The 72,089-nt window shown below is 35.3% G+C and overlaps 1 long non-coding RNA gene and 2 pseudogenes across 1 annotated transcript; all 3 read left to right on the top strand.

Moving 5' to 3' along the window:
* The first annotated feature begins 51,019 nt into the window (after positions 1-51,019).
* On the top strand, positions 51,020-53,855 carry LOC135968037 (uncharacterized). The gene is made up of 3 exons (XR_010582463.1): positions 51,020-51,404; positions 51,509-51,572; positions 53,259-53,855. It is a non-coding gene; the product is annotated as an uncharacterized lncRNA (long non-coding RNA).
* Positions 53,856-54,933: 1,078 nt separating this feature from the next.
* LOC102115449 (methylcytosine dioxygenase TET1 pseudogene) lies at positions 54,934-63,204 on the top strand (annotated as a pseudogene).
* Positions 63,205-63,653: 449 nt separating this feature from the next.
* On the top strand, positions 63,654-66,307 carry LOC135964398 (methylcytosine dioxygenase TET1 pseudogene; annotated as a pseudogene).
* Positions 66,308-72,089: the final 5,782 nt, after the last annotated feature.

Below are 72,089 nucleotides of genomic sequence, written 5' to 3'. Positions count from 1 at the left end.
AGAAACTTGTGTGGTATCATAAGTGTTAATCAGTAATCAACTTTTGACACAGAGCACTGATTATTTGTTTTATAAAAGAAATAGACACATAATTAATAATTTTAATAATTAAGATAATAATTGGCTGTGGAACTCTTGCTGATACGATGATAATCTGAATTATGTGTTCTCAAATTCTGATATTCCTAACTAAATAGGTTATAGGCCAGGTGTGGTAGCTCACGCCTGTAATCCAAAAACTTTGGTTGGCCAAGGAGAAAGGATCACTTGAGCCTAGGAGTTCGAGACCAGCCTGGGCAATGTAGTGAGACCCCATCTCTACAATAAATAAAAAATTTAGCCAGGCATTTTGGTATGTTTCTGTAGTCCCAGCCACTCGGCAGGCTGAAGTGGGAAGATTGCTTGAGCCCGAGATGTCAAGGCTGTAGTGAGCCTTGATTGCTCCACTGTACTTTAATCTGGGTAGAGAAAAACCCTTTCAAAGCAAACAAAACAAACAAACAAACAAAAACAATAGAATTATAGAGGTTTTATATAATTTTATTTTTCATAGAATTGGACATATTTGATCTTTGATCAATAATGAGGTATTTAAGTTGCCCGTTGCAGCAGACTCTTATTTCTAGAGAACATCACTATATCTTTCTTCTTACATGTTCTGCAACGTGAACTTGTCTCTTTCCTATCAAGAGATAGAGTCTATTTCTTGACTTACTTTAATGTGAACCAATAAAGTATTTGAGAAGAGATGCTGGACCAGTATCACTTTAAATGGCCTGGAGGCTGTATTTCCTAGGAGCCCTACGGTAAGTATAATTACCCTGAGACAAACAGACCATAGAAAAAAGCCCAAGTCTCATGCATCCCTTAGAAAATGAGATCAAATACAGAGAAAGGAAGAAAAAAGGCCCTTAGACCAGATGTTTAAGTGAGGAAACCATGCGGAAATGAATCCCCCAGTGGCAGACACTCCATCTCCTGTCACATGAATCAGATACGCACCACCGGCCGGGCCCTTCCACAAAATCATAAGCAAATGAAAATTTACGTTTTAAACCACTAAATTTTGACTGGTTAGTTATGCAGCAATTGACTTGTAAGACAGTTATGCTCACATGGAAGAAATATAAAAACAAAAATATAGTTGATCAAATTCTATTAATATAGGAATAATAGATCAACAATTGAAACTAGACTGTGCAATGCACTTTTATTATTTCCTGACACTTTAATACTTCTTTTTCCCTTTCAGAATCTGCCATTTCCCTCATCTGATGTTGTCAATACTATCATTGCCCTGCATTCATTTTTGTAGGTGAATGACCCAGCATAGCCAGTAATATGCCACTCCTCCTAGATATACTGATCACATTAACAATTACACAAACATAGATAGTAAGGATCCTTTTTATGGTTTCATTACGGCTTCTAGGAAGGAAGGAGTCTCTGTTTTTGAGCTGGATGTAACTGAGAACCCATTGATACTTGGATTGCTGATGTCTATAGTAAGGGCAACATGTGAAAAACCCCTGCCTGAGAACTAAGTGAAAAAAATATATAATATGGATCAAAGTGAACAAGAAAGATACAGACAACAGATGACATCTTTTGAACTCCTGGACCCAGTTATGCCTAAAGCAAGAGCTTTCCCTTTGATTTCAAAGTTATGCGAAGTGCAAAATATTTTTTTTTTCTTGAACTGGTTTTAACTGCCTTTTTACTATTGAAAACTAAAGTCCTGACTAACCAAACGACATGGACCCTATGTGATCTGCGAATGTGAAGGAATAACAGAGATCTTGCCTATCATGAATGTACTATGAAGTTCAATATAGGTTGAAGATTGTACCAATATTTATTTCAAAACAACTATTGGGCATCTAATATGTGCAAAAATTTTCACTAGACATATAGAGGTATGTGTATGTGTATATGTATATGTATGCATATGTGTGTGTATATACATATACACATATGCACATATATCCCTATATTATATATGTTCTCAATGATTGACCCTCTGTTGGGAATTTTTATGTTATTATATACTATAAAAGCTATTGGTTCCAAAAGTATGAGAATTTTGAGAGAAAATTGTCATTACAAAGCATTTCCATGGGAACATATAATTAGTAGACACTAGGAAGCTAAAACTTCCACTTAGTGTGAGCTCTTTATGTTCTTAATTATCAATGTGGAACTCTACAACAAATTAGAAAGAGTGCTCTTTTCCTTTCTTTCCATATACCCAAAGCAATTAGTATTTTTATTTTCACTAGCTGACCTCATGGGGCGTATGTCTAAAGGCTATAGTGTCTGCCTTTCACAAAGATTTTCTAAATTCCTTTATTTCAATTGCCGTAAAGTTTTCAATTTCATAACAGGTTATCTCCTTCCTAACACACATACCATATCCTTGTACGGTCTACAGATTTTTCTGCAAAAAAAGAAATTTTTGAAAGAACTTCTATTTCTGATGAATAAATTAGAATTTTCTTTTGAAAATATATAATTTACAAATAAAGCAATATATATACATATATACTTAAAAAGTAATGAAATATACATAATTGTAGACACATCCTTTATTTTTTCTCTAGTAACTTATTCTAGTAATTTCATAAATGAATCTAGATTTCCATGAAAACAGATTGCTAACCATTTTTAAATAAAATTTTAATTATATTATAAACTCTAAACATTAATTAGCAGCCGTCAACAGTGACCTAAATCTTTTCTTTTCCCCAAGCAACTTCACTTCTTATTCATATAATTCTATATTTTATTTATAAAGAGCAATCTGAAACAAATACATAAAAGTACTATTTCTGGGTAACTTAATAAAATTATTCTATTAAATATTTATTGAAAGTTACAAAAATTAATAATGTGCATTGATTTCCATTAAAGGTTACGTGGAAAAAACTGTAGACGTACATATACAGGTAGGTGCTTCCCAATTAACTCTAGTTTAGCAGAATATAGAGTATATATATAATCTATGTCAATGTTAATTGAAATACATAATGACTTTCATATCCTTCTGCATCTGATGTTTTCAAGAATAATAGCAAATTAGAAATATTTACATAATAAGAATTTTTACACCATTATTTCTTTCAAATTTATTCTTTTTTTTTTTTTTTTTTTTTAGAGTTTCGCTTTTTTCGCCCAGGCTTGAGTGCAATGGCGTGATCTCGACTCACGGCAACCTCTGCCTCCCGGATTCAAGCGATTCTTCTGCCTCAGCCTTCGTAGTAGCTGGGATTACAGGCACCCGCCACCACACCCAGTATTTTTGGTAGACACAGAGTTTCACCATGTTGGCCAGGCTGTTCTCGAACTCCTGACCTCAGGTGATCTACCCACCTTGGCCTCCCAAAGTGGTGGGATTACAGATGTGAGCCACCACGCCAGGCCAAGATGGTGAAACCCTGTCTCTACTAAAAATACAAAAATTAACCAGGCTTGGTGACAGGCGCCTGTAAGTCTAGCTACTCTGGAGGCTGAGGCCGGAGAATCGCTTGAACGCGGGAGGTGGAGGTTGCCGTGAGCAGAGATCACACCATTGCTCTCCAGCCTGGGCAACAAAAGTGAAAGTCCGCCTGAAAAAAAAAGAAAAAAAGAGAAAAAAAGAAAAGTAAACAAAGGTTAGAAGCATACTGTTGAAAGTTATAGAATATTAGTAACATATGGCTCAACTATTTGTTAGGGTTAAAAATGCAAAAGTGTTGCAAAATTATAAAATATTCTTTTTTTTTATTACTACCTTGATTATAGGTTTGATTTTACATTTACTGAATGTCCGTGCTAAAGTATTAGGTTAACAGATTGTACATGTTATTGTGTTTCTGAACTAGTTATTTAATAAATCTTGTATTAATGATGCCAGAATTTATTCTATAAAGAGTGAACTGACCCTCTGCAGCATTGAGACTGAACGGGCTGTCTGTTACACAGGGTGAACAGACCCTCTGGCCCTCCGTTTATCTCCAAAAGAGATGCACCTTGATAAGGACTTTATTCTAGTTGAAGTTAAGTAATGAGATGGGAGAAAATTAATTTTATAGTTAAGCAACAGCTCTCAATGCATATTTAAGAAGAAATTATCATCCCTATATTATTTAAGAGGTTTACTCTGGCTTACATTGTTTTAGAAAAACTTCGAATGAATTAGGCCTATATGCTTACACTTATTGTATGTATCTTCAAATATATTTAATGCTAGTTGTATGTTTACTTTTGATCTTTCTTGCCTTTTCAATGTGGATCAATGTCAAAATTGTTTATCTGCTTATACTTTATAAACTTCAAAGTATCTAGTACACAGATAAGTCTAACAGATAATTTTTACTACAAATTTGACTTGTTGACTTTTTTTAGCAGTAGGAAGTAAAGAAAAAAGTTTCTTCCAGATTTCCTTATCTGTAGGCTAAACTATTATCTACTGCTGCCATAATTACTGAAGTTCTTTGAACTGAATTTGTTTTTCCCCTTTCTGTCCCTTATCTCCACCCCAGAGCCATTTTATTAAAATTACAAGTCTTAACAAAACTTCTTTTTGAGTAATTCCAACATACTTATATAAGTTCCTTTGGGGTTTTGTTCAATTAAAAATATCATATGAGATATATCAAATTAGGAGATAATACCTAGAAGATTTATACATAATTATTTAAAAAGTTATAAATAAGGCATATTTGTGCTTAGGACCAACCTAAGTCTAAATTTTTAAAAGAAAGTTATATGAAATATTGTAGGCATTTATAAAAGATCACATAGAACAATTAAAATTGGTTTTTCAGATTTACTTAAAAGCTATTTAGCTTTCGGAGGAATGAGCTAGAGTTGAGCTGCATGAATAAACAATGCATCAAGGAATACAAACTGATGTGGGAAATAATTATTAATAGGATAGCTTGAACAATATCTCATTAAAATAACAACTTTGAAGTCAACCGAAGTTAAAAAGTAACTTCTCAGAAGTCTGATAAGTTAAAATTCACTTTAAGAAGATAAATATATAAAACTAAAAAAAATTAACTGAGAATGAATTACAGGAGCATTTTTTCCCTTAAGTTAGGGGTAGAAATGTATGACCATAATGTCTTTATAAAATCTGTTCTAGTGTCACTGTGAGGACTCCAGAAAATGATTAGTTATGGTCTTTTCCTCTTAATTGAGATTTAGTTTGATTTTATTTGAATAAATTAGCCTATGCTGTATGTTATTGTAAATGCTCCAGTGAACACACACATTTTCAAATTGCAACTGAATTCAACTGATGCATTGCCATGAAGGTACCTTGATGATGCAGTCTAACATTATACAGAAGCTCAATTTAGTTTCCCATTAAAGAAAATTTCATGCAAGAAAAAAATTTACCTATCATGCTAGTGGATTAATATCCTTTTGGAATATTTACTCTATTTATATTTCTAACTTGGAGTGTTGTATCCTGAAATGTATAAGGGACTTTTAATGGAAATTAAAGGAAAAAACTGTATTAGTTCATAAATAACTAACTTTAAAATTTATAGTCAATGTAAATATGGGCACCACAGGTGATGTGAACAAAGAAAGGTCTGCCAGGAATTCAGTAAACTGGAGACGGTGAAATGGTGTTGGTACTAGCAGCTTTTAAAAATTGAAGATATTTTGAATTTAAATTTAAAAACTAAACATTGGCTTATAATTTTGGATTGCATAGGCAAAGCAAAGAAGCTTTGATCTACCAGTAGATACCCAGGTAAGCATATTGAAAGACATTCTTAAAATATGTAGTGGGCCACAGGAGACTTACCAGCATGATGAGGTTACACCATTCTGTTGATGATGTCCAGGTTGGATTACAGCAGCGGCAGTCCTCAAATGAGTTCATTCTAGGACCATTTATACTTTTAAAAATTATTGAAGACCTAGGAGTGGCTTTGTTTATGTGAATTGTATTTCTTTAGATTCACAAATTGGAAATTAAAATGGAGAGATAATTGAAATCATTATTTACTAATTAAAAAATAACAAAAATTAACTACATGTTAATTGGCATATTTTTATGAAATGTAACTATATTTTTCAAACAAAAGAAAATTTACTGAGGTGAGTGATACTGTTTTACATTTTTGAACTCTCTCGAATAAACAGCTTAATACAAGATCATTACATGCTCTTATTTCCTCTGCATTAAATGTGTTGCTATATAATATTTTGAGTGAAGTGTACCAGGAAAATTTGGACTCTACACAGATACTTCATGGAAACAGAGAACACAGGTACCTCCAGAGATCCTCAGATCACATATTAAGAACCACTGAATTAGAGGAAAGATGGGCGCCAACTAAATATAAGACTATGATAACACTTGGGCTGTTAGGTAAAAAAGTGCAAACCATTTCGTCCAACTGCTTAATGAAGAAATATGTATTTTTTAAGTAGCCCAGGCTTAATTTCAAAGTAAAGACATTTTAAAGTCTCTTATGTGAACCCTGAGTTATAACTGAATATAAATTAAATAAGTTTCATGTCACTACAAGTAATGGAGTTATTGTCATTTAAAGAAAATTCTGGAAAAGTAGTATTAAGAACATGCTTAATGTCGTTAGGTTTCTTCCTTTGTAATAAGCCAGAGACAACATAAGAAGAAATATTCACCTTACCCCTATTAGTGTCTTTACACCTCTCATGGAAGTGAATACTCAGTTGTAGCCTAGCATTTTCATAGTGACATAGTATATAAATATGTGTTTTATATTAAAGTGATTTATTACTTTACATCTTCCGTATCTCCAATCTGCCTCATCTTTCTCCAACATCTGTCTCATCACTGTATTCATCAAATTATTCTCCCTAGTAGTATTGTTGATTATTTACTTAATTATGTCTCATTACCACCTAATTATTTGTGCCATGTCAGCTAAAGGCTCTACTTCTTAAGCAAAGATGAGCATAGTCTGCTGACTTAGCATTTCTCTTGTGAGATTCAGCCAGTCCCATCAGATTGTAATCAATCAGAGTGTAATACTGATTTCTCTTCAATAAATTTTAGTCACTGTAAATATGGACACCAGAGGAATAGACTCTGTAGGAATATAGAATATATTGATTCTATTATAGATTATATAGGAGTATAGAATCTATAATTCTTGTAGATTTCACGACTATCCATATTAACTACACCTGCTTATAAGTCAAGCTTTCTACTTATACTTTTTAGATTTCAGACTGGTGTAGCGGTATGCACTTTACAGAAGACACAGAACACTTATACATGTCCAAAGTATCTGTATAAATAATCAAATAAATAATAAGGAAAAAGAGTAATGGGAATAAGGCTTCATAAAAAGAAAAATAATCACTTTTCTCTCAAAGTACATAACTGTATGTGATTTCAATTTGAGTTGCTGTCTTGGGAAATCTATACTCTTTGTTCAAATATGTCTTACTAGCTACATCTTTTATCAGCTTTCTCCTATGCCCTTACAGAACTCTATATTGAACTATTTTGCTGCTTCATTGCTTTAACCATTGATTTTGGGCAGAGGGTCCCCAATGTATATTTGTATTTCTTCACCCTAAATCTAACAGGGAACATAACCGAGATTTTCACCTTTTCTCACCTCTTTCTAGATCTAAATGTTCTTTGTATTCCTATCAGTAGAATTTGGATCATGTATTCTACTTGCTGTGCATCAAGTATGTCAACAGTGTTCAGACCATTATTTTTGTTACCACACTAAAAAGTGCTGAACTCATTCAAACACCTGTCATTTTATCTCCTGTAAAGCAGAGGTGCCTTTGGCCATTCTACTGTTTAAAACTATTGATACAGCTGTTAGACTAACATTCAGATCCATGAATGCTAAAAAGTTTGAGAATCTTTATTCTTTTATGACCCTCTGCTTTTCTTTTTTAAGAATTCCATAGCCAAATAGAAAGAATCGTGTTAAAGCAGTTTAGGGTTAAGTCAGCCAGCACAATAATTGTCACAGCCTATGGCAGAGCAAGGAGAGATGGTGAGGATCGGCTGTTATGCAGCTAACTTTGAAGTTAAAGGAAAGTGACCCTTGGAAGTTGGTAGTGGGGAAAGGAAAAGGGGAAGCAGTTTAATTCCATACAAAGATGTATGTAGGGTAGCTGCTTCAGTCACTGTCAGAACAAAAACATAGCTAGAAATTTTCAGGGGCTTCAGCAGACAAACCAAATGAACTGACCAGGTGATTAAAAACAAATGAATGAAAAGGATTCCAACTAATGCATGCAAACCTGTGCACTGTGCCCTCAGTGTCTGATTCATTCAGCCTCGTGGGATATCGAAACACCCCTTTCAGTGCTTTAATTTGACATGATGCAAATTAAATGTACTTCACATTGACGGAGTACATAAAATGGTCAGGTAATGAAGGTGGGCAGACTGTCACCTGAATAGAAAGTATAAGTGGTTTTCAAAAAGTGGCCATGTGGGTTCATAATTCCTAATCAAATGCTACAGAATCAGAAAGCTCTGGAGATTGAAATAATTTGCAATTCGGTTGACAGCAAAACCTGACCCCACATAAAACCATTGGATAGAACTGATGTAACTTGATGTTTGACCGTTGTTTACCTAACCTTATATAGATATTTTTGTCTAACTGTAAAAACTAAGCATTTGACCAAACTAAGGTTTGGTCAAGGACAGCTACACAACATACTACATATATGTATGATACTACGTTACTGAAATCTGAAAAATTGCAAATATGAAATATATGTCACCATAAGATGTTTGGATCAACCATAGTAGGTATGTAGGGCTGTATAGCTGTGATTGTTATAGAAGAGGACTCCATGACCCTCTAGAATCAATTAAAGAGGGACACCTCTCCTTTAGCCTCACTGCCCATGGCAATGAATTGTTTTTATTGGAAAACTATAATCAGTCCCAAGTGAATGTTTCATAGGAAAGAGTATCGTCTCTAAAATTACATGTTTCCATTCTAGAATCCAAGAGGAAAAATAGTGGATATATGTGTATATCTCATATATATATGTATATATATATATATATATGCATTTTTTACAGTAAATGATCAAATTAAAAACCATTAAATTCTATCTATTCTCCTTATGATCAAGAAAACATTCTGATGTTTCAGGTTTCACATCCAGGTATGACAGATTTTGCTATTACTGATGTTTGTTTTGTCTTTAAAATTTCCCAGGGCAAAATACATTATACATATAATGAGTCAGAAATGATCGTTATTCATTTACAGGCCCTCCAGTTAGAGTGAAATACTGTCATTTTTAGGTCATTGTATAATGATGTTTCTGGAATACGTGGTTTGAATAAAGTAACTTTCAGTGCCAAGGTTAATGTATCAACTTCAGGTAGTTGCTTTGTTGAATTTTGTTAAATATTCTTGAGCTTCTCTAACCCTCTGAGACAGACCGAAATGAAAAGGAATTTAATTAGAGTGTGCTGGGAATGTAATGTGATATATTAAGTTTTTATTAAGAAAACTGCTGCTGAACCACAATGTTACTGGTTCTGAAATTATCCTCCTAGATAAACAGAATACACATATGTGCAGATAAGCAGGGTGAATGTAAAGGGAACTTATCAAAAATACTAATTCAATGAAAGTTTACATCAAAAAGTGATTTTAAAAGAGGAAAGCTTTCTCATGCCATGCGAAGTTCAAAATTAAACCTCCTGTTTCATTTTAAAATCACTGTACAAGAGTGGTTATGCTGTGCCAGTTTTAGTCATTGGAATTCGGTACTCCTGTGATTAATTTCAAAGGCACATTGGTTCAGGGTTATTATTAGGTTAGTCTGTTAATGCAAAATCTGTCAAGAAGGCCTTGAAGTGGAAATCAAGCAGATGCATACAAAGTTCTGGTTTAAAATACCTTTAACCCAAGGATTTTACTCTTTTGGTTTCATTTGTTAAAGGGAGCTCAAAATTAAGTAATTAATTCAATTGAGCTGTTTTGTAGCAGCATGTCATACTTTTTTTAAGAATAAAACTCTAATACTTCTTAGAAAAAGCTCCATTTCATAAGTCTATGAATGTTAAAGAGTTAACATGTATTCGATTATTTTATTTATTTTATTAACAACAAATTAATCAAAATGCATGTAAATAACAGCATTCTGTATTAGGCCATTCTTGTGTTGCTATAATGAAATACCTGAGGCTGGATAATTTATCAAGGAAACAGTTTTAATTTATTCATGGTTCTATAGGCTTTACGAAAAGCATGATGCTGGCACCTGCCTCTGGTGAGACCTGTGGACGCTTACAATCGTGGCAGGAGGTGATAGGGAGTTGCATGCCACGTGGCAAGAGCAGGAGCAAGAGTGTTAGGAGGTGTCACATTAAAAAAATGTTTTTACTTTAAGTTCTAGGATACATATGCAGAACATGGAGTTTTGTTACATATGTATACACATGTGGTTTGCTGCACCCATCAGCCGGTCATCTACATTAGGTATTTCTGCTAATGCTATCCCTCCTGCAACCTGCTTCCCTCAACAGGCCCTGGTGTGTGATATTCCCCTCCCTGTGACCATGTGTTCTCATTCTTCAGTTCCCACTTATGAATGAGAACATGTGGTGTTTGCTTTTCTGTTCTTGTGTTAGTTTATTGAGAATGATAGTTTCCAGCTTCATCCATGTCCCTGCAAAGGGCATAAACTCATCCTTTTTTATGGCTTCATAGTATTCCATGGTGTATATGTGCCATGTTTTCTTTATCCAGTCTGTCATTGATGGGCATTTGGGTTGGTTCCAAGTGTTTGATTTGTGAACAATGCTGCAATAAATATACGTGTGCATGTGTCTTTATAGTAGAGTGGGCGAAGGGTATGAACAGGAAGTGCCACACTTTTTTGAACAACCAGATCCTGTGTGCACTGAGCACAAGAACTCACTCATTATCATAAGGAAAGCACCAAGGCATTTAAGGGATCCACCCCCAGGAGCCAAACCCCTCCCACCAGGTCCCACCTCCAACACTGGGGATTACATTTCAACTTGAGATTTGTAGGGGACAGACATCCAAAACACATCACATACAAAAAGATAAGAGATACAACTCCTATACCACTAAGTTTTTTCTTTTCCAGAAATTTAAACTCTGATTGTTTTTTCTCTGTGTGTGTGTGTGTGTGTGTTTTTTTTCCCCTACCTCATCAGCTTCACTGACATTATCTGCATGAATTTCATTTAAAATAGTCATGGGTGGTTATCTCTTAAATAATGAATCAATTTCAATAAAGCTGAAAGTCAGATAATTCAACACTACAATATTTTATGTGATTTTAGATTAATATAATTCATTATTGAAATTACGGGAGTAATTATTTAATTTTACTTTTAGCTTAGTTCTATGTAAATATGGGCAATGCCATAAGATAATCAACCATGATACTTTATTATCACTTTGACTGTATCAGTCATCCACTATTTTAAATCAATCACCTAACTAGAGAATTTTTATAGAGTTTTTTAAACTTTTATAATTGTTAATTTAATATAGAATAGTTTATCTTTTTGACTGGAACTCTGTTAAAAGTATTAAAACTTCATTTGATTTTCTTGTAATTACTAAGTTAATTTTCTTAAAATAACTGGTTCATCTTAAGTTTTCTTTAAAAATGTCAACTATATTTTCTCAAAAGTAAACGTATACTAGACCATATTTAGTATAAACCTGTACAAATTTTAAACCATTTCCCCTCAAGAACTGTGGCCTCTTTGATAAATTGGTGTGACTTTCAGTGCCTGTGTTTAAGAACACTTAGTACATCTATTAAACTACACTCTTAATTTTAAATGTAATGAAAAAAAAATGAAGATATCTACCATATATGAAATCGTTATTTTCCTTATGCTTGCATAAATAGTGTTTTTTCAATTTTCTTTTCTCAAAACTCCTATTACTGTTGATGTAGGTATACATTAAGTGACAAGCACATTATTTTAAGAATACATCAAAAATAATATGTTATTATATTAATGCAGCACGTTTTTATCAATAATTCAAAATTTTACCTTTTCTAATGGTAAGACATCACAGTATCTTCCTTAAATTATCTCAAAATTTAATAATTCACAGTCAAAAATTAAAAACCAGGTAAGAATGCAAAGCACCATGAGCGAGAGCCAGAGAAAAAACAAAACAACAACAAAAAGAACAAAAATAGGAGCAAAAACCATCAGGCAGAATCAGAAGATATTGGACTAATGAGGTAATGGACAGAAAATAATTATATTTTAAACGAGGGGAAGATATTAAAAATTTGTTGGAGAGATTAGCATAATTAAAATTTGAAGTGGTATATTTATAAGTAGTAGTTTTGTCTTTATTATTATTATTTTTATTTATTTATTTTTTAAATTTGTTTATTATTATTATACTTTAAGTTGTAGGGTACAAGTGCATAACGTGCAGGTTTGTTACATATGTATACTTGTGCCGTGTTGCTGTGCTGCACCCATCAACTCGTCATTTACATCAGGTATAACTCCCAATGCAATCCCTCCCCCCTCCCCCCTCCCCATGATAGGCCCCGGTGTGTGATGTTCCCCTTCCTGAGTCCAAGTGATCTCATTGTTCAGTTCCCACCTATGAGTGAGAACATGCGGTGTTTGGTTTTCTGTTCTTGTGATAGTTTGCTAAGAATGATGGTTGCCAGCTGCATCCATGTCCCTACAAAGGACACAAACTCATCCTTTTTGATGGCTGCATAGTATTCCATGGTGTATATGTGCCACATTTTCTTAATCCAGTCTGTCACTGATGGACGTTTGGGTTGATTCCAAGTCTTTGCTATTGTGAATAGTGCTGCAATAAACATACGTGTGCATGTGTCTTTATAGCAGCATAATTTATAATCCTTTGGGTATATACCCAGTAATGGGATGGCTGGGTCATATGGTACATCAAGTTCTAGATCCTTGAGGAATCGCCATACTGTTTTCCATAATGGTTGAACTAGTTTACAGTCCCACCAACAGTGTAAAAGTGTTCCTATTTCTCCACATCCTCTCCAGCACCTGTTGTTTCCTGACTTTTTAATGATCGCCATTCTAACTGGTGTGAGATGGTATCTCATTGTTGTTTTGATTTGCATTTCTCTGATGGCCAGTGATGATGAGCATTTTTTCATGTGTCTGTTGGCTATATGAATGTCTTCTTTTGAGAAATGTCTGTTCATATCCTTTGCCCACTTTTTGATGGGGTTGTTTGTTTTTTTCTTGTAAATTTGTTTGAGTTCTTTGTAGGTTCTGGATATTAGCCCTTTGTCAGATGAGTAGATGGCAAAAATGTTCTCCTATTCTGTAGGTTGCCTGTTCACTCTGATGGTGGTTTCTTTTGCTGTGCAGAAGCTCTTTAGTTTAATGAGATCCCATTTGTCAATTTTGGCTTTTGCTGCCGTTGCTTTTGGTGTTTTAGACATGAAGTCTTTGCCCTTGCCTATGTCCTGAATGGTACTACCTAGGTTTTCCTCTAGGATTTTTATGGTATTAGGTCTAACATTTAAGTCTCTAATCCATCTTGAATTAATTTTCGTATAAGGAGTAAGGAAAGGATCCAGTTTCAGCTTTCTACTTATGGCTAGCCAATTTTCCCAGCACCATTTATTAAATAGGGAATCCTTTCCCCATTTCTTGTTTCTCTCAGGTTTGTCAAAGATCAGATGGCTGTAGATGTGTGGTATTATTTCTGAGCACTCTGTTCTGTTCCATTGGTCTATATCTCTGTTTTGGTACCAGTACCATGCTGTTTTGGTTACTGTAGCCTTGTAGTATAGTTTGAAGTCAGGTAGCGTGATGCCTCCAGCTTTGTTCTTTTGACTTAGGATTGCCTTGGAGATGCGGGCTCTTTTTTGGTTCCATATGAACTTTAAAGCAGTTTTTTCCAATTCTGTGAAGAAACTCATTGGTAGCTTGATGGGGATGGCATTGAATCTATAAATAACCTTGGGCACTATGGCCATTTTCACGATATTGATTCTTCCTATCCATGAGCATGGTATGTTCTTCCATTTATTTGTGTCCTCTTTTATTTCACTGAGCAGTGGTTTGTAGTTCTCCTTGAAGAGGTCCTTTACATCCCTTGTAAGTTGGATTCCTAGGTATTTTATTCTCTTTGGAGCAATTGTGAATGGAAGTTCATTCCTGATTTGGCTCTCTGTTTGTCTGTTACTGGTGTATAAGAATGCTTGTGATTTTTGCACATTAATTTTGTATCCTGAGACTTTGCTGAAGTTGCTTATCAGCTTAAGGAGATTTTGGGCTGAGACAATGGAGTTTTCTAAATATACAATCATGTCATCTGCAAACAGGGACAATTTGACTTCTTCTTTTCCTAACGGAATACCCTTGATTTCTTTCACTTGTCTGATTGCCCTAGCCAGAACTTCCAACACTATGTTAAATAGGAGTGGTGAGAGAGGGCATCCCTGTCTTGTGCCAGTTTTCAAAGGGAATTTTTCCAGTTTTTGCCCATTCAGTATGATATTGGCTGTGGGTTTGTCATAAATAGCTCTTATTATTTTGAGTACGTTCCGTCAATACCGAATTTATTGAGCGTTTTTAGCATGAAGGGCTGTTGAATTTTGTCAAAATCCTTTTCTGCATCCATTGAGATAATCATGTGGTTCTTGTCTTTGGTTCTGTTTATATGCTGGATTATGTTTATTGATTTGCGAATGTTGAACCAGCCTTGCATCCCAGGGATGAAGCCCACTTGATCATGGTGGATAAGCTTTTTGATGTGTTGCTGAATCCGGTTTGCCAGTATTTTATTGAGGATTTTTGCATCGATGTTCATCAGGGATATTGGTCTAAAATTCTCTTTTTTTGTTGTATCTCTGCCAGGCTTTGGTATCAGGATGATGTTGGCCTCATAAAATGAGTTAGGGAGGATTCCCTCTTTTTCTATTGATTGGAATAGTTTCAGAAGGAATGGTACCAGCTCCTCCTTGTACCTCTGGTAGAATTTGGCTGTGAATCCATCTGGTCCTGGACTTTTTTTGGTTGGTAGGCTATTAATTATTGCCTCAATTTCAGAGCCTGCTATTGGTCTATTCAGGGATTCAACTTCTTCCTGGTTTAGTCTTGGAAGAGTGTAAGTGTCCAGGAAATTATCCATTTCTTCTAGATTTTCCAGTTTATTTGCATAGAGGTGTTTATAGTATTCTCTGATGGTAGTCTGTATTTTTGTGGGGTCGGTGGTGATATCCCCTTTATCATTTTTCATTGCGTCGATTTGATTCTTCTCTCTTTTCTTCTTTATTAGTCTTGCTAGCGGTCTGTCAATTTTGTTGATCTTTTCAGAAAACCAACTCCTGGATTCATTAATTTTTTTGGAGGGATTTTTGTGTCTCTATCTCCTTCAGTTCTGCTCTCATCTTAGTTATTTCTTGCCTTCTGCTAGCTTTCGAATGTGTTTGCTCTTGCTTCTCTAGTTCTTCTAATTGTGATGTTAGAGTGTCAATTTTAGATCTTTCCTGCTTTCTCTTGTGGGCATTTAGTGCTATAAATTTCCCTCTACACACTGCTTTAAATGTGTCCCAGAGATTCTGGTATATTGTATCTTTGTTCTCATTGGTTTCAAAGAACATCTTTATTTCTGCCTTCATTTCGTTATGTACCCAGTAGTCATTCAGGAGCAGGTTGTTCAGTTTCCATGTAGTTGAGCGGTTTTGATTGAGTTTCTTAGTCCTGAGTTCTAGTTTGATTGCACTGTGGTCTGAGAGACAGTTTGTTATAATTTCTGTTCTTATACATTTGCTGAGGAGTGCTTTACTTCCAATTACGTGGTCGATTTTGGAGTAAGTACGGTGTGGTGCTGAGAAGAATGTATATTCTGTTGATTTGGGATGGAGAGTTCTATAGATGTCTATTAGGCCTGCTTGCTGCAGAGATGAGTTCAATTCCTGGATATCCTTGTTAACTTTCTGTCTCGTTGATCTGTCTAATGTTGACAGTGCAGTGTTGAAGTCTCCCATTATTATTGTATGGGAGTGTAAGTCTCTTTGTAAGTCTCGAAGGACTTGCTTGATGAATCTGGGTGCTCCTGTATTGGGTGCATATATATTTAGGATAGTTAGCTCTTCCTGTTGAATTGATCCCTTTACCATTATGTAATGGCCTTCTTTGTCTCTTTTGATCTTTGATGGTTTAAAGTCTGTTTTATCAGAGACTAGTATTGCAACCCCTGCTTTTTTTTGTTCTCCATTTGCTTGGTAAATCTTCCTCCATCCCTTTATTTTGAGCCTATGTATGTCTCTGCGTGTGAGATGGGTCTCCTGAATACAGCAGACTGATAGGTCTTGACTCTTTATCCAGTTTGCCAGTCTGTGTCTTTTAATTGGAGCATTTAGTCCATTTACATTTAAGGTTAAGATTGTTATGTGTGAACTTGATCCTGCCATTATGATATTAACTGGTTATTTTGCTCGTTAGTTGATGCAGTTTCTTCCTAGCCTCGATGGTCTTTACATTTTGGCATGTTTTTGCAATGGTTGGTACCGGTTGTTCCTTTCCATGTTGAGTGCTTCCTTCAGGGTCTCTTGTAAGGAAGGCCTAGTGGTGACAAAATCTCTAAGCATTTGCTTATCTGTAAAGGATTTTATTTCTCCTTCACTTATGAAACTTAGTTTGGCTGGATATGAAATTCTGGGTTTAAAATTCTTTTCTTTAAGAATGTTGAGTATTGGCCCCCACTCTCTTCTGGCTTGGAGAGTTTCTGCCGAGAGATCTGCTGTTAGTCTGATGGGCTTCCCTTTGTGGGTAACCCGACCTTTCTCTCTGGCTGCCCTTAAGATTTTTTCCTTCATTTCAACTTTGGTGAATCTGGCAATTATGTGTCTTGGAGTTGCTCTTCTCGAGGAGTATCTTTGTGGCGTTCTCTGTATTTTCTGGATTTGAATGTTGGCCTGCCCTACTAGGTTGGGGAAGTTCTCCTGGATGATATCCTGAAGAGTGTTTTCCAACTTGGTTCCATTTTCCCCCTCACTTTCAGGCTCCCCAATCAGACGTAGATTTGGTCTTTTTATATAATCCCACACTTCTTGCAGGCTTTGTTCATTTCTTTTTCTTCTTTTTTCCTTTGGTTTCTCTTCTTGCTTCATTTCATTCATTTGATCCTCAATCGCAGATACTCTTTTTTCCAGTTGATCGAGTCAGTTACTGAAGCTTGTGCATTTGTCACGTATTTCTCGTGTCATGGTTTTCATCTCTTTCATTTCGTTTATGACCTTCTCTGCATTAATTACTCTAGCCATCAATTCTTCCACTTTTTTTCAAGATTTTTAGTTTCTTTGCGCTGGGTACGTAATTCCTCCTTTAGCTCTGAGAAATTTGATGGACTGAAGCCTCCTTCTCTCATCTCGTCAAAGTCATTCTCCGTCCAGCTTTGATCCGTTGCTGGCGATGAGCTGCGCTCCTTTGCCGGGGGAGATGCGCTCTTATTTTTTGAATTTCCAGCTTTTCTGCCCTGCTTTTTCCCCATCTTTGTGGTTTTATCTGCCTCTGGTCTTTGATGATGGTGATGTACTGATGGGGTTTCGGTGTAGGTGTCCTTCCTGTTTGATAGTTTTCCTTCTAACAGTCAGGACCCTCAGCTGTAGGTCTGTTGGAGATTGCTTGAGGTCCACTCCAGACCCTGTTTGCCTGGGTATCAGCCGCAGAGGCTGCAGAAGATAGAATATTTCTGAACAGCGAGTGTACCTGTGTGATTCTTGCTTTGGAAGCTTCCTCTCAGGGGTGTACTCCACCCTGTGAGGTGTGGGGTGTCAGACTGCCCCTAGTGGGCGATGTCTCCCAGTTAGGCTACTCAGGGGTCAGGGACCCACTTGAGCAGGGAGTCTGTCCCTTCTCAGATCTCAACCTCCGTGTTGGGAGATCCACTGCTCTCTTCAAAGCTGTCAGACAGAGTCGTTTGCGTCTGCAGAGGTTTCGGCTGCGTTTGTGATTGCCCTGTCCCCAGAGGTGGAGTCTACAGAGACAGGCAGGTTTCCTTGAGCTGCTGTGAGCTCCACCCAGTTCGAGCTTCCCAGCAGCTTTGTTTACCTACTTAAGCCTCAGCAATGGCGGGCGCCCCTCCCCCAGCCTGGCTGCTGCCTTGCCGGTAGATCACAGACTGCTGTGCTAGCAATGAGGGAGTCTCCGTGGATGTGGGACCCTCCCGGCCAGGTGTGGGATATGATCTCCTGGTGTGCCTGTTTGCTTAAAGCGCAGTATTGGGGTGGGAGTTACCCGATTTTCCAGGTGTTGTGTGTCTCAGTTCCCCTGGCTAGGAAAAGGGATTCCCTTCCCCCTTGCGCTTCCCAGGTGAGGCAATGCCTTGCCCTGCTTCAGCTCTCGCTGGTCGGGCTGCAGCAGCTGACCAGCACCGATCGTCCGGCACTCCCCAGTGAGATGAACCCAGTACCTCAGTTGAAAATGCAGAAATCACCGGTCTTCTGTGTGGCTCCTACTGGGAGTTGGAGACTGGAGCTGTTCCTATTCGGCCATCTTGCTCCGCCCCCCCTCTTTATTATTATTTAAAACATATTTTGACTTTAGAGGATATGCTTTGAACTTTCAAAGACAAAAAAAAAGGATGAAAACTGATTCTTTATGAATTCTTTTCTTTCCTATGAAAGACTGTTATTTTCAAATCTTATATTTTGGTAACACTCATTGACAGTGTCTGATTAGAAGTAATGCCAGCAGATTATCAAATCACTGCCCTTTCCTGCTTTCTTGGAGTCATTTTCAACAATTCATTTTAACATCTGTATATTTTATTGCTCTAAGTTTGATATATTACAGAGATGTTTTCATGTTGGTATTTGCTAGCCAAAAAATTGATAACAAGAGAAGACATAATTCAATGTAGTTAATTTATTTATGAATACAAATGTTATTGTTGATAATCCACTTTTATCAAGTATAGTAGAAATGTTTGTATTTCCCTGTGTTTGTATGTATTTGTCTTTGCACTTGTCATTCACCTAATTCAGATGAAAATATAAATTATAATAAGGTATACAAATAAGTAGTTTAAACAATATCTGAGGAATTTATTAAAATACTAATTTTATATTATTTAAAATGCATAATCATAGATACTGTATTTATCCTACTTAAAGTCTGTAAAATGCTGCTATATATATATGCACGTATGTACATATCTGTAAATATTTTAAATGCATGATTGCAAAAGAGTAAAGACTGAGCAGAGAAAAAATAGTACATGAGATTATTGAGATGTAGACTACTACTAAAACTACATTTTATCTGAATGAAGGGTACACAGCCACAATGGGTGAGCCTGAGCTTAGTTTTGAAAAATACATGACGAGAGGTAATAAGAAATAAGTTAGAAGTTTAAGAAAAGACTCCAATTCAAAACTAGCACACCAAAAGTAAAGCAGTATAAAGGAGAAAAATAAATAAAACAGTTTTCTTATTTTCTTAGATTTGGTGGTAAGTGGGTGGGGGAAATAAGGTCCTTGATAAATTGTAATAACAAGTTGATTTTCTTCACAGAGTTTACAGTTGGATCTTCTCTATGTATTTGAAAAATAAAATAAGTGGAGAATTTAAAGTGATGCCCTCATGGTAAAAACTTGGGAGATGACAGAGAAAAAAGGCAAGTTCTGACTGGAGAACTGAAATTCTAGCAAGTTCCAATAAATTCTCTCAAAGCTTTAATAATTCACAGTCAAAAATTAAAGAGCAGGTAAGAATGCAAAGCACCATGAGCGAAAGCCAGAGAAAAACAAAACAAAACAACGACGACAACAAAAAAGAACAAAAATAGGAGCAAAAATCTCCAGGCAAAATTAGAAGATATTGGACAAATGAGATAATGGACAGAAATTAATTATATTTTATATGCTTAAAGAAATAATGTGCCTAAAAATAAAAAAGAATGTACACAGTTTTTGAAAAATCAATTTTCAAAATGAACCAATTAGAATTTTCAGAACTCAGTAAGTTATGAGGATATGTAGACAGTATAAAAAGACTTAAAAATTCAGAATAATTCAGAGAAAGAAAATGAACTACATACAAATACTTTTTAGACTTATAATTTCCTTATAAATAAAAAATGCATGTCAAAGGTCAATAAAATGCTGCCTTCCATGTGCTGAGTAAAAATAACTTTCAGTCTGGAAATATAAATGAGCAAAAAATATTTCAGGATTAGTAGCAATACAAACACATTTTCGAATTGTAAGAAGTAGAATGAAGGAAAACTGTACAACTCACATTAATGGAAATGTTAAAAGGTATTCTTAAATAAAAAATGAAAATAAAACCAAGTGAAACTTCTGAGTTTATAAATATGTGGGGAATTCTAAATAAAGATTATGGAAAAAACATAGTGAATTTTAGTTTTTGAGTAAAAGTAAGAAAACAGAAACAGTGTATAACTTAAGAGTGGAAAGGAAGGACACAGGAGAAAAGATTCTACTGATGATTGGGAAGAAGGATAATTTCTTTTTCACTGTAAATGCCATTTATTTTTTTCCAGCCAACTAGTCTTTCTATTACTTCCAGCTCAATGTCGACTAAAACAATAATAGCAGGTATCTTCCCCTTCCCTTAGTATCAACCTGTTTGTTGTTAACTAACTTGTCTTTTAAATTGTCACATAATGAGAAAAATGAACATTTAAAAAATATTTTTACTTTAATTTTTTGTATGCTTAACCTTTTAAATTTGGGGGCATAATAAACCAAATATATGTTTCTTCCTTAAATTTTAAAATCAACAAATAATTTTATAAATAATTCAATGTTTGGTAAGCATATGAAAGTACACACAAAGGTTTTTCCCTTACTTTCCTAATATGATGTGCAAAAACCAACCAGTTAATAATTGCTATGCCTTCGTGCATGAGTGCATGCTTAAATTTTCCATCCTACTGAGAATGGTTGAAATCACCTGTGTTATAAGCAAAGAATCTGTATTGCTCATCATTAAGCAGTCCTGCTTAAATTCCAACATTAAAGGCATTGTCAGGAAAAAATGGCCAAAGTCATGTTTTTCCTAAAAATTAATAACTATTCAAAATAATATATCATCTAAATCCTGAACCCTAGGCAAGTCTCTTTTCTGTTTAGAGTAGTGGAAATATACAATGTAGGAAATAAATAATGAGACTTTAATTTCATGTTTTTTATTAGTCACAACGTTAGCAGCTGCGTTCCTTCTTTACTAAAAGATCCTAGAAATAAATGCAGGTGTTCCTGAAGACAAATGCAAATGATATCAACTTCTTCATTTTTTAATCCACTGAGTGTTTAATTATGGAATGCTGCCTTTAGATTTTATTTATGTTAATAGTAATGCCTTACAAAAGAGATTCAGAGCAAGAGTTAAACTTCAGAACAGTTCATGAATTATTCTTATCATCAATCTTGTCACTGTTGACAAATGCTCCATATGTTCACAAATTCCCATACTTTGCTTGATTTTTAATGTACATTCAATATCAACACTTGAATAAAATCACATGCAAAATTTAAAAAGAGGATAGTAGGCCACTATGCAATTTGGAATGTTAAATGTTATTTTACCTTTATTATTATTTGTTGCAAAATATTTATTTCTACATTTTGCTATATCTACTTACATATGTGTCTTATGTAATCTACTAAAGTGCAATCAATTCAAGGCCAAAGTTCATGTTGTATACAGTTTTATATGTTTAACGTTGTAGGGCAATATTTTAAGAGATGTTGCGAGGTGATGCACAAAAAACTTACAGATAAGAGATATAAAATATTTTGTATGACTGCCTCTGTCCTTCACTGTGTAATAAAGATTTCAAGTATGGATACTTTGCATACTTTGATACAAAGTGACTTTAGGGAATATTTAGTTCATCTCTGCCTCAGTTCTCTTATCTATATTAGGAATGTAAAGGGTACTGGCTATATTTGAATGTGTCCTCTGCAAAATTTAGGTGTTGCCAATTTGATAGTATTAAGAGGTAAGACCTTCAAGAGGAGATTAGGCCATGAGAGTTTATTCTTCATGACTGGGATTAGGTGTCCTTATAAAGGGGTTTCACAAGGGACTTTGTTCTCCCCTGCCTTTTTGTCATGTGAGGACATGAGAAAGTCCTCTCCAGATGCCTTGATCTTGGACTTTCCAGCCTCTATAACTGTAGAGAATACATTTCTGTCCTTTGTAGGTTACTGAGATTTAGATGTTCTGATAGAGCAGCACAGATGGATTAAGACAATACCTATCTCATTTTCATCGTGAGGATTATAGATTTTGTAAGCAGCAAAATATAGTGCCATATATAGAAATGCCATATAAATATCAGCTATTATTATATTACTTAGGAATATTTACAGCATAATTTTCATTAATCACTAACAGAAATGTATTATTTCTTACCATTATGAATATGGGCAACAAGTCAATGTAGCCTTATCTTTGTTAGCAATAGAATTCAAAAGTAATTTTATGTAATACTGCAGGTTTTGCAGATATCTCAAATCCTTCTACTCATCACTACTTCAAAAGTATAGTTGTTTTTAAATGTGTTGGTATATCTTAATTTATCATATGAATAAGGAAACATATACTGCATATACTATTCCAATTTTGTGGGTTGGTTATTCTTACAAGTACATTTTAATATAATTTATTTTATTTTCAAACTTACATCTTATATTTTATATACTACAAAATTATTTTAAAAGGTGGTCTGTAGTCTTCACCAGATTGTCACAGGGACTCATGTACAGAGAAAATGAAAAATCTCTGTGTTAGGGTGTGTGGTACTTGAAAACATGAATTTTAACAACTAATCCCAAACATTAGATGACTTTTTCAGAAGAAAATAGCATATGGATTTCTTCTATTTCATAAGGTATAAAGAAAAACAAACATATAATTATACTATTTATAAAATGAAAGTTTCAAATATTTAATTAATGAGATTAAAACATTAATACACAGCTAGCATTGTAAAGCGGGCTGAAAGATCTCAAGATACCAACCAAAAGCATATATTAGGGTTTTTTTTTGAGAATGTATTTATTAAACATTTACTATCATGGTTTTCAGGTCAAAGGACAGGTGAACTTTGAAGAATATCCAGTCATTGTAGTCATCGTGATATTTTAAATTCTGGACAGGTATAACAGAGATTTAACATAAAGGCAACAGATAATAATACATAAAAGGAAAACAACAATAATGCAATGGAATGGGAATAAGAATGAGATGTCAATTTTCCTTTATGAAAAAACTAGAAATTTCATTGTACATATAATGTTTCTTCACCAACATGAATAATCATTTTTTTTCTTTTAGGCTATCATAGATCTTCAAGAAAGAAGACATCACTTGCTAAAGGAAAACTTGGGTGGTGATCAAAAATTCAGTTTCCATCCTATTCAATCTTGAGAATCTCACTGTCTACAAAACTGCTTGTCAGGAAGCAGGAGTGTTTCAGAATTAGATAATAGAGAAGTTCAGTGAAGTGTAATGCGCATTAAGAAGTACAGAATTTCAGTGCTACCTTCGGGGAAAATGTCCTTTGGTTCCACTATGATACACTGTCATTGACCTGCATTAAACATAAAATGTAATATTGATTTTTAAATGCATTTTGAAATGTATTCTACAGATACTACTTAGATGAGAAATCTTTTATATTTTAGATAAAGATTGTGGTATTTGTACATGATAACTCCATCTGATTTTAAATTAATTCTTCAGCAAGCCACAATAATTTAATAGTTTAACTACATGAAACTAATTAAATCTAACATTTATAATTGTTACAGATTCATGCTTTTTATGTCAACTCCAGCTACTTGTCCCTAATTTGACTTTAACACTAGCACCCCCCCAAAAAAAATCTTATTCAAGGAGACATGCCATGTGTGAAATTGCAAAGAAAGTCTGATAGAATAACAAAAATGTTTTTGAGAGAAAAAAATCTTGTTTTACTGCTTTTTTGGTTGTTTAGAATTTGATGGTTTATTACAACATTTTTTAACACCTGCTATGTTATGGGGTGACATTCTACTGGATTAATCAAAAAGGAAATACAATTTTTTGCCAACTAGTTCCTCAGATCTAATAAGGAAAGGGATAACAAACCATTAAACTATGTCACAATATGTCACACCCAAAGGTACATTGTGTTTGAATACAAAATATCTGATTTTGAAAACTAAATATGTACAATAAACTTGTCATACTATTTAGCAGCAAACAAAAAAGATAGTTGTTTCACTATTATACATTTCATTTTTGTACTATTATGATGTAAGTGATCAAGTGAGAGGCCCAAAATTACAGTATTCTCAGGAAAGATCAGGAGAGCTTTCTATTAAGCTCATGCACTTGGACACAGGAAGGGGAACATCACACATCGGGGCCTATTGTGGGGAAGGGGAGCAGGGAAGGATAGCATTAGGAGATATACCTAATGTAAATGATGAGTTAATGGGTGCAGTACACCAACAAGGCACATGTATACGTATGTAACCTGCACGTTATGCACATGTACCCTAGAACTTAAAGTATAATAATAAAAAAAAGAAACGTAGTTGATTTTTAAAGAGAAAGTAGAATAGTACAGAAAAAAGAAAATGACTTCAGCAATGACTGAGGAGATGAATTCTGCTGTGCAGTATAAAAGCTGCTAAAATTGGAAGGACGTAGAAGAAGGTGGTATAGGTTCTGCCTTCAAGTAACTCCAAAACTAGATATACCCTGTGTATAACTATAGTAGAGAAACAAAAAAGACTTATGGGGTAACTGAGTATGCATTGAACCTTTCTGACTGTTAAAAATATGACTAATGATTCTAGAACTACATTCTCAGCTGTAGAAATATTACAGATAATGAAGGTTTGGTTGGTGAAAGCATTAACAAGTAGCTAAAAGGGTGTTCAAACAGCCAGATACTCCTTGACATACATATTTTTAAATATGTCAGGAAACTAAGGGAAGGGATGAAAGGCAGGAGAAAAGGAAAAATAATTACGGGTATGGGAAGGAAATATTTGAGAGATACTGAAGAGGTAGATCTCAAAAACATTCATCATCAGCTGTAGAAAACTAATAGATGAAGGAGGAGACTAGTTTAGTCTTCCATCAACTGTCTGTGGTAAAAGGTTTCTGACCAATATCTCTGCAATACATAATAGAAATAAATTACTAGGAAACAATATCTAAAAACTCATAGATATGTAATTTAATTTTTTATTACTAGGTTCAACAGACATAAAATTACATTTTAGCAAAAATATAACAAATGCATGAGGAAAAAGAAAAATCTTACATAAGGGAACACATTAATTATTGGAAGTGTGTATACCAGTGAGTAGTTGAATTTTAACTATAATTGAATAATTTAATAATAAATTAATCTTTTAGTTACTTTAATAATAAAATGAGCAATTGATTATATTTCGTGGCCCTAAAATTTTACCTAATAAAAACATGGGATAAAATAGTAACTCCAGACCGGGCGCGGTGACTCAAGCCTGTAATCCCAGCACTTTGGGAGCGGCCGAAACGGGCGGATCATGAGGTCAGGAGATCGAGACCATCCTGGCTAACACGGTGAAACCCCGTCTCTACTAAAAAATACAAAAAACTAGCTGGACGAGGTGGCGGGCGCCTGTAGTCCCAGCTACTCGGGAGGCTGAGGCAGGAGAATGGCGTGAACCCAGGAGGCGGAGCTTGCAGTGAGCTGAGATCCAGCCACTGCGCTCCAGCCTGGGCGACAGAGCGAGACTCCGTCTCAAAAAAAAAAAAAAAAAAAAAAAGAAGTAAGTCCGTATTAGTAGATGCCTCTATACACTATTTCAGCTAACAATAATGTACCAATTTTTACACATTTTATTATGACAATTGAGACTGTTCCTTTTTTAACATAGCTTGGCTGGATTCATGATGATGCTACACTAAGGGAATCATGCTGAAATTACTGGTGGTGTTTTTTTCTAATTTTTAATTGTAGTAAACTCATAAAATTTATCATCTTAACATTTTTTAAGTATAAAGTTAAAGAAATTCATATTGTTTGCAACCATCACTACCATCTATCTGCAGAACACTTTTCATCTTGCAAAACTGAAGTTCTGTACTCATTAAACAGTAGCTCTCCTTCCCCTTCTACCCTAGCCACTGGCAACCACCATTCTAACTTCTGTCTCTTTGGTTTTGACTATTCAGGGTACCTCATATATGTGAAATCATTCTGTATTTTTTTTTATTGGCTCATTTCACGTAACATATCAAATTCCCTTAATGTGCATAATTTTCTTCTTTTTGAAGGTTGAATAATATTCCACTTTATGTATGTATTCCACTTTATGTATTCCACTTTATGTATATACAACATTTTATTTATTCACCTGTCAATGCACACTTGGCTTGCTTCCATGTTTAGGCTGTTGTAAACTATTCTATAAATATGGATGTACAAATAACTCTTCAAGACCCTGCTTTCAATTCCTGCACTTATTTACCCCAAAACAGAATTGCTGATCATGTGGTAATTCTATTCTCAATGTACTGAGGAGCCACCATTCCGTTTTCCAGTGGCTGAATCACTTTACATTCTCAGCAACAGTGCACATGTGTTCTAATTTCTCCACATTCTCTGCAACCCTTGTTATCTCTTGTTATTTTATTGTGGTTGTTTTGATAACAGTCATTCTAATGGATGTGAGTTGGTGGGCCTGATTGTGCTTTTAATTTGCATTTCTCTAATGATTAATGATCTTGAGCATCTTTTCATGTGCTTATTGGCTATGTGTATATCTTTTTTTTTTTTTTTTTTGAGAAATGTCTATTCAAATCCTTTGCTCATTTTTGAATTGGGTTGTTTGTTTTTATGATTGTTGAATTGTGGGAGTGTTGAATATATTTTGGTTACCAATACCTTATTAGAAATACGATTTGCAATTACTTTCTCTGATATGGTTTGACTGTGTCCCCACCCAAAATCTCATCTTAAATTGTAGTGCCCAGAATCCCCATAATCCCCACATGTCTAGGCAGGAGGAGGTGGAGGTAATGGATTAGGGGGACAGTTTGCCCCATGCTATTTTCATGATACTGAGTGTGTCTCATAAGATCTGATGGGTTTGTAAGCCTCTGGCATCCCTGTTTGTAGGCATTCTGCCCTGCCACCCTGTGAAGAAGGTGCCTGCTTCTCCTTTGCCTTCCGCCATGATTCTGAGTTTGCTGAGGCTTCCCCAGCAATTTGGAACTGTGAGTCAATTAAACCTCTTTCCTTTATACATTACCCAGTCTGGGGTATTTCTTCATGGCAGTGTGAGAATGGACTAATGCATTTACCCATGCTATGGGTTGCTTTTACATTATGTTGAAAGTGTTGTTTGATGTAAAGCAGTTTTTAAATTTTCATAAAGTTCAATTTATTTTTTCTTTTGTTGTATAGCCTTCCATATGATATCCAAATTATCATTGCTAAATCTAATGCCATAAAGCTTTTGTCCTATATTTCCTTCTCAGGGTTATATTTTATTTATGATGTTGGATTATTTGATTTTAAGTTTTTGTATATGGCATTAGGTAAGGGTTCGACTTTATTATTTTACATGTGGATATAAAGTTTTGCTACCATCATTTGTTGAAAAGACTGTCCTTTTCTCATTTAATAGTTTTGGAACCACTGACAAAAATCATTTGACTATACATACGAGGATTTTTTCTGGGCACTTTATTCTATTCCATTGATCTATATGTCTGTCTTTATACCAGAAAGACACTGCTTTGATTACTGTAGTTCTGAGGTAAGTTGTGAAATTAGGAAGCATTTGTTCTCCAACTTTGTTCTTTTTCAAGATTGTTTGGCTACTCATCGTCCCTTAACGTTCCATATGAATTTTAGTATGGATATTTCTATTTCTGCAGAAAACCTAACTGGATTGTGATAGGGATTGCAATAAATCTGTGGATCATTTAGGGTGATATTAACATGTTAGTAATATTAGATCTTCCAATCTCATTAACATGGAATATCTTTCCATTTATTTATGACACCTTTCATTGCTTTCAGCAACATTGTGTAGTTTTTATTATACGTGTATTTTACCTTCTTGGTTAAGTTAGTTTCTAAATATTTTAATCTTTTTGATGATATTGTAATTGGAGTTATTTTGTTAATTTATTTTTAGGTTACTCACTATTAATGCTCAGAAATGCAGCTGAAATTTTTTTTGTATCGACTTTGTATGTGGCTACTTGTTTGGATTTGTTTACTAGTTCTGATAGTTTCCCTTTTTGTAGAATATTTAGAGTTTTCTAAATATGAAATTATGTCATCTACAGGCAGAAATAAGAAGATTTATTAATTCTCTATTTTAATGCCTTATATTTCCTTTTTGCAAAGATAGAAAATTATTTTACAATAATTTCAAGAACTATGACATACAGGTATTGGATATTTTTGAAGGAAAACATAATGCTTATTAAATGAAAGCAAAACAACATCTAAGCACATGAGTAATTATAACCTGCTAGTAGATAGAAAGAAAATTTCATAGAAACGATAATTCTTTCAATATGTCAATGTAATGCTATTCTACTTAGAACCCAGATAGGGATTTCTTTTCTACTGAATATTCACAAGTTATCATTGTATAATTAATTGGGCATAACGTGATACTCTGCTTCACTTGTAAAATGTAAAATGATTGAGTCAAGCTAATTAACATATATGTCATCTCAAGTACTTACCATTTGTTCTTTTTAAATGAAACATTTTAACATTTGACCAGCTTTCCCCATCTTCCCTCCCTCGACCTCTGGAAATCGTCATTCTGCACTCTGTTACAGATCCCATTTTGTTTTATTTATCAATTATTTTTTATTTTTAAATATTTTAGGCCGGGTGCGGTGGCTCAAGCCTGTAATCCCAGCACTCTGGGAGGCCGAGGTGGGCGGATCACGAGGTCAGGAGATCGAGACCATCCTGGCTAACACGGTGAAACCCCGTCTCTACTAAAAAAAATACAAAAAACTAGCCGGGCGAGGTGGCGGGCGCCTGTAGTCCCAGCTATTCGGGAGGCTGAGGCAGGAGAATGGCGTAAACCCGGGAGGCGGACCTTGCAGTGAGCTGAGATCCGGCCACTGCACTCCAGCCCGGGCGACAGAGCGAGACTCCGTCTCCAAAAAAAAAAAAAAAAAAAAAATTTTTAATTTTATGGGTATGTAGTAGATGTATATATTTATGGGTTACATGAGATATTTTGATACAGCCATACCATGCATAACAATCACATCAGGGGAAATGGCATATCCATCATCTCAAGCTTTTATCATTTATTTGTAATATAATTAATTCTGATTATAGTCTTTTAGAATACCACCAGTGCAGTGCCTCACACCTGTAATCTCAGCACTTTGGGAGGCTAAAGAAGGTGGATCGCTTGAGGTCAGGAGTTTGAGACCAGCCTTTCCAACATGGTGAAAGCCTGTCTTTACCAAAAATACAAATATTAGCCAGGCATGGTGGCTTGAGCCCAGTTACTAGGGAGGCTGAGACACGAGGATTGCTTGTACCTAGGAGGCAAAGGTTTCAGTGAGCTGAGATCATGCCACTGCACTCCAGCGTGGGTGATAAAGTGAAACTCCATCCCAATAAATTTTTTAAAAATAAAATAAAATATATAATACATTATGTTGACTGTAGTCTCCCTGCTGTCCTATCGAATCCTAGATTTTATCCTATCTAATTATATTTTTATGCCCATTAACCATCCCCAATTCTTCAGCCCTGTTACCCTTCCCAGCCTCTGGTAGCCATCTTGATACTCTCTATCTGCATCACATTTTCTTTTTTTTCTTTCACTTTTTTTTATTTCCAATTTTTGTTTTAAGTTCAGGGATACATGTGCATGATGTGGAGGTTTGTTATATAGATAAATGTGTGACATGGTGGTTTGCTGCACAGATTGTCTCATCACCTAGGTATTAAATCCGGCATCCGTTAGCTATTCTTCCTGATGCTCTCCCTCTTCCCACCCCACACCCTCCGACAGGGCCCATTGTGTGTTGTTCCCCCCAATGTGTCCACATGTTCTAATCCTTCAGCTTTCACTTACAATTGAGAACATGTGGTATGTGATTTTCTGTTCCTACATTAGTTTGAAAGTTTGCTGAGGATAATGGCATGCATACGTTCATTGCAGAACTATTCACAACAGCAAAGACAAGGAATCAACCATCACATTTTCTTCATCCTTTCATCCATTGCTGGACACTCAGGTTCATTCCACAACTTGGCTGTTATGATTAATTCCAAAATGAACACAGGAATGCAGATATCTCTTTGGCATATTGATTTGAAATCCTTTGAACATGCATATACTACTTTCATTGCCTCAATGTCTAGCTTCTTGAAACCCATTGCTTTATATGTTTTTTGAAAGAAGGTGAATAGTCTGATCCTTCTACTACATCTTGAGAAGAATTTAAAATCCTTTATGATATTTTCACATACAGAAATACAGAACTTATCATACACAGTACAGTCTTGCGAAGGTAACTGGATGGGGATGGAAGACAAAACTTTTTTTTTTAATCTCAGTGAAAGATGTAAAAAAAAAAGACAATTATATTTTAAAAATTAATTTTAACCCTTTGCCAAGCACATTTCATATATATTTATCGAATACATATTATTCTGTAAATCTGTTAAAATTATATATAGATAATTATAATTTATTTTTAGTTTAATGTATTCTATATCCATATATTATCTGTATGAAGATATTTATTTGATATAATTAACATTTTAAAATTCTGTTGTATTTCTTTCTTTTGATGAGAACTTTAGCAGATACTATGTATCAAGATAACTCTTAACTCCATTGTTAAAATAGTGTTAAATTATGGGGCATGTCATAAGTTGCTACAGAAATTATCCTTTGTTTTTTTTGCCATGTAGAAACATGTTGCCTGCCTTCCTTTGATGAAATTTCAAAAAAAAAAAAAAGGTAAGTCTTACTATCCAATTAGCATCTTTTAAAATTGAGACCAAATTGTTTTTAGTCTTGTAGACATCCTGTTTATTCCATAATTCAAATATTCTTGACAATTTTCTCATGATAAAATTCTGTTTTAGTCTGCATTATCAATTATTTACACTCAACTTTCATATTTTCATAAAAAACAGAGAATAATATTGAATAATATATATGATATTATATATAAAACATTAGCCTTTTTATTATTAACAATTTTACTGTGGTTGTAAGCACAGTTTATTTTCAGCTGACATTTTTTCCATAGAAATACTTTCTCAATGAAGGAAACATTCTATTGATTTATATTCTGGCATAGGCTCCTTTATGTGGATAGCTATTCTATTATGTTTCTGTAATTGTAGCTGTGTCATCAGATTCTACTTCAAAACAAATCTTTAACTCCAAATTATGTATGTTGACAATGTAAACCTTCATAGTTTGGTTCAGTACTAATGTTTGTCAGCAATCAAGCTGAAAACAGAAATCTTCTCTTTATATCACCATTATATTCAAATTGCACGTATGCTATAAGAGTATCTATGTTAGAAATATTTGCACATTCATCACATTGTAATGAAATGTACATTACTGAGTGTATTTGTCATATAACTTAGCTAAACGGTGTGCTCTGACGTTATTGGAAACCGATACTTATGTTAACTTCTTTGCACATACTTACTCAACTTATATGAGCACACTCTTTGAGCCATACTATGATTAATGTCTTAACAGTCATACATATGTATTTGTTTTAGTCTTAGGATAATCACCAAATATTATGTTTGATATGTAAAATATTGTACATTTGCTTCTACTAGCTTTTAAATATGGTTACACTTTTTTCAAAGAAATTCAGAGTGTTTATGATGTATGTTGTCATGCTTTTTATCTTAATGCCACTTATATAAGATTGTCATGAAAGTTTCTCTTTGTTTTCACTCAAGTTGTGCACTCATATCATGAATTTGTAACAGTTTATAGAACACTACTCATTTCTGCAGTAGAATTGCTGTAGTGTGACTCCAACTGTTCAAACGTTGGTGAGGTAATCAATTATGTCAATATAACCAATGAAAGAAAATACGGGAGGATAACATGTATGTGGAGAGTCAGGGTGGACATTTTTGTTTTTATTTTGCCTGTGAACATAGAAAGTTTCATATACTTATGAGCATCTCTGTATAAATAAATTACAGTTGAGAGAAAAATTGGCCAGTTCCAGTTTTTAATTGAGAAAAGGAACCAGAAGACAATGTCTATATGGGAATATTTTGAATGAAAAGCACGTAGAGAACATATACACTGAAATGTCCAGTGACATTTAGAATTATAATCCTGAGGTTCAGTGAATTCAGAGTTAAAGGGAAAATGTAAATATCCACAGAGAAATGCACAAGTATAGACATACTAGTTAATATACAATTAAATAGTAATATAAATGTTGCATAACTTATACACTTGCTGTGATGAAAAGATGAATGTTATTAGGAGAATTTCTTTACTAAGAAGCACACACAATAGTCAGAAGAAAACATGAAAAGTAGATCTGGAAATTAAGAGGCACACAGAGTTACAAGTCTCAAATATTGCTAAAAGATTTATAAAAATTCATACCACATGATTTAAAAATTTGTAGATTCCTGGTGTGTCAAGTGGCCCTGAGGCCACACTTAGGCTCAATAATTTGCTAGGAAGATGCACGGGTTTCAGAAAAGCTGTTGTACTCATGTTTGGAGCTTATTACTTTGAAAGGATACAGACTAACATCAACAACGGAAAAATGCTCATAGGACAAAACCTGGAAGAAAGCAGGGGCGAGCTGCCAGGTGTCCAGTCCCAGTGTAGTCCCCCAGGGATGCACATAATTTAAACGGCAGTGACAAGTGAGAACACATTCCAAGTATCTCTGATAAGGAAGATTACCATAGCCTTTCCATTGGAGTTTTTTGTTGGATGTCTGTCATGTTAGAACGCAGCTCCCAGGGCACTGCCCTCAGTTACCAAGACTAGAGTTCTGCCTCCCCTCCTTGAAGCAATGGCAGGTATTCACCGTTCATCACATGGTTAGGACATTTAAAAATGAGTGAGAGAGAGATTGGTTGTATTGGAATAAGTGAATGAATTTCAGAGACTCGAAAATGAGAGAATCCACACTAAGGAGGCAAAGTCAAAAAGAAGTAATAAGTTTGAAAGAAAGTGTGTTTTATCTTCTCTTTCTATTCTCCTTTTTTCCTTTTCCCCCGCTCACATTTTCTTCTTGTTACATTTCTGAATAAAAGGTGGATCTGAGAAAGATGTATTTTGTATGGGAGCCAGCAATGGGAGATGAGTTACATACAATAAGAGTAATCAAATAAGTCATAATCAATTAACTGTAGACAATAAGAGCTAAATTTCTATCAACTAGATGAATAACAAATATGGAAAGAGAGGGCATACACACACACACACGCACACACAGATACATATTGTATTTGTCAGGGTTCTTTAGAGGGACATAATTAATCGGATAGATGCATATTTAAAGGGGAGTTTATTAAAGAATACTGACTCACGTGATCACAAGGCGAGGTCCCACAATAGGCCGTCTGCAAGCTGAGGAGCAAAGAAGCCAGTTTGAGTCCCAAAGCTGAAGAACTTGGAGTCTGATGTTTGAGGTCAGGAAGCATCCAGTACAGAAGAAAGATGTAGGCCAGAAGACTAAACCAGTTCAGTCTCTTCACATTCTTCTGCCTGCTTTTATTCTGGCCATGCTGGCAACTGATTAGATGGTGCCCACACGGGTTGAGGGTGGGTCTGCCTTTCCCAGTCCACTGACTCAAATGTTAATTACCTTTGGCAACACCCTCACAGACACACCTGGAAGAAAGCAGGAACAATACTTTGCATCCTTCAAATCCAGTCAAGTTGATACTCACTATTAACCATCACACACACATATCATAGCCCTGTCCACTGAGAGGTCCCGGGAGAAGTTTCATACCAATAGCAGTGAGCAAAATAGGCACCAAGATCCTGGTTTTTAAATTCCATTTTTTATTAAAAGAAACCATCATCTCTCGGAGAAATGGTAGATTCCAGGACAGAGAATGGAAAATATAAGATGAGTTGCAGGCATCTTTTTGTGCCAGAAAGTAAGAAAATTGTTATTTCCGAAGGACAGGGGGCCACCATTGAATCTGGACCCAGGTTTTGTTGCTCACTACTTGAAAGCTAAACATGAGAGGCAAGGGTTGGTGGGAAGAAAAGCAGGTTTAATTAGAAAGCCAGCAAACTGAGAAGATAGTGAAATAGTGCTCTAAAATACCATCTTAAAATTTAAATTTTACCATAGGGTTTTAAAAGGAAAACTAGGTATGAAAAACCTACAGGAGTGGTGCAGAGTGCGCGGTCTGTGAGGTTTGTTCCACATAATTAACTTCAGCCCAATGGTGGCAGACTAATTGCTCGTGACTCCCTCTAAGTGGGAGGACTCTGCGATCTAGGTCTATGCCTGATTTGTTCCAAGATTAGCCTCTAGAATTTCTGAAGCAAGAACATAATTAGATAAGCGTTCAGTGACAGAGGGGAGTGCCCAGAGAGGGAAGGAAAGAACAAGTGAGAGGAGAGGGAAAGAAAAAAAATAAAGTGGGTGACTAAAATGTACTTTTTTTTATAACTGAGGTCCCTGGTAATAGTATGAGGGGCTTCCACTGGCCAAACCTGGAATAAGTGTATCATCAAATAATTGATATTGTTAATATATTTTAATCCATACTGCAATATAGAAATCCTTAAATACATACTGATATAAATAAAGGAAAATCTGATGAAAAACAGAAAATGTACAAAGATTCAGTCTTTACAGAAAACACTTATAAATTAAAAAGAGAAAATTAGTAACTTTACATTGGAAATGACTAGCAGGCACCAGCTTAATCAAATAATCAATTTTAACAACATCAGTATTGGACAATAAAGTCATGTGCCACTTGATAAAATGGAATGAAAAGAGCATGGCATTGCTGATGATATTCCTGCCAAAAATGCATAAACTGAGTCTCATCATAAGGAAATATCAATCAAATCCAAACTGACAGGAGTTCACCAAAGTAACTGGCATATAATCTTTAAAATTGTCAAAGATGTGAAATCAAGGAAAGACTCAGGATTTTCTCCAGATTCAGGGAAATTAAAAAGACATGAAAATTAAATATAACATGACATAATGTGCTAGATGAGTTTACTCTAAATGATATTATTGGGACAACTTTCAAACTATGAATGAAGCATGAAAATTAGATGTTAGCAATGTATTGATTATAGTTTCCTGATTTTTATGGTTTTATTGTGACTCTGTAGGAGAACGTTCTTGTTATATATATATACACCTATAGAATGCTTAAAACGATACCTAATAAGGGAAAGAAAAATGAAATGGCAGTAACTTGAAAAATCATGAAGTTCTGAGAAAAGTGTTATTAAGATTGAGTTTATAAGCCTAACACATCGTCTGATAAAGAGAAAAAATGAAGATACAAAAATAATGAATATCTAATTGAAACAGCAAGATGCCTGATGGTATCAAATGGTGTCTATAACTGCGTGAGAAAGAGCAGAAGCCAAGATGTCCTCAGAGTCACAGGGAAAAGTGAAGAACAAAAGGTGAAGGTAAAGAAGTATCTTCCCTTATGGGTAGGATAAAAGCATCCACATCTAATGACCTGTATATCTGCAGTGAATAGGAGACAATGACAGAACATAAAATACTTGGAATTCTAAATAAATGTTTATTGAAATGAATTGATTAACAGACTTCAGTCCACAGAGGAGTGGGGAAAACATATATAATAAAGTTAACTGTAGTTGAAAAGGAATGAAATAAAAGTTGCACTAAAGGTTTATGTGTGTTTAGAAATCATTCATTTCTATCAAAATACTTCTTTATGTGATTCTGACTACTCTCAGCTGCTTTAGTGGGGGATTGAACAATAATACTACCTTATGTTTGCATTGTGTTTCACATTTACAATTATGTTATTTACTCTTATGGCAATTCTGTAAGTTTCCAGTATGTGGACTTGAAGCTTGACAGATACATAGTTATTATGTGATTTTCTGAGGACTCAAGATTAGCAAATGGCTGACATGTCAACTGACTCCAAAATTCTGTGACCTGTGGTCCTCATGTTTGACACTTAATGTTAATATACTAATCTAAAAAGTGAAGGGATTGATATTGGTAAGAATGCATTTGAAATATTTGCTCGATCTGGTCTGCATTGAACTATTCACACAATACAAGGCAATCCAGATGAAGATTAACGGAAAATGAGAATCAATCAAGGGCTTGTAAGTACGGTAAAGGGAAAGAGCAGGTTTGGTGAAAAGAAAGAGTTGTGAGAATCATGAAGACTAAGACAATTGTACAAAGAAAATATTTGTGAATTTTACCATTTGATAACCTGTATGATCTTCTAATTTCATGATCTTTATCCATTAAACAAAAAAGTTGATCATATGCTTTATATTTCAATTGTGAAGTTATTTACTTTAGTGAAGGAGAAAATGCCTCCACACAAATCTAAGTAGAGTAAAACAACAGCCAAAATCCTCAGAGATATTAACATGCATAGGAGTTACAGCCTGCTTTTCATCTCTCTGACTTGAAGGCTTAAACTCTTCAATGGTTTTACTGCCCAGAAGTGATGGGCTCCAGCAGGGTTAGCTTATCACTGCAAACCACACTTGGTTACCAGACCTAACTCAAAGAAAATGCAAAATGACTTCAGGCCTTTTGATATTTCAATGCAGATTATGTAATATGTATAGAAGAATAGGAAATGCTCAACATCACACTGAATTGTAGGCTTAAGTCCACAATTCATGAGTTACGTTTGATAACTCATGAATGTCTCTAGTACAATGTGAGCATAGAAATAATAAGAACTAACAATTTGGCTTGTGGAATAACAAAGCAGGTTTAGACAGAATTCAGAATACATAATTTCTACAAACAATGGCAATGTATTACTTTAAATATTATTTCATTTTAGTTTTACAAATATTTTCCGTCCTGATATTGCTGCCTCAATGCTAGGTAAGAGTACAGGGTGAAAGCACATTGAAATCCTCTGTAAGGGTAATGATGATAAGTCAAAGCTCAGTTTGGAGATGTGTTTCTTTTTGTCAACTAGGAAAGTGTTTCAGCCACACAGGGCTGCTGATCTACAGGTGGAATTGCTTTAGGTAGACACAAATCCGAGGAGATTCTTTTTGGAACTTAAGAACACAGCAGACACTATTTGATTGGATTTGAAGTAACCTCAATTCATCCATGCCCAAATAGAAAATTGTACTTTCTTCTTATACAAGATTATTATAATGGATGCAAAAACATGTGAAAAAAGTATTTAGATGATTTCAAATAAATTCTGCTTAAATAATAAGATGCAAAGTAAATTTTAATACTAAAAGTAGCGCATCGTGAAGAATGGGATATCCACTGCCTCAATCATTTATCCTTTGGTTTATGAACAATCCAATTACACCCTGTAAGTTATTTTAAAATTTGAAATTAAGTTATTATTGTCTACAGTCACCCTATTGTGCTATCAAATAGTAGGTCTTATTCATTTTGTTTTTGTGTGTGTGCCCATTAACTATCCCTACGTTCATCCAGTCCTCCACTACCCTTCCCAGTCTCTGGTAACCATCCTTCTACTCTCTTTGTCCATATGTTCAATTGTTTTGATTTTTAGACCCTGCAAATATAGTGAGAACATGCCATGATTGTCTTTATGTGCCTGGCTTATTTCACTTAACATAATGATCTCCAGTTCTATCCATGTTGTTGCAAATGACTGGATCTCATTATTTTTCTAAAAATATTCACATTGTATGCCAGTTTCAAAACATCTCATGTACTCCATAAATATGTACACCTACTATGTATCCACAAAAATTAACAAAAATCCATTAAAAATAATAAATAATACAAGCAGCACAACATTTGGGATCAACAATTAATTATGAATGATATGATTATGTTGTCCCTAAAATAATTTTATTCATATAATATGTAACAGTGGTCATATTTTTATTTTGGATAAAGTGTTAAGAAAAAACGGTGTCTGTCATTATCTGGTCATGCTTTTAGTGCAGCTAAGGGAGCAAAGTGAAATTAAAATACGTGTCATCTAGTGGCCAAATAACTTATTGCCCTTTAATTATATTTGGACAATGAGAGGGGGCAAATATACGTTTAACATTCCTCTTGCCTTTTCCAAATGAGATGAAGGAATACAGATACTGCCAAAGAAAATTTTTACAAGAAGGGGTTAAACATACAAGGGAGGCTTTATTCAAGACTATGGCAAATAGAGGTGAAGACAATTTCAAAAGGAGATTGAGACTGAACTCAACGCTGTTGAAATAAAAAGTGGAAAATTTTTAAGAACTGGCATAAGAGAGTGGAAAAGTACTGAAGGAACTTAAAGGGAGGTCAGTCAATGTGATTACCAAAATTTTTGGCAAATTGGCATGTATAAAAATTAGGCTACCCTTCCAGGAGACTGGAAGAGATGGGCACTACATTCTGTGACCTGGGACAGCCCACAGTCCATGAGAAAGGCATCCTTGAGTTATAAAAATGTCAAGAAGCTAGGAGAAGATTTATGTCTCAAACGGAAAGTGGAAGAATTTATAATTGCACGTTTTCTAAAGTAAATATTCTTTCTTTTTCTTTTTTTTTTTTTTTTGGTTTGTTTTCTTGAGACAGAGTCTCACTCTGTCACCCAGGCTGGAGTTCAGTGGCGAGATGTTGACTGACTGCAACCTCCTCCTCCTGGGTTCAAGTGATTCTCCTGCCTCAGCCTCCCTAGTATCTGGGACTACAGGCATGCACCACAACACCCAGCTTATTTTTGCTTTTTTTTTTTTTTTTTTAATGGAGACAGGTTTTCACCATGTTGGCCAGGCTGGTCTCGAACTCCTGACCTCAAGTGATTCGTCCACCTCGGCCTCCCAAAGTGCTGGGATTACAGACATGAGCCAATGCACCTGGCCTGTTTTCTTTTTTTTAAAAAAGAAAGAAAATCAGAGGACTATATTCGGAAAGAAACCTCTCTAAAGATTAGCCCAGCTGCTGGTAATATTAAGGCATTCGTGGTCAACACACACACATACACACACACACACTCAATTTTTCCTCCTCCACACTGTTTCATGCCAACATGGTGTGTTCGTCCTTTCTCACATTGCTGTCAGGGAATTTCTAAAGAGGTTTAATTGACTCAGAGTTTCACATGGCTGGGGAGGCCTCAGGAAACTTACAATCATGGCGGAGGGCATCACTTCACAGGATGGCAGGAGAGAGAATGAATGCCAGCAGAGGAAATATCAGATGCTCATAGAACATCAGATCTTGTGAGAGCTCACTCACTATCACGAGAACAGCAAAGGGAGACCCACTACCATGATTCAGTTACCTCCCACAGGGTCCTACCCATGACATGTAGGGATTACGGGGATTACAATTCAAGATGAGATTTGGGTGGGAAACAGCCAAACCATATTACGTGGTAAATGGTTATGATGATGACTTTAGTTTTAATAACGTATTTGCTAAGGCAAATTTCCAGTGAGGCTTAGTTTTGTAACTATATACTTACTTTCTATTTATTGCAATTAATTGATCATCAGTCAAGTAAGAAAAATAATCATAAAATATGTAAATGGAAAAGTTTTTGGAAGCCAAGATATGTATTAGAAACCAAACTATGCATTCAGGAATAATTGAAACACAGTTGAGGTTTCTTTTTTTCCATAAATTCTGTGGTCTCAGTTAGTACCTACCCACAATTTGTGACAACCGTACCATGTAATACTAATATTTTGCCCATAATTTATCCTCCTGACTGTCTTGGGGTTATCACAAGAGTCAGTGAATCAAATAATGATTTGGAAATTCTGAATCTGAGAATTTAATTTACTTGTTGGATTGTAACCTTAATTGTTGATTCCACTTTTGTATTTTTGTAGCTTTTTGATGTGATATTGAGATGCTTGATACTGATAAATAAACTTAACCACAAAATTATCATAAATATGAATAATAAAATAATTGGAATGCAAATAATTACTTGATGACAAATCATTAATAATTTTAAAACAGTTAAAAGTGATTTATTTATTAATTTATTTTCTTTGATCATTATCTTTAGTCTTGGAGGAAATTAATTATTTTAATTCCAAATAGTATAGAACCTGTCATATGGCTGCTTATACAAGCTGTAGTGAAGTTCTCTCTAACACCATTGATTTTCAAAGCATTAGTGTTTTATTGATACTGTTAGAAATATGTTACTATTCATAGCATGGAATAGCAAGGTTAAAGAATGCACACATTTTCTATTTCATTCTTTTAAAAAGGAAACCATAATTTCTTGGAGTAGAATAAGGGAAAAATCTCTACATATAGGATGCCACTTTTAATTTGATCAGTTATCAAAATTCTGCAAGATATTCATTTTTGCAGATATTTTAGTGTAAAGTCTATAGATTTGAATTAATTTCTTATCTGTTAAAATGATTTTTAACCATTTGTAAATGGTTTATCAGTATTGTGAGAGTTATTCCAAAAAGAGTACATTGGGAGGAGGGGGACTTATACAGGTTCATTTGAAATTTTCAGTCATTTCCAATATGACTTTTTTGTACAATTAGAATTTCATTACATTCTACACTACACTCTGGATACTTACTATATTGGGCCCTGGAACACTTTGCCACCTTAGTGACTTGGTTGAGTGTAGTGAAATATTGAAATGTATCTGAAATAAAATATTTCTACTTTTTCTTCTTACTCTCTTTATTTAACTATCCTAAGATTTTCAATTAGGTAAAATTTTAAAAATATGTTTTACTCTTCTGAGAAAACTGTGTTTCCTCACTCACACCAGCATTAAGGAAAACATAAGATTCATTATTTTTTTTTTTTCCACAATGGCAGGATCTCGGTTCACTGCAACGTCCACCTCAAGGGTTTAAGTGATTCTCCTGCCTCAGCCTACCGAGTAGCTGGGATTACAGATGCCTGACACCATGCTCGGCTAATTTTTGTGTTTTTAGTGGAGATGGGCTTTCACCAGGTTGGCCAGGCTCGTCTCGAATTCCTGACCTCAGGCGACCCACCTGCCTCAGGCTCCCAAAGTGCTGAGATTAATTTTATTTAAAGTTTTCTACAACTTCCCAGGTGACAACAAAACAAGAACTTTAAATAGGAGAGTGAGCATTTAATTTTCTTTTTTTTTTAATCTAAGAAACACAGAAAATAAACACAAATGAAAATACTACATGTTACAAATAATGTGGATAAAACAAATACAACCATATTTCATAGTTTCTTATTATATATTCTCATCTGGGGTATGTGTACCGCACAGCTGACATTTGTCCTTCTGTGATGCAAGGAGCAGCCACAACACCATTTTATCCTGTTCAGGAAAGATGACATTCTTGCAAACATCTTGTCAGATGCTCCTGGAATATCTCTCATGCTCATAAAAGTTATTTCACGGCACCTGCATGTTGAGACCTTTACCAAACCCCTAATTAAAAGGATCACTCGCTATGGTTAGGTGACAGCCCCTACTATAATACCTATGAATTTATAAATTCTTTTCTCAAATTTATGGGAGTTTCTAGAAGTGAAAAACTGTTTTGCGTATCCTCTCATTCTCAGGATTAAACCAAGAGCACTGGTAAAGGTAATTACATAATTACAATGAACACCACTAAAGACTTTTTTTCTCTTAATTGGTTTAAAAAGCAATATTTAGCAATGAAAATAATGTATTATTAATAAATGTTACAAAACATAGAACTCTTAAATACATTATGCTCAGCAAAAGAAACCAGTCACAAAAGACCGTATTAATCAGTCCATTAATATGAAATGTCTAGCATAGGGAAATTTATAGACAGAGAATACAGATTTGTGTTTGCTTAAGAGTGCAGCGGGGAGACAGACGATACAGAAGTGATGGCTAAAAGGAATAGGACAGGGAGATTTTTTTGAGGTGAAAGAATGTTCTAGAAGTGACTGTGGTGATGGTTGCATACGTCAGTATACTAAAACAATTTTAATGTATGCTTTAAATGAGTGAATTTTACAGTATGTGAATTAAATCTCAATAAAGCTATTAAAACAATTCATGGATGAATATACTGATTGGCCACCAAAGGATATAGACCTTGAATTTTTGTTTCATATATTTTAAGAGTCAACAAAAGCATAACCTGTTTCTTATGTCTGTGAAAACAAAATGCTACACATAGTGGAAAAGTCTTTTTATGTTTTCATTTATTTTATTATATGAAATCTTGATAAGACTGCTAGTTATAGCATGATTTTTTAAATATTTTTAAGGTTTCTGTGATGAAAGAAGTGATTGTGCAATTTCCTTTTGTTTTTATTATCTTACCCTCAGAAGCCATTTTACATTTCCTCTGATAAAATATTTTAGGGAATAGATGAGGAAATCTGTATCTTTATTTGAATTTTTCAATGGAGGAAAAAATCAAAAATTAAAAACTATTTAAAATGGAAAATATTTATTATTAGATTTAAAATGTATAAATGCAATATACAGAAAATTAAGGATTTATTTGATAACTAGTAAACATTAGCAATGTAGAATCGTTAAGAAAAACATCCCAATTGCACTCAAATTTGTGCAAGATTTCCTTTCCATTTACAGAGTGTAGATTTTATTATGTTTCTTTCTTTATAGAAAGATTCACTGGAAACAATTTTTAAGAAGATGCTTAGTATACAAGAAGATTTTTAGGGGCTGCTATCTGGAACAAAAGTCATTAAAGGATTAAAAAAAGCAAGATTGGGCAGAGGAAGAAGTTAAGCTGAAGTAGAGTGGACGCGGAGTGTCAGCCCATCCCTTGGGTAGCACTGAAGCTGACCCTCAAAGCTGTCTCACATTGAAGCAATGGGTCTAGGACTTTTGCTCCCTCAACACCCACTCAGTGGTCCCAGGGAGTGAAACTTTTCCTTGAATGAGGCAGCTCCCTTTTGTCAAGGGAAACCCAGGGAGGGCACTGTGCTTTGAACCCTCAGAGTGGCCCTCCCAGAAATTGAGAAAAACAGGTGCCTCCACCCTCTCAGCAACCGAGAAGCAGGTGCCTTCACCCCCAAGGGTGCATTGGGGGCTGCATTCAGTACAATTTTTAAAAATAAAATGGATAAACTGAGGGAAAATATTTGCTACATATATACTTAATATAACTAACTACACAAAGACACGGTGGAAGAAATATGAAACAATATAAAGTGTAAAAACAAAATTTTAAATATAAAATTTTATTAAATAGAATAATAAAATATATCTTTTATTTTCATGTATCTTACATAACCGTTGAAAAATTAATTCATAGGCAAGGTTAGCACACATGTTGTACGTTCAGTAATTGTGATAAAATTAAACACTATCTCTAGAAATAAGCATACAGAATATTTTGTTTTCTCCACATTAGATTGCCATAGATTTCTTTTGACTTTTGACCAAAATTTGAAAAACAAATCACTTTTCATGACTTAAAGTGATGCAGCTTTCTTTAATTCTATGTATCTTTAATGAATGTATAAGGTCTGTATTATTCAGTAAAATTCTGTGCTATATTTATTTCCCTGTCACTGTATATTTTGTTAGCTGTGTCTTCTCAACTCTGCTGTAAGACTCTTGAGGGTAAGATCATATCATCTCTCTTTATAACTTAGAATAACAAGAATGGCACTCTGGTTCTAGATGCTAAATACATGCTGGGTGCTCAATTATCCCATCATGTTTTTGAAACCAGAGATGTTCTCTTATTCCCTTCGTAGGGCTTGTGACAGGGGTGTGGCTCGCTCCTTCAGTGCCTTGCTGCCCAAACCCCTTGGGGGAGCATGCAGAAGGGCAGGCCATGGGCAGTACTTTTTGTGCTCTGACTCCACCGCCTTGACTAGGGTTGAGTTTTTACAGCTTCTGAAGCCCCAGTGGGTGTGTGTTATGGTGAGCTCTTTCGAATTTGCCTTCTCCAGGCAGCAGGCAGCTTGTGTTAAGCAGCTCAATTAGACCCTCTGCCTTACACACAAGACAGGGGGCTTTCTGTGTCCTGGGTTCTCATCCTAGTGTACCAGAAAAATCGGATCACATGTGGACTTGGAGAATGAATGTAAGGTTGTATTGAGTGGTGGAAGTAGCTCAGTGAGATGGATGGGGAGCCAGAAAGGGGATGGAAGGGGATGGTGGTCCTCCCCCAGAGTTGGACCGCCTAGCCTCCGGACTCTCCTCCCATGGCCCCTGCTGAATTCCACATCCTTCGGCCGTCCATGGTCTGCTGGTGTCTGCTGGTGTCTGTCCATGTGTTCTTCTGCTCTTCTGCTTCTCTCAATGTTCAGCTGTTTGTTTCTGTGCCCACTAGGGGATCTTGGGTTTTTATGGACACGGAATGGGGGTGTATGGCATGCCAAAAGGCAACTTTTGGGGCATGAAAACAGAAATGCCTCTCTTCATTTAGGTTTGTGTGTCCCTCTACAGGGACCTGGCCCTTCTCTATCCAGCACTTCCCTGCATCCCTCCTCCATCATTTTTAGAAACTTGTTTTTGAGAAACTTAAAAAATATGGTAGAGCAAGAGGGTATAACAAAAAATAAAATAAATCACTTTTATCCTCATATCAGAATTGATAACTGTCACTATTTTCTAATTTTTAAGAAAATTATGACCTCTTTTTTTTGTTAAATTGCCTATACGTACCTAAAGCAGCCATTCAAAATCTTTCAGTAAAATAATTGGAGTGCATTTCATGAATTATTATTAATTTGTTTATCTTCCTTATTATCACATTTCTTTGTGGAATTGAGGGTTTGGGTTTGCCCACACATTTTAATTAAGCCAAGCATTCATATTCATTTATATTTTTCTTATCTCCACCTTTCTTTGTGCATTCTCCTTAAATTTGTGATGTAATGAGTACACTAAATCTTGTGTAGCCCTCATCTAGAAACAGTTCTAGATTTATCAGTATAGTAATGATGAGAAAATAATAAATAAATAAAATAAAGTGCAGTCCTGACAGCTGACATCTTGTATCTATTCTAGTTCCCATCAGTGAGGCTGTTAAGTTGCCGTGCTGAAAAAAAAAAAAATGTTGACAGAATACCAACCGACATGGTCTATCTGTGATCATGATGGAACAAGACAACAACACGAATATTCTGTAATCAAAAACCATGAAAACAAATATGTAATGCAACCAAATAAGTGATCAAGCATCCCTCTCACCCAACTACCCTGAATGATTACTGCATCTTCACCAGTTTGCTGACAGCATTGACTCCAAACAGACTCCCATTTCTGTGCACTCTCTTCCAATTCACTTAATGCTCCTCTCATCTTCTAACAAGTACTTCCTGACATCTCCTTCTGAGACACACCATGGTTCCAATGGTTTGCAATTCCTTGTATCACATCAAGTACTCAGCATCGCTTCTTTTGAATACAAGTGTGTCCCAAGTAATCTGACTTTTTGTTTTGTTTTGTTTTGCATCAACAGGACTAAGGAATATCTTGGCTCTATTCTTGGTCTTAAGGTTCTGTCTGTGTTGTTCTTCTCTGTGCCCAAATATTTAGCTCCAAGAGGAATTTATCTCCAGTATTTTTTTCATCATCTTTTTGTAAATTGAAGAACCATATTCCTGGTCTCTGACTTCCCACAAAAAAAGTTGGATCCCATCTTAAAAGAAATATTTTAAACACATTTATTATACTACTTTGGATAAAAAAAACTTAGCAAGCCTACCTCTTTAGTCTGTTCACCACTCTGGTGTATATTTTTATGGCCTGCAGATATGTGTGTCTTATCTGTAACTCTCATTAAAACTTTCCGGTTTCCTCTTTATCTATTAGTGTTATGTGTTTTGGGCAGGGAAACATTTAAACATAAGCACACTGAGCCATCTTGACCAGTGAAAAAGCTTGTCTTTAGTGTCTTATTTCCTTCGATGTTTTTTATGGTTTTATTTTTAAATTTATTTATATATATTTTTTTGAGACAGAGTCTTGCTCTGTCGCCCAGGCTGGAGTGCAGTGGTGTGATCTTGGCTCATTGCAACCTCTGCCTCCTGGGTTCTAGTGATTCTCCTGCCTCAGCCTCCCAAGTAGCTGGGACTACAGGCGCCCACCACCATGTGTGGCTAATTTTTGTATTTTTAGTAGATACGAGGTTTTGCCATGTTGGCCAGGCTGGTCTCGAACTCCTGACCTCAGGTGAACCACCCACCTCAGCCTCCCAAAATGCTGGAATTACAGGTGTGAGCCACAGTGCCCAGACCCCTCGATGTTTCTAAACAAAATAAATATAACATTGTTCATAAAATCAGCATCTCTTTTGACAAACAGCACAAACCTATGCCTTTATTCTATCTCCAAAGAAATTTTTCTCTTGAGTATATTATTCTTGTCTATTTTTCTTCTTTTCCACACTACATATACAATTATGTACAATATATTATTATTTGTGTTTTAAAATTACATAAATGGCTTCATTGTCTTTGTATCATTCTGCAACATTATTTTTTCATTTGATATGATTTCAAATCTATCTACGCGTCCACATTTTTAAGTGTTTTCTTTTAACTGCTGCATGGTACCCTTCTTCTTTAAGGACATCGCCAGAAAATAAATGCAATATTATCATTCATTATCTATCTATCTATCTATCTATCTATCTATCTATCTATCTATCTGTCTATCTATGCAGTAAAAAACCATATCCATTTGGAAATATTCAAAACATCCCTTTAGAGCATGGTTGTTCTACAGATTTATTATAAATACAGATTTTTCATAAATTTCCCACAATTATAAGGTGTCTAAAATGTCCTTATGGAGTCTATATTCTATTTTGCATACCCTATAAAGCCAGTTTTCAAAATTTTGCAAAGCTGGGTTACTTAAATCTTTTCTTTCCTATCTTGCTGATTTTAATCATTTTTCTTCATCAGAGATGGAAATGGGTAAATAAGTTGACATATCTAATAATCTAGGAACTGAACATCTAACAAAATTCTAAATTTTACAGAAAATGTCTGTCTTTCTAAAATACAGTTCTTTCAGCTTGACTCTTAGATCTGAAATTTATATTCAACTTCTATAGATCTACCGTTCACCTTGTGATCTAGCAATTTTATAATGTGATGGTTCTTTCCTGAGAAAACAGGAATAATAAAGTATAGTTAATTTAGAAGTTCACAAAAAGGAGCGGAAGGACATAAAAAAACTATACACGTGTTACGCTCAAGCAAGAAAGACACAAGGGGCAAGTTTCAGAAAACACAGAGTTTGAGTGATATCTTGGATTTAGAATTGTATTTCTGAATATCAACATACAGATTAAAGAAGCTGACTACTTAATATTTAGTAGTCTCTTTTTTTTTTCTTGAGTTTCTCTTTAATATACTAATTGTTGGTTTTGACATGTAAAAATGTTGCCTAAAATGATCATTCTTATTTAAAATGAAAATTTTTTCATTTGTAAAAAATGGAGCCAGATGCCGTGGCTCATGTCTGCAATCCCAGTACTTTGGGAGACTGAGGCAGGCAGATCACTTGAGGCCAGGAGTTTGAGACCATCCTGGCCAACATGTTGAAACCCCACCTCTACTAAAAACACAAAAATTAGCTGGGTGTGGTGGCATGGACCTGTAATCCCAGATACTTGGGAGGCTGAGGCAGGAGAACCGCTTGAACTAGGGAGGCAGAGGTTGCAGTGAGCTGAGATTGCGCCATTGAGCTCCAGCCTGGGTGGCAGGGTGAGACTCCATTTCAAAAAATAATGAAATAAAATAAAAAATGGCACAAATTTATAATTTATATATGAGTAAAGTAATTCCAGAAGGAAACTACAGATTTAACATAGACATCTCCTAATGAAAAGAGAGGCCATCATAGTGAACAGTCATTTGCAGTGTCTTGGTTTTTTTCAACTAAACAGAGGCTAGAAAGTAGCCATATGGACAACAACCTGACAATCATTGACTTAAAAATATGGAATAAACACAGGACCAGAAACGAGGCCCCTGGAAGTTTTGTAGGAGACTCAAGGCAAAGTTTGACAATTCCTGTCTTCTCATATAGCTCACCAGTCTAACGATATTCCAACAGCTAGTTTTCAGTGCCAACTTTCACTTTTAACCAATTTATTGTATTGGCTAACTCAGTAATTAATTATAAAGAACATCAACCTGAATTTTAAAAAACTCAACCTGAGAGTCTCTGATTTTAAATTACAGTATATAGTTGTTTATTTCTATTAATTTGATAACTGATGAATGTAGATTTATTTTTATCTTTTTGGTTATATGTTTTCTTTACTTTTGTTCTTTTCAGATTTTGATAGATTTATCTAGTGTTTTTTATTTCTATTATTTCACAACGTTTTGGAAAAGTATCCATTCTAATTTTACTTTTTTAATGATTGTCGTGTTATTATTAACATATGTCTTAACTTTAGATTTCCTAACAACTTTAACTTCCTACTGAATCACAATTCTCCAACTTCTGTTTGAGCTTTAGTATTTTATTTACATAATATTTTAAAATAATATTTTATTATAATCTCATAATTATTACCTAGATTTATGTAACTGTTGAAATAATTTCTGTGCCTGTTCTTGAGTTTTGCGCCTTTCTTTCCCAATCTTAGTCCCTCTGTTGTTTTTATTGGTTTATGTACTTTAGTAACAGTGGATTTATAAACAGTAAACTTTTTTTTGCAATTTAAGACTAAAATGTTTTTATTGCAGTCTCACTTATGAAGAAAAATATAGCTTATCATAGAATTACTGGTTTGACTTTTTAGTATATTAAAGACATTACTTCTGTATATTTTGCTCAGATAAGAAAACTAAGTTAATCTCATTGCCCTTCTGTTGTGGCTGATCTCACTCTTCACTCTAATGTCTTTTCTCTTTGCTCTCTCTGTTTCCTGGACTCAGTGTGTACAAGCTTAAAAATGCATCTTTCTCAGCATACATCCAGTTTTCAGATATGAGGATTTATATCTTTCTCTGACTTCAAATTGTTTTCTGACACTTAACCTGCTCAGTGAGTCACTGTTCACTGTTTCGTGATCTCCCCTGATGCTGCTTTGCTTTGTAAGCTCCTGATCTCTTATATCTTGCAACTAGTTCATTCTTTTGATCCCTTTACCTTACTGGATTCATTTTGAAACATTTCTTCAATTATATTGTCTACTTGGCGAATTCTAACTTCAACTGTGGGCAGTTTTAAGAGTTCTTATAATTTTTTCCAATGACTATAGTTTTATTTTTTTAAATGGCCATGTTTTCTATATGCCTGTACTTATTTCATCTGTATTATCTTTCTTCCCTGCTTAAACTATGGATATTTAAAAGATACCTTTACATAATTTTTCTGGGATGCGCTACTAATCTAATTTAATCAAGCATAAATTTGTTCTTTTGTTGAAACTGTTACTAATCATATGAACCTTAACTCAAGCATGGCACTGGGCTTCCTGCATCTTAAAATATTTTGTGAACTCATTTTGATTTTTTTTTTCCCCCCGAACAGATCAGCTCTAAGGATTGTATAAGCTCTCCGTTTTGTATCTATGACTTCACTCCTTTGGGTCTCTCCAGCTGCACCCAGATGTAATACTGCTTATAAGGTGAAAATCACAGTTTCTTGTCAGGCAGATGTTCTGTGTCTACCCCCACTTCTACTTCTTTCACTAATGAGTAAACTCTGAAATCTTTCCAGATGTAAGCTTGGAACAGAAACAGTGGGAGTAGCTACTTGGTCCTAACCCATAGTTTCAGAAACCAATACCCACCCAGCTAAATGTACAGATCCTGGTTTTATTTACAGGATACGTTGAGCTTTCAATCCAAAGCAGGCATTAAAGCATTGATTCTTACTTTCCATAGGTTCTTACTTTTTATTCAGCCCTCTATAGACCCTCAACTTAAGGTTATTGATGTCGTCTTTATGAAGTCCATCATGATTGCTTCTGCTTAGTAGTATCACTATTAAGTCTGTAAATTCCTAACACATACCCTTTATGTTTATCTATATTTGGGTCAAAGAAAGGATGTTTTCATTGCACCAAATATCATAATGGTAATTTTTCATTTACCTAAGTGTTTCTTTGTCTGTAAAACTCAATTCTTATACAAAAGATCAAGCCACTATCCTACAATTCTTATTATCTCTAAATTTAGAACAGGATTTATACCTGATGTAAATGACGAGTTGATGGGTGCTGACGAGTTGATGGGTGCAGCACACCAACATGGCACAAGTATACATATGTAACAAACCTGCACGTTATGCACATGTACCCTAGAACTTAAAGTATAATAATAATAATAATAAAAATAAATAGAAGAGTATTACAGATGAACTACTAGGTATATTTCTTATAAATTATGGTGCTAAAGAAAATTCTGATAAATATGTGAATAAGCAAGAAGAGAGGGGTGAGGAGCAATAAGAAGAAAAGAAGAAAAAGAGAAGAAAATGTTCCTTTTAAAAAATGCAAAAGGAGATCTTTTTTTCCTTCTAACACAAACCTACATATTTTCCTCTAAGGTGAAAATGATGTCACTTTTGTCCATACGTTAACAGTACGAAGAGTCTGACACATCAAAACCTGTGTATTTCATTGTTTTGCTTATCATTAAATTGCTGAAGGAATTTGTGGCACTGTAGCTAAATATTCAAAAACTGTTCAGGGTTCCAGTCAATAAAAAACATTTATATAACATAACGGTCTCTTGCCCATATTTCTTCAAGTTATATATATCTAGAAACCATGAGAAAATCTAGTGTTCTTTCTTCTAGAGATTATTACGAATATTTATTTCCATGTCAATACGTGTCAATTGGTGTAGCTGTGAATAATGCTATTTACAAAGATTTGGACCTTGCTTTCAGACTAAGTGAAGACAATTACTTATTATGGAGCACACAGTTAATACCCCAGTTATAGGATACCAGTAAAAATATGTGTGCACCTATCCCTCCTTATGTTCCTAATGACACAGTTTCAGGTTATAATGAGAAACTCTGATTGTAAACAGCTCTTTGAATTAGCTATCCGAGATCATTTATCTTTCTATTCCTCACAGTCTTAAGGACAATGACTTTCGCAATGTAAATACTATAAGTATTCGATATTTATCTTTCTCATAGCATTTACTCTCATTCCATCTCTCTTTTCAATCCAATGATAATGAATTTCAACCCAATTTGGAATTGCAACAAACAAGAAAATCAGATCCAGTTGTCATCATCATGCCCACGGTAAAATGCTCACTACGTTGTCAGTTTAAATTAGTTCTTTTATCTCAAATCCCAATAGTACTACCTTTAAGCTCTTTTCATCCTGCATTTTTATCATTATCCAGTTCTGAGTAAACTTCATGAAATCTACTGGGACAACATTTGAGAAACCATCGTTCCAAAAAGTAGGTCAGTGCTCTTTTGTCTATGAGATGTTCTTATCATTTTTATACAGAGTTTAATTAATGGAATCAAATTATAAGTGCACATAAAAATCTGTGTTGGTCATAAAGATAATAGTAAAGATTGCCTATGACATTTTTTTCTATAGAAAACAATTCTGCTTAAGATAATTCTTCCTTGTACTGTCTTAAAAGTTTGGTTACTGACAAAGCAAAATGAACCTAATTATAAAATTATCTCACAGTTCCTTGTTCCTTATGCCAGCATTAGAGTAAAACTTGAGCTTAATGTGATTCAGAAAGTATCAGATGGCCTAAATATTATTCATCAACTTATTTTTTTTTAGTAAATTTACTGTGTACACAAGCAAGAAGTGGAAAAACATCAGGTTACTGTACTCTGTTCTGCAAATAATTTTTTGTCAAAATACAGATTATCAGCAAATGCAAATAGGATGATATGCAAAAACTAATACATGATTATTAATAAATTAGTAAATAATAAATGCAATGTATATTGACTACATAGTGCTGTGATGTAAATATCCGTACCCCACAAATTCATATGTTAAAATTGTAACTCCACGGGTGATGGCATGGGGGGGTTGGGGGTGGAGCCTTTGGCAGATGATTCGTTCACAAAAGCAGAGACCTCACAAAGGGATTAGTGCCTTTAGAAAAGAGAGCAAGTTAGTCCCTTTCACTTCTAGCACAGCTAGAAGGCAGCACTTACAAATCAGAGAATGGGCTCTCACCAGACACTGAATTTGCCAGTACCTTGATCTTAGACTTTCCAACCTCCTGAACTGTGAGAAATAATCTTTGTGTTTATAAGCCACCCCGTGCATAATATTTTGATATAGCAGCCCAAAAGGACTAAGACACACGTTTCTAATGTTCAGTATTTTTCAATGATAAGTCTCACTCCCTTATATGAAAGTACAAAATAATTCAGAAATCTCCTAGTGCTACCAAACTGTGGTGGTGTTGTTTTTCAGTTTAATCTGCATGGGTTAATTTTTCCATTCAGTGTAGGAACTTATTGACTCAGCCAGGAATCTAAAAATTGTGTTTGTTAGCAAAAAAATGAAAGCAATTGGCAGACATTCATAATCCAGTTATTGTTTGACTTAAACACTCTAGCTGCCAACTGCGAGAGAAAGTGGAAAAAAAGGAACAGGAATGGGCTTAAATTGTATTTGTTGATTTGGTAGAAAGACACAAAATAGTCTCACTACATTAATTGCTTTTCATGTTTTCTTGCATTATACATTTTTTTAGTCTTGAGGATTTTGAAATGATGGCTTGGTACAAAGTCACAATTTAAATAATGTAGCCATTTGCTGTTTTCATTTAAGAGAAACAAATTCCCTACGGATATAGAAGGGAAACAGAAGTGCTTGCAGCGTCTCATTTATTTACCAGTGAGAGGAAGCAAGTGGGTGACTCTACCGGAAAATCCAGAGATATTTGGGATCTAGTGGGGAGAGAGGACGATCAAATAATCTGAGAGTTAAAACATCTTCTAATAAACATTCTTTTGCTATAAAACTCTGGAACGGAGGCAACAGGTATGCATTTCCAAGAAGTCTAAACTTATGACTACACTTTAATTTTGGAATTGTACACAGAACAGAATACAGAAAGTCCAATCATCTCATACTGTCAATGCTATTTCTTCCTATTCTTGAAGGGCAGTGATTGGACCTCCCACTGATTCTATGTGGTAACCGTAAGCAAGATCCTTAAAAAGTGATTTTATTTTGTAATTTTTGGGGGGAAGAAAACTATAGGATATATTGATCCAATGTGAGTAAAACCAACCTTTCTTTTGCAAAAGATCCAATTGATCCCAGTGTATTTAAAAAAAAAGAAAAAATCAACTTAAAAACCGTCTTAATGTCTCATTCTAATGTGGCCTCATTATACAAAATCTGTTCTAAGAGTCAGATTTTTAATGGTTTTTTTAGACCTTTAATGTAACCCCAGGATCAGAGTCTGAAAATATCTATGTTTTTATTATCAGTACATTTCCTAATGTGTTTTGTGTAGCACTTGATTAAGAATCAAAGTGCTTGTAAAAATGGGAATATCATCTCCTACCAGTTGAATCAGAGCTGAGCTGATAAGTGTAAAATTTGGTTTTAAAAATCAAAGGGTCAGGGCCCAGTGGCTCACACCTGTAATCCTCAGGCTTTGAGAGTCCGAGGTGGGAAGATCGCTTGAGGTCAGGAGCTCAGCACCAGGCTGGGCATTATAGTGAGACCCTGTCTCTACAAAAAAAATAAAATTAGTCGGGAGTGGTGGTGTGCCCTTGTAGTCCCACCTACTCAGGAGGCTGACACGGGATGATCGCTTGAGCATGGGAATTTGAGGCTGTGGTGAGGTATGATTGCACTCTATACTACAACAACAGAACATGACACTGTCTCTAAAAATAAATAAATAAAATCAAAGGGACTAGAAATTTGATTTTGAAAATCCACCCAAGCGAATTTTATGCCTACTAAAGTTTAAAAACTGATTTTTATAAACTTAATGAGATATGTACTTTCTTTACCTGTCTACTCATCAGATATCTATGATCAACCAAATACGTTACCAAACTCAAAGATAAACTTCAAAATAACGATGAAATTGTTTAAGAATTTGTACTGGCTCCGAGGTCACATGGGCTCAGCTCTCATTTTCAAGTCCTCCCTGTAACTCCAGGCAAGTTACTTTACCTCTTTAAGTATCAGTATAAGGTGGCTGTAAAAATTTCATAGAGAACCTGTACAGAGCACTTGGCACTAGTCAAAGTCAAATCAGACAATAAAAAGACTAATAACATTTATTGAATACTTAATATATGCCAGGCTCTCTCCTAAGTGTTTTATACATCTTAACTCATTTAAACCTTACAGCAAAATGGTAATATGGGTGAAGTTGTACCTACATTTTACGGATGAGCAAACAAGGGCAATATGAGATAATTTCTTCATCCAAAATTACAGTTTGGAAGTGGAAGGGCCTAAAATTAAAGTTTCAGCACAAGCAATTTACTTAAGAAATGCAGGTAATCTTAGAGGTAGAGTAAGAAAGTGACAGAGAAAATCAAATTCACTTAGTAAAGCATTCACCGTAAGATGCCTAACTTTGTGGGCCACTGAAATTTAATATCATGGGGAAAATCTGAGAATTGTGAATGCCACACCTAGGAATTATCATAGGGGGAGAAAAGGATGTTGAATTAATTTTAGAGCAATGACCAAGTCAATAGTTGAGGCAATCTTTTGTGAATTTTAATTCCTGGGCCAATCACATGTGGGGAGTATTACCTTTCATACAAGAAGAAGGGTGGGCAAAAAGAGCCATCAGGTATACACATGCAGATCCTGCCAGCTGGATGCAAACCAAAGCAGACAGCAAGTTCCCAGGGATGTGAGTTGGGCATAAAGTGCCTCTGCTGCAGAGGCCCAGCTGGAATTGTCTTTAACTCCAAAGCATAAACTCATATCTATTATGGTTGATTGCTTTTCTAGATTTATCACTGCACAAACATAGCTCTAACAGTTTCAAGATATTTCTTAACTGCTTTGCTATTGTCAGCCATTTTTTGTAGTCAACAGGGCAAAGTTGCTTATTGATTTATTTATTTTTGGTCCTAAATGAATCAAAATGCCTAATAAATGGGTTCTCATCTCAAGAAGAAGACCTTTTTATAAAAAACATAAGACAAGTTTTCAGATTGGCATGAAGACGTAATTGAGCTGTTAAAGAATTTTATATAGAATTAGAAAACTACACATTCTTTCTATCCTTTTATACTCTTTAGTTGTAGTTTTAAATCAGAATTTAATGCATTCAACCTACATATATATTGAATGCATTCTAAGCCATAATCTGTTCTAGGCATTAGGTTTAAACCAAAAGCTATGTGATAAGACTCATATTGCATAGTGAGAAATAGAAATAAGAACATTCACAAACAAAGATGATTTCATAGAAGGTTAAGTGAGATGACAAATATAAATAAAGACTAAGTAAAAGGAGAATCATTGTATACGAATGGCTAATTTAGCTTTGCTGATTAAGAGAAGCCTCCAGAACTATTAACTGAAGAGAAGAACAACGATATAGGTAAGCCTTGCAAAACTCGAGGGAAATCTGGAGCTCGAGAGGATGATCAAGATAGAATTATAGAGCAATGGAAATCTAAATTTAAGTCAGGAAAGAAAGGAATTTTTAAAAAGCTTCAATTTATTGAGAAACTATTATGTGTCTGAAAACTGACATTTTGCTTGTTAATTTTCTAGCAATTTTGCGTATTATATGTGCTTTCTAAATTGGAAAAATGAGTGATAAATTAAAATTGGATTAAGATCACGCACAAACGCTGCTGGGTAAAATCCGAGTCCAGATCTAACTTGAATTTACTTTACTTTTTCAGTGGTCTTTAACAATGAATGAACAGAGGATTCATTTGGAGATACATTAGCTTAACTCTGGAAGATTCGGAATTAATTGCTGTGGGTCTGTTTTAGGCATTTAGAATTACTGCAGGAAGCATTATCTCCCAGTAATTTTAATTTGCAGCTGGGCAGTAGCCCATTGTCCTGCATCTTATTTTGAACAAAATAAAAGAGAATGGAAATTCGTATTCTGGTAGGCATGTTGTGTATGTCATCTCATTTAATTCTCAAGTTAATTCTGCAAAGCATTACTAAAGTCACTTTAAAAAGAACATACAAAGTCAGGCTTAGAAAATTTAAGCGTACAGCTTACTTAATAAAAGTCATATTTACGAAACTATTGATATTAATCTAATATAGTGAATACATTAGTGACTGTGCACTAATAGAACTGTATAGGAACAGCAGCATGCCAGATTTGCCTTTTGCTCTAGGTAGAAGGAAATGTAGTTTGCCAACTTCCAATCTAGGTGAATAAAAGTGGATTTCATGCCCCACTAAAGGTTTGAAAGGGGGAGATTAACTATCAATACCTTGAATTTAGGTTGAAACATTTAAAAGTACAGTATAAGAGAAAAGAAGGAAATAGTATGACTCTCACAGATCTGAAAACCAGCTAAAAATTATTTCAGTTCTAAATAATCTTGCTAAATTGTCAGTGATATTGCTGAAGTCCAAAACCCCAGTTTTCTAGATGACATAACTATAAATATTCTTGGTAGGAAGGTTTAAATATCCAAAGTTTTAAATTACATACGTATCATATATACATATGTATGTGATGTCTGACAAGAAATGAAAAATAACCAGGTACATTGAAGACAAATTTTGATAATCAAAAACAGGATAGTGAATTTATAGAATAGAGTTGCTGGAAGCAGACTGTTAATTACACTTAATATGTTCAAGAAAGAAAAGGCAGGTTTGATAATTTTAGGAGATAACCAGAAAATTTAAAGACAAAAAGAATTTTTCATAATTGAAAACTAGTAAAATTCAATGGCTTTGTTTAACAGCAGATTAGATCTAGCTGTATAAAGAAAAAATGAAATAGAGTATAGCTCAGGAGAAAATATCGCCCAAAGATCAAAAAGATCAAGAACATGGAAAAAAACGTTAGAAACATAGAGACTAATGTGAGAAAATGTAATTAGAGTCCCAAAAGAGGAACACAGAGAGAATGGAGTACAATATATTAAGATATATTTGACAAAATAAGGGCTAAGAATTGAACAAAATTGAAAAAATACACAAAGTTTGAATTTCAGAATCTTGGCAAACATTCAGCAAAACTACAAAGTAAAAGCACACTTAGGCACATCATAGGCAAAATACCAAGCCAAATACAAAAGGACATCTTAAAAGTAGTCAAAGATGGTGGGGGTGGGATGGGAATGGCATATTCCTCTCAAAAGGTAACATATGAGACAGGCAGCTGGTATGTCCAAACAAACACTGAATTCCAGAAGGCAAATGAATAGTATTTTCAACATGCTGAAGTTAAAAAAAACAGACAACAACAACAACAACAACAACAAAAACCCTGCCAGTTTTAAAGTCTATATACAGGAAAATAACCTTTCACAAAAATGATGTAAAGTTATTTTTTAGCAAACAAAAATTAGCAAAAATTTATTACCCCAGAGCTACACCTAACCATCCCGCCAAATATAAAATAAATTTCTGAATGGTGTTTTTCAGGAAAAAGGCAAAGAATCTCATTATGAAAATTCACAAATGCAGAAATAATATAAATTGCACTTACCTAAGACATTAGAATACACTTTTTCCCCAAATATTCATGGAACATTTATAGCAACTGACCAAATGTTGAATTTTAAAATAGATCTCACCAAATTTCCAAAAAGTTAAATGGTACATTATTTTCTTTTATGTGAAATTAAATTTGAGTTAAATATAGAAAGATAATTAGAAATTATCCAAGTCTGGAAATTAAGAAATGTACTTCTAATTGAAATAATAATGAAAATACTGAATATTTAAATTTACAATATACAGCTAAACTGTGCTTAGAAGGAAAGCATAACTTTCTCTGATTTTAGCTTGTAAGTTCAAGGGTACATGTGCAGGTTTGTTCTATACGTAAATTCGTGTCACGGAGGTTTATTGTACAGATTGTGTTGTCATCTGATTATTAAGCCTAGTACTTACCAGTTATTTTTCCCAATCGTCTCCCTCTTTCTACTCCCCACTTTCAGGTAGGTCCCAGTGTCTGTTGTTGCCCTCTATGTGACTATGTGTTCTCATCATTCAGCTCCCACTTGTAAGTGAGAACATGCAGTATTTGGTTTCCTGTTCCTGCGTTAGTTTGCTAAGGTTAATGGCTTCTAGCTCCATCCATATTCCTGCAAGGGACATGATCTCATTCTTTTTTATGGCTGCATAATATTCTGTGATATATAATCACCACATTTTCTTTATTTAATCCATCATTGATGGGCATTTGAGTTGATTCCATGTCTTTGCCATTGTGGATAGTGCTGCAGCAAGTGTACACATGTGTGCGTCTTTTGATAGGATGATTTATATTATTTTGGGTATATACCCAGAAATGGGATTGCTGGGTTGAATGGTAGATCTGTTTTTAGCTCCTTAAGGAATCACCACACTGCTTTCCACAAGGGTTGAACTAATTTACACTCCTACCAACAGCACAAAAATGTTCCTTTTTCTCCACAATCTCGCCAGCATCTGCTATTTTTTGACTTTTTAATAATAGCTGTTCTGATTAGTGTGAGATAGTATCTCACCATGGTTTAGATTGAAAACCTAATTTTCAAGACAAATTTAGAAAGTAAAAGAGACATCAGATTAATTATCTACATATTCACTATAGAAATTTAGAATTTAGGAAAAGAGAATGTTGTACAAAATATAGAATACTATTTTTTAAAAAGTGGAAAAAATATGAAATAGAAAACAAATAGTAAAAATTAGCAAAGCCAACAGTTGATTGTATGAAGAAATTAACACAGTATATGAACCCTGGACAATGTCAAGCACATAAGGAAGAGAGAAGGCACTAAAATGCAGTATCAGTACAAAAAGAGCATCCTTGCAACATTCATAGACGAAAATGTGGCATCAGTAAAAAGATGATAAGGATATTAGTTTTAAAATCATCCTAGTAAGTTAAAAAGTCTACATGTTTTATGTATATAATTGCCAAAGGTGAACTAGGAAGAAACAGAGAATTGAAAAATTTTATAATCATTACATAAATAAATCATATTTAAAATTTCCAGCAAAGAAAACTTCAGGCTCATATCCAAACTCATTGATAAATTCTATCAAATATTAAAGGAAGAAATCGGATCTATCTTAGCAAAAATCTTTTAAATAATAGTAAAGTGGAAACATTTCACAACATAGTTTGCAAGGGCAGCATAATATCTGACCAGGACATTATACAAAATCAAAATCAAAGATCAATGTTTCTCATGAACATAGGTACAAAAATTTAATCAAAATATTACCACAACAAATTTAGTGTTATATAAAAAAGGAATGGGTTTCACAAATAATTTTCATTGATCCCACAATTACAAGGTTATTTTAGCATTTTAAAATATATCAACATATTAAACAATATCAAAACTACAAAAAAGTGACCCAGCTTCCGGGAAAGGCAGAGGATGGCAGTGGGAGCAGGGTCAGGATAGGCACATTGGAGATTATTTTCTATAAAAACTTTTGAGCTAGGAGATTTCATGAGTTTTGGGGTGGCTGAACTCTTGGAGCTGCTGGGAAGGTAGTGTGCCCAGACAGGGCATGGAAACTCTGTGATACCTCCCTCCACAACCATGCCCTTAGCGTGTTCTCTTTGGGTGATCATCTGTGTCCCTCATAATGCACTGGTGAGCACCAAAACCTTGTGTGAATGAGCTCAAGAACACTGCATCCAGATTATCCTCAAAAGTTAGACTTTCTAAAGGACAAAGGACTATTTCCTGTGCCTTTTATTTATTTGTTTTTTTACTCTGTAGCTGTTTCTGGATCCTGCCACACGAGGCTTCCGGGTTAGTCAGGAAGAAAGATGCAAACAAAAAGAAAAACAGAAAACTACTGAAGGCATCCAAGACAGCCAATGAAAATGTGGCATCAGTCAAGGCTTTAAGTCCTGGAAAATTAAAGCAGTTAATTCAAGAAAGAGATGCTAAGAAAAAGAACAGAACCTAAACCATCCATGCCAGTCAGAAGCTTTCTGACAAGAGCTGGAACAGCATATGTGAATTGGGATAGGACTGAGGTTTCTTTTCAGAACCCAGGGTTCTTAACCTGCAGTGGGCTCACAATGACTCTAAGAAGAACCTTTCTTAGCAGGTGACTCTCCCAACCCCCACTGGGCATAGCCAATTTCAAGAAAGTTCCACCTTCTAAGGGTGTAGAAAAGCTACATGATTGTGATTATAAGATACTCACTGACTTGGGAGTAAAAAGCTCAGAAAATGATTCGGTCCCAATGCAGGACCCTCACATCCTTCCTGATACAGAGGCTCTATCTGGGGTACAAAATCCCTCTTTCATTAAAGATAAGAGCCAAGAGAAAACTCAGTCCTGGTATGAAAGGGTTGAAGATCCAAAATCAATATCCCTACCCTCCGTGGCCCTTCAGCTGAGATCCTTTCTGGTCCGTTGGAAAGGACATCCTGTGGTAAAGGACCATTCTCTGAAGAAACATTGAATGATACTAGCGGTTCCCCAAGACTGTTTGCTCAGGGCACTGTGTGTGCTCCTTTGCCACAAAGAACAAGTGCAAAAGTTATCTCTCAAGGAAACCTCAGAATTCAAATAGAAGAGTTGGGTTAATGAGTAGAATCCCTTAAGTTATCTGATTCTTACATGGATCCCATGAAAAGTGAATATGATTGCTATCCCACCTCCAGTTTTAATAAGGTTATCTCTGAATTGAACCTTAGAAACTGGTTGGCTTTTGGTAGGTCTATATCCTCTACATGTCTAATAAAATTCCTTTTGGCAGGCTAAGAACAAGCAATCCTTGGTGCTAAACCAGATCATCAAGATGCCCTCAAAGCTACTACAAATCAACAGGAAGTTGCTAATACCACCTCTGTCCTAGGACAGAGATCTTCAGTGCTATCCCACATCAATGGGAACTTCATGGTAATGCCTTGGGTAAGACCCCAGATCCACCAAAGATTCCTGGTGCTTTTCCAGTCCAAGAAGAGCTCTTTGGTGCTATCTTAGACCAAAAAGAAACCCTTGGTATGAGTGGGAGCATTGTCCCATACTTGCCTCTCTTCCTTCCTGTTCCTCCAAATCTAATTGCTACCTGTAATGCTCCTCCCAGATGGCCTGAGCCCTACGGCACTGTCTCATATGGGCTTGCAGTCCAGAGTGCTATATAGATTTTACCTCTGGACTCAGGACGCACTCCTCAATCATCATCAATCCCAGAGAAAAAAATCATTACCTCCAGCAATGGCTATAAGCAATGTAGAAAATGAAAAGCAAGTTCATATAAGCTTTCTGCCAGATAACACTCGGGGTTTCATAATAGCCCCTGAGAAAAGACTCTTCCATGCTTCACTGGGTATTGCCCAACTCTCCCAGGCTGGTCCCAGCGATTCAGAAAGAGGGAGTTCCCAGGTCAGCGTAACCAGCATGGTTCATGTTGTCAACACCACAGTGGTGACTATGCCAGTTCGACTGGTAAGTATCTCTGCTTCTTACACCACTTTATTACCCACTTTGAAAAAAAAAAAAAAAAGGAAATGAAAGCAATATGAGGTCTGCGAATCCTACCAGCAGAAGTCCAACTTTGGTAAATGCACTAATTGCAAGAACAGAAAGAACAGCCATCAGATCTGTAAAAAGAGGAAATGTTAAGAGCTGGAAAAGATACTGTCTGCCATTGTGCCTTTGGAGGTTGTAAAGGAAATCAAGAGGCCCCAGAGGGAAAAGAAGCCCAAAGTTTTAAAGGCAGATTTTGACAACAAACCAGTAAATGTCCCCAAGTCAGAATCCATGGACTACAGTAGATGGGGAAGAACAAGGATTGGAATTGAATCCACATCCCCTTGAAATGATAATTAAAATTGAAGACAGCGTGATAGCCATTGAGGTGGAGATGTCCAACAAGAAATTACCTTTAACTGATCATGTCAAAGGAGATTTCAGTGCTAATGTCCCAGAAGCTGAAAAATCGAAAAACTCTGAAGTTGACAAGAGACAAACCTCCAAAACTGTACAGACTGTAAGAAATGGCACTAAACATGTACACTATTTATCAACTGAAACAAGTGTGTCATTTAAAAACTCTGATATTGAAGAATTTGTCAAGATATTTGAAAACAATCTTATAAATTCCTGAAAGAACCCACAGACCATAATGATGCCATGAGCTCCGTTGCTACTAATGCAAATTGTTATCATCTCAAAGGGAGAAGTAATGTTTTAGTCTTCCAGCAGTCTGGCTTTAATTGCAATTCCATTCCACATCCTTCACACTCCAACATAAACTGGCCTGGTAGTACACACAATGAAGTTGATAAATCACAAACTCTTGAGGTTATACCAAGTAAAGAACTAAAAGATGGATCTCAACCAAGTCTCTTACCCTTTATGAAAGATAAGAGATTAACACTGGAGCAAGTGGTAGGCATAGAGGTCTTGACTCAGCTCTCAGAAGCCCTATCAGGTAATTCCTCCCCATCAAAGTCAGAGAATGATGAAGAATCAGAGCAGAGAACATCCAGTTATCTCTTTTTATACCAGAATTAAATTCACCCCAAGAGTGATGCCAATAAAAGTATTGCTCAAAGTATAATTACTGTTGACAGTTGTTGCAAGAATTTGCATCAGTTGTCACCAAGAAATAATAAGTCAGGGTATCGTAACCAGTTACTGGACAACAGCAAACATTTGGTTTAGATGACCTATCATGTCAGGATGTAGCCCATACTCCAATTGAAGAAGATGTTGCAACACAGTTGACACAACTTACTTCAATAATTAAATTCAATATAAAATTTATAAATTATATAAAACCAGAGGACAAAAAAGTTGAAAGTACACTGACAAGCCTTGTTGCATATAACGTGCAGCAAAAATACAGTCAGGGGAAGGGCATGATACAACAGAAACCACCTTCAAGTATACAAAATAATCATAGTTCATCATTAACAAAGCAAAAAAACACAACCCAGAAAAAGACAAAATCCACCTCATCAGGAGATTGATGGAAAAAGAAGCCCACTGTTGCTGTTAAAGAGCAACTCATGCATCCAAGACTGATAACGTTACCTTGTATCTCTTATGAGACACCTTTACCGAAGTCAGTACCAACTCTTAAGAATGTAAATATTACATGTTCTGGTGGAATTACGACGGTTTCTACCAAAAGTGAAGAGGAAGTATGTTCATCCAGTGTTGAAACATCAGAGTTTTCCACAGCAGAGCATGCACAGAGAAATTTTAGTGATTATGCCATGAACTTCTTTACTATCTATCTCTACAAAAAACCTGATGTCTATAACTAAAGATTCTGAACTGCCCACCTGCAACTGTCTTGATCGAGTTACATGAAAAGCCAAAGGCTCATATTATATACACCTGGGGAAGGACCAGGTGTTGCTGCTGTCAGGGAAATCATGATGAATAGGTATGGTCAAAAAGGAAACATAATAAGGATAGAAACAGTAGTGTATACTGGTAATGAAGGGAAAATCTGTAATAGGTGTCCAATCATTAAGTGGGTTTTAAGAAGAAGCAATGATACAGAAAAGGCCCTCTGGTCTAGCAGTGTATAGACCACCACGGTCCAACTGCTGTGATAGTGATGCTCATCATGGTGTGAGATGGCATTCGTTTCCCTGTGGCTGACTAGCTGTACACAGAGCCCACCAAGAATCTAAGGTCATACAATATTCATCCTACCAACTGAAGATGCACCCTCCATTAAAATTGTACCTGTACATGTCAAGGAATTGATCCAGAGATGTGTGGAGCTTCATGCTTCATTCTCCTTTGGCTGTTCATGGAGCATGTACTTTAATGGGGGTAAGTTTGGGAGAGGTCCAAGCTCCAGAAAATTTAGAATTGGTTCAAGCTCTCTCAGATACCTACTATGAAAGAATTACTAAAGGACATAATCCAGAAAGACAATGCATAAAACTAGAACAAATTTGTGTGGAACACGAGGCCATGGAAAAAAACTTGAAGATAACTTACAGAGTTTGGCTACACAATTAGCTCCAATTTATAAGCAAGATGCTCCATTAGCTTACCAAAATCAGGTGGAACATGAAAATGTTGCACAAGAATGTTAGCTTGGCAGCAAGGATAGTTGTTCCTTCTCTGGCATCATTGATTGCCTGGACTTCTCTGCCCAGCCCCACAGAGACATTCACAACATGAATAATGGAAGCACTGTGGTTTGTACTTTCATTCAAGAAGGTAACTGCTCTTTGGGTGTTATTCCTCAAGATAAACAGCTCCATGTGCTACTTCTGTATAAACTTTCCGATGAGTTTGGCTTAAGGGAGGGAATGGAAGCCAAAATCAAATCTGGGGCCATCGAGGTCCTGGCACCCTGATGCAAAAAATAAAAATAAAAAAAGAATATGTTTCACTCAGCCTGTTCCCAAGTTCTGGGAAGAAGGGAAGAAGGGAAGAAGAGGGTTGTGATGATGATGGAGGTTCTCGCACATAAGATAAGGGCAGTGGAGCCAAAAATCATTCCCCAAATCAAGTGGAAGAATAACTCAGCAACAATAAACATCAGTAAGGCTTCACTGCTGCCAGTTTTCTCAATTAAAACAGACACCGTGCAACCTAAAATAAAAAGTAAAGTTGAAGCCTATTTTATCCTAAAAGATTTGCGAGGCCACAACACTAAAACCTTTTCTCTGATGCCATCCATTCATCACCCAGTGAAAAAGGCCACTGCATCTCCAGGCTTCTGCTGGTCCCCAAAGACTGCGTCAGCCATTCAGCTCTATTGAAGAAGGATGCAACAGTCCCCTACAGGTTTTCAGAAAAAAGTAGCATTCCCCACTGCTCACTGCACGATGCCTTCTGGAAGGCTCAGTGATGCCAATGCAGCTGCGGCGGAATGCTCTAGAATTGCACAGCCTGGTGAAGTGGCTTCTTTCCCCACTCTGTCTCCTCCTGTGACAGAGCCCTTGGTTTCTTCTGAGCCTCCCACTGGTCTAACTGAGCCACTAACTTCTCATCAGCCAAGCGAGCAGCACCCCTTCCTCACCTCTTCTCAAGACCTCGCCTCTTTGATGGAAGAAGATGAGAAGCATTCTGAAGCAAATGAGCCTCTATCAGACAAGTTGCTGTCTGACGACCCCCTGTCACCTGCTGAAGAGAAACTGTCCCACCTAGGTGAGTGTTGGTCAGAGAGTGAGCACATCTTTTTGGCTGCAAATATTGGTTGGGTGGTCACGGCACAGCTCAGTTTTGATTCAGTGTGCCCTGTGAGAGCTTCACACAGCTCCTGTGAGCACCTAAACCCTAGTCAATCAACTAACCTCTTCCTTGTCTTTCACCAGCACAAAAACCTGAATAAGCCCCAACATGGTCCTGAACTAAACAAGATTAAATTTCAGACTGAAGAAGCTAAGAATAAGAAAATGAAGGTCTCAAAGCAAAAAGACCAGGAAGCTGTTGAAGGTCCTGAACTGTCCTCTAAGGAAATTATTTGAACCAAGTTTCTTCTCATAAAGCATTAACATTAACCCATGACAATGTTGTCACCACGATTCCTTATGCTCTCACATACATACACCCTATAACCATTGGGTCTGAAGGCATTTCTCCCCCTCTTAATGCCCTTGCTGGTGCAGTGTACTTTTTCAAGGTGCTATTAAAAGAAAATCATGTATAGCTTACTATATCTTCTTCTCACACATTTTAGGTCTGAGATTTAAAAAAATGAGGTGAGTATTCTTAACTGAGATTATATTTTGACAATTGGTAGAAGCTGCACATTTTAAGCAAAAATAAAAGTTGTATTGTTTTAAATACAAAAAAAGGAAAATTATGCTCAATTCAACAGATCTAGAAAAAGTAGTTCAAAAATTCAATTTGCTTATGATTTTAAAATAGGTATTCTTAGTAGACTAGCACTAACATTGAACCTCCTTAATCTGGATAGACACATTTGTAAAACTATATGTACATGATAATCATGACACATTAACTGTACTATTAAGCTAATATAAGATTTTAAATGTCTACATTGTCATTTCTCTTTCCTCAGAATATTTCAACACCTAGCCAACTGTGAAAAAAAGAATTAAGATTAGCCAAAAAAAAAGCAAGAAAAACAAACAAAAGACAACAATGTACCTTACCTTTCATTCAATTGCAAACAATTTGGAGCTGTTTATATTTCACATTTTTCCAGTACAGTAGTCATTACTAGTATAATTTTTAGCTAACTCTTTGGTCAAATTTTGTAGAAACACTCTGATGAATAGTAAACATTCTAAGAAAACTGAAGAGCCCTTTCAGCTGAAAACATTCAGCTTTGAAGGGTTAGACAAAGCTTTCAGAAAGGTTTGCTATAGCTCTTATCTGTATTTGCTTCTACAATAAATGAATCTCAGTCATTGTATAGTTTTCTTGATTTGCTGTCATTATGAAGGGTTTATATAAGGCAAGTATTTGCTCAAGGAATATTATTACTTCAGTTTATAGATAATTGATTCCTAACAACTCTGGTTCATTGAATCAAATCTTCTGTCACAGAGGTTCAAGTTTAGCAGCTTTCAAACATGGTCATTTCTGCTTCCTTGTCTTGAATGAGGGTTTGAAAGTAGTGTTTTAGTCCTCTTTGCTTTGTATTCTTTCCCTTTTTTTTATTAATCAACTTTTTTTCCTTTTATTTTTAGTTGACACATGATTATTTTTAGTTGACACAGTGATTCCTTTTATTTTTAGTTGTACATGATAATTGTACATATTTATGGGATACAAAGCCTAATGATTAAATCAGGGTAGTTAGCCTGTCCATCTCCTGGAATATTTATCATTTCTTTGTGTGGGCAGTTTTTGCAGGTGGCTGCTTGTTTCAAAACCATTAACCCTTACCTGACTTTATTTTATTATTATGCTATATTTCAAAACCAAATCTAGATTTTGGTCCATTTTTTTTTTATTAGTCTTTCAGCTGCAATACACAAAATTACAAAGGAAAATGCCATTAGATTTAAAAGATGTTCAAAATTATGTGCCTAGTTCCTGGTACAGTACACCTTGTGATGCTTAATGAGCAGGCAAATTAGGCATCAATCAATCAGTTAAGTAATTTTGAAACCAGTCCTCTATAATACACAAAAGCAATCATCTATTGATATTTCTATATCGGTTTTGGTGGCAATTGGTAAAAACAGAAGCATCGGTAACTAGAAAGCATCTATTTTCCTAATTTTTTTTTTCTTAGTTACTCATCTGTTTTGATTATTTTTCCACATTTTGCTTTACCCATCTCCACTGCAATGTTCTTTTCTATTCCTTCCATTCAGCAGATAGTGGAAACAGAAAGAAATGAAGCTTAGAGTTGGTAATTTGAGACTCTACAGCATCACCCATTAGCCACAATTCATTGAATAAATTGCACACTTTCATAGACTACTTAAGTAAATAAATAAAAGTTTCTTTGGCTTACTTGTAGTGTCTCTACGTTTTATTAGCATTCATGATACATTACATTAAATAATCTTCCTAACAGCATATATTTTAATTTACAAAGAATATTCTAGGATTTTTCCAAATGCCAGACTTTATTAAAAATGGAGTTCTTATGATAATTTAGCAGAGAAGATAATTACAATATGATTTATAAGGAAAAATAACTACAAGCATGCCGTGTCCCCTCCAAATCTCATCTTTACACTTACTTCCAGGCCAGGCGGGGTAACACATGCCTGTAATCCCAGAACTTTGGGAGGCCAGAGTGGGTGGATCGCTTGAACCCATGAGTTTGAGAACAGCCTGGACAACATGGCGAAACTCCATCTCTACAAAAAATACAAATGCTTCGCTGAGTGTAGTGGTGCACACCTGTGGTCCCAGCTACCTGGGAGACTGAAGCAGAAGGATGACCTGAGCCCTGGAAGCAGAGGCTGCAGTGAACTTAATGGTACCACTGCACTTCAGCCTGGGCGACAAAGTGAGAACTTGTCTCAAAAAAAAAAAAAAGAAAGAAAGAAAAAATAGAAAAAGAAACAAAAGAAGCTTAATTTCCAGTGTGACTGTAATGAGAGGTGGAGCCTTTAAGAAGTGATTGCTATATGAGAGCTTTGCCTCCTGAATGGATTAATCCATGGATTAATGGGTAATCGTGGAAGGAGAACTGGTGGCTTTATAAGCAGAGAAAGAAAGACCTGAGCTAGCATGTTAGCAAGCTCAACTCCCTTGCCACGCAATGATCTGCACTGACTCAGGGCTCTGCTGAGAGCCTCACCAGCAACAAGACCCTCCCCAGATGCGACTCCTGGATTATGGTCTTCTCAAACATGGAGTCTCTGGACCTTGGACTTAGTCCCCAAAACTATAAGAAATGCAATCTCTTTCTTTATAAATTACCCAGTTTCAAGTGTTCTGTTTGAAACTCAGTTATCTTGCCTCCTGTGTGGTCAAATGCTAAGATAGAATTTATATCCCAGAGCTTCACTCCATGGTCAGGTCGAAGCTGGACTTGGCCAGAACTTGCACCCTTGCCTGGGCTATCCTAGTCTTTACCAGTTTATCTGAAAACATTTCTATAGTAAACCACTTGCACACAAATCCTGGTCTCATGTTCTGCTGCTGCAGAACTTGACTTAAGATAGGTGATAAAGACGGCCAGTAGTCATAACCGTATAAATCCCAACAGATTAAGTGAATTTTCCAAAATCATGCCACCAGTGGATGGTGGGTCCTGGCCTTCTCTTTTAAATGCAGAATAGTGTAAAGCAAACAAACTATAGGTTACATATCATATGATCACATCTGGAATATAATGTCATATCTTCAAAGTGTCTTCAGAATCAATGTTTTCATCCAAAATTAGAGGTAAGGTCAGAGGTGATGATGATTTGAGCTGATATGTGCTATTACAGGGGAAATAAAGAAGAGAAAACAAAGGGAGATTATGAACACAGAGTATTTTAATAAATAGGGACATAAAGCTAAGCCTTTTGCAGAGGTGAGATTTGAGCAAATGTTTGAAAGAGGAGAGGTGTTAGGTAATACCAGGGCAAAGAGTGTCTCAAAGAAGGAAAAGTCAGTGAAAAATTTCAATGCCTGATGTGATGTAAGACTGGCAAGCTGTCTAGTGTGGCTGTAGCAGAATTAGTGATGAGGAAAGAAGGTCAGAAAGAGAAGGTCATCTCAGATCATGTAGGACATATCCAACCACTGCTAAAATAAATTTTTACTGATTCTTGACATGCATGTGCATAATACATTTTCCACTGCATATTCCTAAGCCTGAAATTTGTGAGAGATTGCAAAATAGATGAATTCAGTTTGAGACACAGATGAAAGAATAAGAACAACTGCTTCACAGAAGAGTAACATTAGCCTGACAGTAAACTTCTGACTTTTGCTCTCTGTGATACAACTCCACCATGGAGACTCAAAATAATGGACTTGATGGGTAATCATGGTTCCTAGAAATCCCAAACTACACTGGAGTAGCACAGAGCTCCAAAACAAACCAATCCTGAAATGGCAAGGAAAGGATTAGTTTCAAGTCATCTATTACTTTTCCTCTTCCTCTTTCCTTCTTTCACTGTGGCTTTTGCCATTTGAAGTTCTACTCTTAGCCTGTGCGACACAGTGAGTCGCTGTCTCTAAAAAAAGTTAAAATAAAAAAGTTTGACTTGCCTTTGGTTAAGGAGATGGTCTTCCTTATATATGCCACTATAAGAGTAAATCTTCAATGCATTGAACTGATTGTAAGTTATGTTCACAGTTAATCTGAAGGCTCTGACCCACAGAGACTAATTCCTCTGCATTGGATCAAATTTCCTCTGTCTTTCATGGTAGAAATACTGTTTAATATAAGCAATGCCATAGATTTTTTTTTTTTTTTACATTTTATTTTACCCTAGTTGGAAAGATTTGTCTTTTAGTAGGAGACAAAAATAACTGAAAAAGATTAAGTGTAACAGTAAAATGATTTTGTCTTTGGTTCAAAACTATTCTGGCTGTTATGTAAAAATAGACATAACAGGGGCAAAAATAGACACAGTGAGACAGGTTAGGTTATAGAGGTAAACAAACTGCAGTGTATGCTGTTGGCAGTGCTGAGATTCTGCTCATTCACAGAGTTTATTGGCTGCTGATGACTCATCTGAATACCCTCTCCAGGAACTGACTTTAGCTGACAGCTACTGCTCAGTCCCAGATAATTTGCCTTTCTTAGGAGCAAGGCATACCTACTCACTGATGGATGGTGCTGTGTGGGGAGAGGATCTCTGAAGAGCAATTCCAGCTCCAAAGCTCTGTGAAATTGACTGAGGCCAACATTGCAAATACATTCCAGTTCATCTCCTCCCTTGCCCAATTCTGCTTCCCGAGATTTCCCTCCATAAATTTGCTCCCAGGAACATTTCTCTCAAAATCTCCTGAAGATAATCGCAGTATCCGAATAGGTTTCCTGTAGAATGCCACCTAAAAGGACTTGCAAATAGGGTGCAAAGTATAGAGAAAGACACGGGTCAAAAACTCAAGTTTCAGCCAAAAGAAAATTGAACTGAAGTCATCCCAAATAAGGTAAGTTGGAGGTAGAATAGGTTTGAGAAAAAGACCAGAGGTTAAATTTAGGGCATAAAGTATTTGAGATAGTATCTATTAAACAGATAGATATCTATTAAATACTCAAGTGAATATGCCAAGTAGGCAATGAGTTATATAAATCTGGATTTAAAATAGAATAGGATAGAGAAGGAAATGAGGCAACTGTCAGCATACTGAATATTTAAAAAAAAAAAATTTTTTTTTTGCATGGGAGAGAATATAGTCTGTTTGATTTTAAATCATAGAAGGATACAGTCTCTATCAGCTTTTAGATGTTACTGACCATTTAAATCAAATATATGTGTGCATTTTGGGGGTGTAGTTAAAAATTCTATTTTCTGTTAGATGTAGAGTTCTACACATAGAATGCAAATTTATTAATCGTATCATTTATGATGTATGTCTATATAAATACACAGATATTGATATGGTTTGTCCATGTCCTCACGCAAATCTAATCTTGAAGTTCCCATAATCCCCACGTCTTTTGGGAAGCACACAGTGGGAGGTAATTGAATAATAGGGGAGGTTACCCCCATGCTGTTCTCAGGACAGTAAGTGAATTCTCAGGAGATCTGATGGTTTTATGAGGTGCTTTCCCCCTTTGCACAGCACTTCTTTCTCCTGTCACCTTGTGAAGAAGGATGTGTTTGCTTCCCCTTCTGCCATGATTGTAAGTTTCCTGAGGCCTTCCCAGCTATATGGAACTGTGAGCAAATAAACCTCTTTTCTTTATAAATCACCCAATCTTGGGTATTTCTCCACAGCAATGTGAGAATGGACTAATGTAGATACATGCATATGTTCATACATTGTGTACACATGCATGCATAATTAATACAATTTTTATACACAGCATCTCTGTGCATTATTTTAATCAACATTATTTAGTCATTAAGAATTTTGCTTATTTTTAAATCTTGATTTATTTCTTTTTGAGAGAGATTTGTTAAATACCATTATGACTTTCTCTGTTTCTCTCTACAGCTCTCTCAATTGTACTTATATATGTTTTGCAAATGAGTTGTTAGAAGAATATATTTTAAGATGAGTAAAAGAAAAATAAACATTTTACCAGTACATAGTATTTTGTTTCTTACAATGTTTGCTTTAAATTTTATTTTGTCAAAAATAGAACACAACTGAGTTTTAATTGATATTTGCCTAATCTGTTTTTCCCCCTTCTGTTTCAAAATTTCCATTCTTTTTGTTAAGTGTGTCTTCTGAAAATGATACTATAATTGAATCCTGTTTTTCTAAAACTTAATTTGAAAACCTGTGAATTTTGA

This window comes from Macaca fascicularis, chromosome 17 (genome assembly GCF_037993035.2).
Source record: "Macaca fascicularis isolate 582-1 chromosome 17, T2T-MFA8v1.1".
Taxonomy (NCBI): domain Eukaryota; kingdom Metazoa; phylum Chordata; class Mammalia; order Primates; family Cercopithecidae; genus Macaca; species Macaca fascicularis.
The sequence above is the reverse complement of the archived record's forward strand: the minus strand, read 5'-3'. Positions and strand labels throughout refer to the sequence as shown.